Here is a 67,189-nt window from a genome sequence, read left to right on the forward strand (position 1 = left end):
TCATCTGGAATGCTTTTCCAACAGTCTTCCCTCCACAAAACCTGGGGTATACCAACAAAGCCAAAACACAGGGATATTGGAGGGTAAATTATTATTCATTGTAAACAGGCAAACATTTCATGCATCTCCTTCAACTCACAAAAGGAAACGGTATACCAAGAACATTAGAGATGGTGATAAATCAACATTTTGTAACAGAGGACAATTACTGTGAAAGTGGGTGTTCATCTGAATCAGTGAAAGCTCTTCCCCTAAATCTCTTCTGATATCACTTGATTTATGTGAGGAGAATATTAACTTAACTAACTTGACTAGTTAAATAAAGGTTCAAAAATAAAAAATGAGAGAGAGGGATTAGACGGAGATGTAATGAACGAGCCCCGTAAGTATCGGAGCCAACTGTTTCCATTGTTTCGGTCAGCTCCATTCATTGGGAGTTCAATTTGGCTTCCAATGCCGATATACTTCCTGGATAATCTTCAATTTGATGACTTCACTGTCTAATCCTTCTTAATCTCATTCTAGCTGTGTAACCAGAAAGTTTGGGGACAACCCAAAGGCAAAAATACAATCTGTTTTCCATTTGAATCATTGATGGATTTATGTAACTTAAATCAGGCAAAATGTGACTGATCCATGTTCAAATTGTATTGTAAAAAAACATTAAGAAATTAAGTCTTAATAGATTTCCCATCCACTGTGTCATTGTCTTGTGTCTGATCAGGGTCTTCCAGTAAATGTCCTTAATGGAGGTGATTTTGACAGCAAATTGAAATCATTGATAAGGAAAAGGGGATCATAAATTGCAACCGATGAAAGCTACATTGCTCAGGAGAAGAGAATATTAACGTAATCATTTGCTCATTCTCCATTAGTCGCAATGTGACTGGTAATACAAAAAGTTAATAACATTTCAATGTAGCTTCCACACACACATACATTACTCCAACTAAAACTCACCCAGGTAAGTATATCATCTAAGTTTAGAGTTGATCATGAGGTTGATGCCAGAGGATTTATTTTGGGGAGTTCAAGAGTAAGAATACTTACTAAGTCACAAAATCTGAACCCAAATTCAATATCGCATCCAAAACTATTTACAGTAATATGTTAATCAAATATTCATTGATATTGATAACGCTGAAACATTTATCAATAAAATATATTTCTAAAGCACTTTTTACGTCAGCTGATGTCACAAAGTGCTATGCCACAAGCAGAACAGTTGAAACTGGAGCAGCAGCACGACCAGGTGGACAGCCAGGAGTCATCAGGCCAGGTAGTCCTGAGGCATGCTTCTAGGGCTCAGGTCCTCTTGAGAGAGGAGTGAAAGAGAGACTAAGAAATGAATGACTGAAAGTAGCCTATACCATTTTATACAGGGGTTTTCAAACTTTGTGCCCAAGGACCCCCACTCAGGCAAACCGGCAACCCAGGGATCCCCATCATACTGTATATTTTGACCTCCCCACAGTTCATTGGAACAGGAAGTATACACTTGAACAGCCATATAGCTAGAAGGGTAAAGTAGAAAATGTTGCTTTTGTGAAGCACATTTTCTGCAATTCTACACATTTTCTCATTGAGCAGAGAAAATGTTGCAGTTTTAAAGATAATATCCTGCAATTCTATGCATTCTGCCATGGCTAATGCTGTGTTCCTCTGCTCAAGCATAACACAATCAAGAAGCATGTGCCCTGAATGCCTGTTTTTTGTATTTCTGATTCGCCCTGACCGTGGAGCTTTCATTGGATTGTTCCTTCTCAAAGATGGTATTATTCAAAATATATTAAGTTCAATATTGTTTCTGAATTATTTCTATCTGGTTTTGGTCGTTTAAGTTGACAAACTGTTTTTCCATCCGGAAAATGACCATTTAAAAATGTCCCAACTACGAATTTGACAGAATAACCACAACAACAAAAAAAGGCTCCCCTTGTAATTAGCCCCAATGACAAATTTCTTCCAAACTAAAAGGATAGTTTGAGATTTTGGCAATGAGGCTATTTATTTACTTCCCCAGAGTTGGATGAACAGGAACAGCTAGCATGCTAATTGTTCCTGTAGACTTCCAGTTATAACACTAGTTGACTCGTAAAATTACCTCGAAATCAAATAGGTCAAATTAAATTTGTCACATACACATTTAGCAGATGTTATTGCAGATGTAGCGAAATGCTTGTGTTTCTAGCTCCAACAGTGCAGTCAAATCTAACAAGTAATATCTAACAATACCCACAATCTAAAGTAAGGAATGGAATGGAAGGAATGGAATTAAGAATATAGAAATATTTGGACGAGCAATGTCAGAGCGGCATAGACTAAGATACAGTAGAATAGGATAGAATACAGTATACACGCACACACACAAGATGAGTAATGCAAAACGTCAAACAATATTAAAGTGGCTAATATTCCAATTATTAAAGTGGCCAGTGATTTCAAGTATATGTATATAGGGCAGCAGCCTCTAATGTGCTAGTGATGGCTATTTAACAGTCTGATGGCCTTGAGACGGGTGGTTGTTGTCCTTGATGATTGTTTTGGTCTTCCTGTGACATCGGGTGCTGTAGGTGGCCTGGAGGGCAGGTAGTTTGACCCCGGTGATGCGTTGGGCAGACCTCACCACCCTGACTCCAATGACTCCAATTTTGTTAGACTTCTTCTTCGCTTGTGCTGTACAGTTTATGATCATTGCAATAAATAATACTAAGTTCACCTTTTTAACATGTAGCATTTTACTATCCCTTGGTTGATGAGAAGCCTTCACTGGTCTTGGTGGCTCTACTACCATTGCTTATTCCCCGCCACTCGTTCCTTCCAATTTTCTCAACACCTCCAGATAGGAGACTGGACACCCCTTACCCTTGCCACCTCATTCTCCAAGAATTCAGGCACATGTTCCCCTCCACATTTGCAGCCTTTCCCTTCATCTAGTATACGATATTCTTCCCTTCTGCACACACTTGACAGATCTTTTACATTCATGACACTGAAGAGGCTTGTGCACAAAAGCTCTTACAGGGTATCTCATGAATCCTAACTTTATATGAGAAGGGAGAGACTCTTCTTCAAAGAACAGTAGCAGGGATGAAGTTAACTTCTTTTCTCCGTCCACCATAGAGGTCAATCGGCGTGCACCAACAACTCCATTGATGTCTTCCGTTATATCTTCTGCCTTTATTTCTTGCTCCACCCAATAAATAACCCCCTTGATAGGCTCCCTGCTACGAAAATCCATGCAGGAAACATTCCGATTATATATTTTTGAGTCTTAACACCAGTGGAGATTTTAGCATGTAAATCTTAGTTAAGCAAAAATGATTATTTCTTAAAGTGGGTGCATTCCAGTAAAGCAACTACACAACAACACTAAACAATACATGAACTGCCCTATAACGGTGACAAACGGTGCCCACAAACTGTTAGAGCCTACATAAAGCTGTCCCAACAGCAGTCCCAACACCTTACCACTGTTACACCTGGCTTTCAGCAGAGCCTTGTAGGGCAGTGAAACAGTTAATTCAGCCTAATTTAGTGCCTTTAAAAAAAACAAGCGCCATCACTACTATCAGTAGCACTGTCAGAGCTGTTCAAAACAATTTAGTAAAGAAGCACACACCGGCCAGGAACAATGTGTTTACAATACCACGTTGGTGAAAATAGACCAGATTATTAGGGTGAGGCACATGGGCTACTAACAGCTTACTACACAACATACACTTAGTATTACTTTCTTAGCTACAAGATAGATATCTCTCTGGCATCCTACAGTACATCATTTATGAAGCAGCATAAGACATTTTTGGACTCACTTGTTGTGATATGCTTGAACAGGAAAGTGGCGCGGCAGTCCTTGTGGACAAATTTTGTCATCAAAGAGAAAGATGACAGATTTACAATTCTGAGTTGAATGACCGTTCAAAATATATTTTCCCAGTTTGAGCTGTTTATTCCCGACTTCCCAGCTGCAATGCTTGCAGTTAGGCACTGTCACCAATTCCTTACAAACCACTCATTGTTGAATTTGCTATCTCCAAATTGTTGTGTAATGTTTATGTCCAATGAGCACCGATATGTTGTATCTATATTTCTCTTCATTATTTCACAATTAAGATTGTGAAAGTAAGATGTTGACATGATCAGTCCAATCAAAGATACTGTAAATCAAATCAAATTTTATTTGTCACATACACATGGTTAGCAGATGTTAATGCGAGTGTAGCGAAATGCTTGTGCTTCTAGTTCCGACAATGCAGTAATAACAAGTAATCTAACTAACAATTCCAAAACTACTGTCTTGTACACAGTGTAAGGGGATAAAGAATATGTACATAAGGATATATGAATGAGTGATGGTACAGAGCAGCATAGGCAAGATACAGTAGATGGTATCGGGTACAGTATGTACAAATGAGATGAGTATGTAAACAAAGTGGCATAGTATAGTATAAAGTGGCTAGTGATACATGTATTACATAAGGATACCGTCGATGATATAGAGTACAGTATATACGTATGCATATGAGATGAATAATGTAGGGTAAGTAACATTTATATAAGGTAGCATTGTTTAAAGTGGCTAGTGATATATTTACATCATTTCCCATCAATTCCCATTATTAAAGTGGCTGGAGTTGAGTCAGTGTCAGTGTGTTGGCAGCAGCCACTCAGTGTTAGTGGTGGCTGTTTAACAGTCTGATGGCCTTGAGATAGAAGCTGTTTTTCAGTCTCTCGGTCCCAGCTTTGATGCACCTGTACTGACCTCGCCTTCTGGATGATAGCGGGGTGAACAGGCAGTGGCTCGGGTGGTTGATGTCCTTGATGATCTTTATGGCCTTCCTGTGACATCGGGTGGTGTAGGTGTCCTGGAGGGCGGGTAGTTTGCCCCCGGCGATGCGTTGTGCAGACCTCACTACCCTCTGGAGAGCCTTACGGTTGAGGGCGGTGCAGTTGCCATACCAGGCGGTGATACAGCCCGCCAGGATGCTCTCGATTGTGCATCTGTAGAAGTTTGTGAGTGCTTTTGGTGACAAGCCGAATTTCTTCAGCCTCCTGAGGTTGAAGAGGCGCTGCTGCGCCTTCTTCACGATGCTGTCTGTGTGAGTGGACCAATTCAGTTTGTCTGTGATGTGTATGCCGAGGAACTTAAAACTTGCTACCCTCTCCACTACTGTTCCATCGATGTGGATAGGGGGGTGTTCCCTCTGCTGTTTCCTGAAGTCCACAATCATCTCCTTAGTTTTGTTGACGTTGAGTGTGAGGTTGTTTTCCTGACACCACACTCCGAGGGCCCTCACCTCCTCCCTGTAGGCCGTCTCATCGTTGTTGGTAATCAAGCCTACCACTGTTGTGTCGTCCGCAAACTTGATGATTGAGTTGGAGGCGTGCGTGGCCACGCAGTCGTGGGTGAACAGGGAGTACAGGAGAGGGCTCAGAACGCAACCTTGTGGGGCCCCAGTGTTGAGGATCAGCGGGGAGGAGATGTTGTTGCCTACCCTCACCACCTGGGGGCGGCCCGTCAGGAAGTCCAGTACCCAGTTGCACAGGGCGGGGTCGAGACCCAGGGTCTCGAGCTTGATGACGAGCTTGGAGGGTACTATGGTGTTGAATGCCGAGCTGTAGTCGATGAACAGCATTCTCACATAGGTATTCCTCTTGTCCAGATGGGTTAGGGCAGTGTGCAGTGTGGTTGAGATTGCATCGTCTGTGGACCTATTTGGGCGGTAAGCAAATTGGAGTGGGTCTAGGGTGTCAGGTAGGGTGGAGGTGATATGGTCCTTGACTAGTCTCTCAAAGCACTTCATGATGACGGATGTGAGTGCTACGGGGCGGTGGTCATTTAGCTCAGTTACCTTAGCTTTCTTGGGAACAGGAACAATGGTGGCCCTCTTGAAGCATGTGGGAACAGCAGACTGGTATAGGGATTGATTGAATATGTCCGTAAACACACCGGCCAGCTGGTCTGCGCATGCTCTGAGGGCGCGGCTGGGGATGCCATCTGGGCCTGCAGCCTTGCGAGGGTTAACACGTTTAAATGTCTTACTCACCTCGGCTGCAGTGAAGGAGAGACCGCATGTTTTCGTTGCAGGCCGTGTCAGTGGCACTGTATTGTCCTCAAAGCGGGCAAAAAAGTTATTTAGTCTGCCTGGGAGCAAGACATCCTGGTCCGTGACTGGGCTGGGTTTCTTCCTGTAGTCCGTGATTGACTGTAGACCCTGCCACATGCCTCTTGTGTCTGAGCCGTTGAATTGAGATTCTACTTTGTCTCTGTACTGGCGCTTAGCTTGTTTGATAGCCTTGCGGAGGGAATAGCTGCACTGTTTGTATTCGGTCATGTTACCAGACACCTTGCCCTGATTAAAAGCAGTGGTTCGCGCTTTCAGTTCCACACGAATGCTGCCATCAATCCACGGTTTCTGGTTAGGGAATGTTTTAATCGTTGCTATGGGAACGACATCTTCAACGCACGTTCTAATGAACTCGCACACCGAATCAGCGTATTCGTCAATGTTGTTATCTGACGCAATACGAAACATCTCCCAGTCCACGTGATGGAAGCAGTCTTGGAGTGTGGAGTCAGCTTGGTCGGACCAGCGTTGGACAGACCTCAGCGTGGGAGCCTCTTGTTTTAGTTTCTGTCTGTAGGCAGGGATCAACAAAATGGAGTCGTGGTCAGCTTTTCCGAAAGGGGGGCGGGGCAGGGCCTTATATGCGTCGCGGAAGTTAGAGTAACAATGGTCCAAGGTCTTTCCTCCCCTGGTTAACCGACTAACCATTGGCTGAAATGTTGGATGTCTACCCTTTCTAAGGACTTAAGCTTGGCTATTGTGTAGGGACCCCATGAGTGACAGAACACTGAGTCAATCACGGCATTAATGCTCCTATTTTCTGCTGTCTAGCCCCACCACCACAGAAAGCACTTAGCTAGGCTGAAACACCTGCATTTTGGAGTTGCCTTACTCAAAAAAACGAGACCATGGCTGCATTCCAAACACTTAAAAGACATACCCTATCCCCCAGCCCTCAAATTACGTGGGCAGTTCTGATGAGGTATCATGACGTCTGACGAGTATACACTTGCAGGGCAAAGGGCGAGGGAGGAAGGAATGATTTTTAAATGGACCGCCTCTGCCCGGAAATTCTTCAGCTGTTCATCCCGCAATGATTGTGTTTTCAGCCACCGGTAGCTTGTGGGTGCTTTATATGATTGCATGTCTACTTATATTAACTACATAATTATTAATATACACCTACTGTATGATAGCTTGCAAATTAATTTGCTAACTAACATTAGCCTGCTTAGCTACTTCTGAAGGAGGAAAATGTTTTATTTCTACAATTTCCAAAAGCTAACCAAACAAAAACTTGTGTTTGTGCATTAGTAGCACAATTTCTAACTTAATTACATTAGTTTTTACTTACACTTGTATGTTGACTCCATATTGACGTTGAGGTTAAGTTCAGGCTTAAGTTTAGGTTCAGTTTACAAGTTGAATTATGGGGCTTTTCAGGCTCCGAAGTGAACATAATTGTACACTCGCAAACTCCATTAAAAAACGAGGGCTGAGGGGCTAGCGTTGCAAACTCCATTAAAAAACGAGGGCTGAGGGGCTAGCGTTGCAAACTCCATTAAAAAACGAGGGCTGAGGGGCTAGCGTTGCAATCTCCATTAAAAAACGAGGGCTGAGGGGCTAGCGTTGCAAACTCCATTAAAAAACGAGGGCTGAGGGGCTAGCGTAGCAAACGTCCCTTGCTTGGCTAATCATTTGGACCAAAGACAAACAAAGCAGCGGGGATTCCCCCAAGAGCCGAGGGCTGTCTACTTTGAGTTTGAACCACAGCCCATGTTTGTATGCAGCTTTATTAACTCAATATATATATTTTTACATTGTTTCAAACTGACATGTGACACGTATTAATGCCAAAATAACATGCAAAACAGGCAAGCCCCCCCAAAAAAAATATTTATACATTTGTTGCTAAGAATGTTGGTCTCAGAGCCCCACCTGCCCTGAATGACGGGTCGCCACTGCTTAACACACACTTCTTCTGCTCCGCAGACATAAACAAAAAGAAGACCACTTCTTGTGACTCACCGACTCCACACTTTCTTCCAACACATTCCAGATTTTCCTGGAGACATTGAACGGATTTTCCAAGTAGCATTCATCCAAAACCCTGACTAGGACCAAAAACGAGTCTAGTGGTTCCCTATTTTCCAACATAGCTTTACTTTTATTGTTTACCTTTTTCTTCGCCACTGTAACCCACTCATTCTCACTTTCTGTACTATTAGCTTCACTCGACTCACTAGTAGTGTCAAACAAAACCCCAGTTTCCTCCATCTTCTGACAGTAATTCTCCCATTTCATTGAACAACAAAAGGTTGCTAACCCTCTTTTAGGATTTGACAAATTAGGTAAATATTACCATACCAATAAAGTTTGATTGGTTGATTACGGGCCCAGTGATGTAAGCATGGTGTGTAAAATTCTCCATCCGACCAAATTTGGGGCACCCAGCTCAATGCCGGGAGGCGGCCTAGTTCAAAACGGAGGCAATCAACGTTTACCGGGTTCACCCGGGGCGCAGGCCAGGGGCATTAATAGAATTCCCGTAAAGCAAAATCGTCCCACGGCTGAATGTAATTGGGGACGTCTGCCATAGGATATATAATCATTAATACCTGAACAAGCTCCTTTCAGAGACGCAGGAGAAACAAGCCAGCTCAGGGTGAGATAAGCAAACAATACAAACAACTTGAAACAATCAAAGTGTACACGTGTAATTGGTCCAATAAAGAAACAACAAAGGACATAGCAAATGGCGTAAATTATGTTAATCTATGGTAACTGGCGATTGTACTATTGAAATGAAAAACCAATATAACGCTGTCTTGCGATTCAATCACATATGGTGTAGTCATCTATGTGAATATGGGAAGACCTGCGCATGAAAACTTTGTTAAATTCAGTGCTTAATTGGTAACTTGGTAGGTGCCGGAACAAAAAGTGATCGCTAGAAGAGGGGGTGACCTGGGAAACTCTGCGGTACCGGAACGCATGAAGGAATATCACTTTTGTAATAAGTCATTGTATGCATATCAACGCATTGCAGCCTGGTCTCAGACTATACGTAGTAAAAGTACACCCAGAACTCTCAGTTTAGCATGATTCAGTATGGTTACTTAAGACAAAAACGTAAGCATGGTGGTTGGTCAGGGTGGGTGTATAAGGCAAATTTCTAGCAACCCAAATGTGACGAGTTTGAAACAACATTGACACTTTAGCTAATAACATTTTTCAACTACTGGCTACTTTTTAGCTACTTTGCAACTACTTAGCATGTTAGCTAACACATCCCTTAACCCTTTTAGCTAACCTTAACCCCTTAGCTCCTAAACGTAACCCCTAGGCTAAGCTAACGTTATCAAGCTATATGACGTTAGCTGCCTACCTCCTACCTAGAATTGTAACATTTTATTACTTTTGCAAATTTGTAACATAATATGAATTTTAATTTGTAATGTTTCATACAAAATGGTTGGATGTTCTCAAATTAATACATACCGTATGAAATGTGACTTATCATACTAAATGGAGTGTTATGGATTTAATTATATAATAATACAAAATGTTCTGAGAACAGATTGTGTGTTTATAGTGGCATAGAGTAGAACTACACACACGGGGAAACTTCTTTTGTAGCCTAGGGTCTGGGAAAAATGTGGCCTTTTATATAAATACATTGAATGCAATTCTGCATAATTTGACATGACTGACTTTGGCAGAATCTTTAATAGTGCATAAATGATCGCAATGACAGGCTACTTTGACACTGACAAACTGACTGAGCTCAATAAAAACCACCTTGTTTTGAATCCATCAATAGCCTTGGCCTAGGTGTGTGGAGACACATGTATCGTAGGCTACAATATGAGGACGAAGTTAGTCTAGAGATGGTGTTTTGGCACAACATGTCGGACATCCCCGGCGAGAGTACTGCGCATCATTCGGCAAGTCAGTGACACTGGAAATAGTTACCAGTATCACTGACTCACCCAATGATGAGTAGTACTCTCACTGGAGATGTCTAACATGTTCCTGCCAAAAGACCATCTCTCTCGTTTTTACATTTTACATTGTAAAAAATGAAATTCTGGGAGAGGTACTGAATCTGGCTAAAAAGGTTCCCAACGATAGTCTAAAACAGGAAGGTGCCAGCCGGCTAAAATTAAGCACTGGTTAATTAGATTGTCTCCCGTGGAGAATTAACCAAACTGTTTACTGAAACTGTATTACGTGACATGTTCACAGGTAGATTGACACCCAGAGAAAATAAAACCCAACGATAACTAAAATGGGCTTCATGCTGTGGTGATTGCGTAACGGAAGGACGGCACCATCACACAGTACATGTGGTTTGAGCTGGCGTGAGATTTTAGTTCTGTGTTGCCGAGTTGACTGCTAATCTGCTGTGCTTTGTGTTCCTGGTTGATGCGTTGCAAACAAGGATCTGTTCTTGGCAAGTATCAATAAATGTTAGGTGTATTTGTCCAGGTGACCATCTGTAACATCTTACGTGTTACTACTACAACTGAACCAGCTACTACCACACCTGTACCCAGCATCATGCTCCTTGTCAGACTGACTGCGTTCACCTGTGAGTATACTGACTGACTTGTAACAAAATATGTATTTGAGGGCGTTTAAAATATACATTCCAGTATTTTCCAGATGTTTCTATATCAGTTTGTATTGAAAGTAATTGAAGTCCAATATCAACAGTATGACCCAGGTCTAATATACAGCATCCTGTATTATCTGAGGACTAGGTGATGTCCCATGTCTGTCTATACGCAGTACCATACTATATACTGTACATTATTTATATACTTACTGTATATGCTGTACACTACTCTTCTGTAAAGAATTGCGATGAGACTGACCAAGGTTAGAAAAGCTGAACTAGCTGTGTGATGTGTTTCAGTGCTGGCTGCAGTTTGCTGTACACTACCAGCTGCAGGTACACAGTTCTTAGTTAAACCCGAGCAGTTTGTGTGTGGGTGGTTGTGTGTGTGTGGGTGGTTGTCTGTTTGTGTGTGTGGGTGGTTGTGTGTCTGGGTGGTTGTGTGTGTGCGCGCATCTACATCTATAACGTTATCGTAATTATGTTTCTCACTCAGCGACGAGAGTGGTCACCTGTGACAATGGAGAAAACGTCCAGTTCCTGATCTGTGGTAAGAACACACACATTCTATCCTGATGGTCTCTCCATAGTGCTGTCTGTTTCTTTACATGTTGAGTTTTCTTGCACTGCTAGATTCTGGAGTGATCTTCATTGAGAGAGCTCTGTATGGAAGGACTGACGGAACCACCTGCAGAGAAGGACGACCTGCCAACCAGCTGACCAACACACAGTGTTCACAGACGGGCACCCTGGAGGTCCTCTCACAGAGGTACTCAGTCAGTGTTTATTTGATAAAGACAGGCTGGGATTCAGAGGCACGTTGTTGAAAAGCACATTGCAGTATCAATGTGCCTTTTTAAAGCCAATTTTCCTGATGTTCACAGTAAACACTGCAAATGTGTGCTTTAAATGTCAAGCGCTGCATGCTTGTTGACACCGCGTTTGATTAAATCCCAGCCATAACTCATCTTACCTCCTGATATCCCCCAGGTGCAATGGGAAACAGGTGTGTGAAGTGAACACTGAAGTCTTCCGTACTTCTGACCCCTGTGTTGGAATCTACAAATACCTGGAAACCACCTACACCTGCAGCCCAGCAAGTCAGTCTGTTTCTATGTATATTAATACAAAATACTACACCAGGCTAATGTCTGCTATGAAAATGTATGTATTTTATTTATGTCTGCCCAGCAGTGGGCAGTGTGGTGTGTAATTCCTGTTTGTTTGTCTTGGCAGCACGCAGCATCACGTGTGAAGGCTCTGATGTTCAACTAGAATGTGGTAAGGCTCTGATGTTCAACTAGAATGTGGTAAGGCTCTGATGTTCAACTAGAATGTGGTAAGGCTCTGATGTTCAACTAGAATGTGGTAAGGCTCTGATGTTCTATTAGAATGTGGTAAGGCTCTGATGCTCTATTAGAATGTGGTAAGGCTCTAATGCTCTATTAGAATGTGGTAAGGCTCTGATGTTCAACTAGAATGTGGTAAGGCTCTGATGTTCAACTAGAATGTGGTAAGGCTCTGATGTTCTATTACAATGTGGTAAGGCTCTGATGCTCTATTAGAATGTGGTAAGGCTCTGATGCTCTATTAGAATGTGGTAAGGCTCTGATGCTCTATTAGAATGTGGTAAGGCTCTGATGTTCAACTAGAATGTGGTAAGGCTCTGATGCTCTACTAGAATGTGGTAAGGCTCTAATGTTCTAGAATGTGGTAAGCGTGTCAACACTCCTCATACAATATATTCTCCTCTCATATAATGATTATATATACACTGCTCAAAAAAAAAGGGATCACTTAAACATCACAATGTAACTCCAAGTCAATCACACTTCTGTGAAATCAAACTGTCCACTTAGGAAGCAACACTGATTGACAAATGTCACATGCTGTTGGAATAGACAACAGGTGGAAATTATTGCCAATTAGCGAGACACCCCCCAATAAAGGAGTGGTTCTGCAGGTGGTGACCACAGACCACTTCTCAGTTCCTATGCTTCCTGGCTGATGTTTTGATCACTTTTGAATGCTGGCGGTGCTTTCACTCTAGTGGTAGCATGAGACTGAGTCTACAACCCACACAAGTGGCTCAGGTAGTGCAGCTCATCCAGGATGGGACATCAATGCGAGCTGTGGCAAGAAGGTTTGCTGTGTCTGTCAGCGTAGTGTCCAGAGCATGGAGGCTCTACCAGGAGACAGGCCAGTACATCAGGAGACATGGAGGAGGCAGTAGGAGGGCAACAACCCAGCAGCAGGACCGCTACCTCCGCCTTTGTGCATGGAGGAGCAGGAGGAGCACTGCCAGAACCCTGCAAAATGACCTCCAGCAGGCCACAAATGTGCATGTGTCTGCTCAAATGGTCAGAAACAGACTCCATGAGGGTGGTATGAGGGCCCGACGTCCACAGGTGGGGTCTGTGCTTACAGCCCAACACCGTGCAGGACGTTTGGCATTTGCCAGAGAACACCAAGATTGGCAAATTCGCCACTGGCGCCCTGTGCTCTTCACAGATGACAGCAGGTTCACACTGAGCACGTGACAGAATCTGGAGACGCCGTGGAGAACGTTCTGCTGCCTGCAACATCCTCCAGCATGACCGGTTTGGCGGTGGGTCAGTCATGGTGTGGGGTGGCATTTCTTTGGGGGGCTGCACAGAGGTAGCCTGACTGCCATTAGGTACCGAGATGAGATCCTCAGACCCCTTGTGAGACCATATGCTGGTGTGGTTGGGTTCCTCCTAATGCAAGACAATGCTAGACCTCATGTGGCTGGGATGTGTCAGCAGTGCCTGCAAGAGGAAGGCATTGATGCACCACAGACTGTCCAGGAGTTGGCGGATGCTTTAGTCCAGGTCTGGGAGGAGATCCCTCAGGAGACCATCCGCCACCTCATCAGGAGCATGCCCAGGCGTTGTAGGGAGGTCAAACAGGCACGTGGAGGCCACACACACTACTGAGCCTCATTTTGACTTGTTTTAAGGACATTACATCAAAGTTGGATCAGCCTGTAGTGTGGTTTTCCACTTTTGAGTGTGATTCCAAATCCAGACCTCCATGGGTTGATAAATGTGATTTCCATTCATGATTTGTGATTTTGTTGTTAGCACATTCAACTATGTAAAGAAAAAGGTATTTAATAAGAATATTTCATTCATTCAGATCTAGGATGTGTTATTTTAGTGTTCCCTTTATTTTTTTGAGCAGTGTATATTATATAATAGCATAGTAGAGCAGTATTATATATAGTTTATATTACCATCACTAGAACACACCAGACATCCAGTCTTACCTCTCCTCCTTATCTCCTTCAGATGAAGGAACGATCCAGATCTACAGTGCCAACTATGGCCGCCGTGACCAGCTAGTGTGTTCTTTTAAACGGCCCGCTAACCAACTAGCCAACACCAACTGCCTCAGCCAATCCATAACCACCAGTAAGGTGGCAGTGAGGTATTGTACCTGCAGTATGTACTATTACAAATGCATGACTGTAGTGTTAACCTGTACTGTAGAAACATGACTGTAGTGTTAACCTGGACTGTAGAAACATGACTGTAGTGTTAACCTGTTCCTGTCGTTGACACAGGTGTAATGGTAAGATCCAGTGTGACGTCCCGGCGTCCAACTCTCTGTATGGAGATCCATGTGTTGGAACCTACAAGTACCTGGAAGTGGCGTACACCTGTGGCTAAATGTTAGGGACGCATGCATACGGTAATACACACACACACACACACATGACTGGGAAGTAGAACACTGGGGCTGACCGTTTTTGTCTTGCAGGAGATCTTCTCTGAGGAACAAAGACCAGAGGGACTACTTGGATATCTTCCTCTTCATTGGATGGATTTGTATTTCTTTCCCGTCTTCTCTCCTCTGAAGTCTCAATTGAGTGTAAAATCTATGTAAATTCAAAATTGGTAAATCCCATTGATTGTGTATTTCATGAGGCATAACTTGTGTAATAAAATCATGAGGCCCCTCTTGTGCTGCAGCAATGCACGGTCAGGAGGAAGCATGGAGAAATTAAACATTAACCCCAAAAATAAACTATTCTTCAAATAACACTGACATAATACTTTGCATTTTGTGTACTAAAGTATTTCTTCAAAACAATGTTGATTTTCTGAACTGAGGTGGTTGGTCTGATTTTCACTAAGAACTGTGGTGGTTGGTCTGAATTAATCTAAGCAGCATAAAGACAAGACTTGGTCTTTTGTTCAATATTATGAAACATGTCCTTACACAATAAATACTTTATTTGAATCCACAAATGATATTACACCAAGAAGGATTAAAACATTTGAAGGTCTTGGATACATGTTTGGGGCAAACAACACGAGTACCAGTCTTCATATTTTAATAACCTAAAACGCAATACACTGCAGTTGCTTAGTTTTGGCTTAAATCAACTCGAAAGTAAGGCAAGACTTAAATGGCTGTCTAGTAATGGTCAACAAGCAACTTGACAGAGCTTGATGAATTTAATGTGCAAGTTTTGTACAGTCCAGGTGTGCTTTTAGACCCAGAAAGGTTCATAGCTGTAATCACTGACAAAGGTGATTCTAACATGTGACTCGGGGGTTTGAATACTTATCTAAATGAGATTTCTATATTGCATTTTCAATACATTGGCAAAAAAATTATTAAATGTGTAGCTGGGTGAGAATTATTTCGTCATCCATTTTGAATTCAGGCTGTAACACAAAGTGGAGTAAGTCGAGGTGTATGAATGCTTTCTGAAGGCACTCTACACACAGACCTGAGTTATTGTAGTATCTGACACTACCTCACTGTCCAACCCAGCAGCATGAACAGAAGAGAAAGAAAATGTTCAACTCTTTCCAGTTGTCCATTAAGAATTTACCAGGACCTGGCGTCCAAAGAAGATGCTAGTCTACACATACAAAAAAAGCAGTGGGGTGCTCATATTTACAGTAGTCAAAAATCAATGCTAAACTGGGTGGTTCGAGCCCTGAAAGCTGATTGGCTGACAGCCATGGTATATCAGACCGTATGACAACATTTATTTTTACTGCTATAACTATGTTGGTAATTAGTTTATAATAGCAGTAAGGCACCTCGGGAGTTTGTGATTTATGGCCAATATACCACGGCTAAGGGCTGTGTTCAGGCACTGTCGCACATAAGAACAGCCCTTAGCCGTGGTATATTGGCCATATACTACACCTCAGGCCTTATTACTCAAATCTACAGTACCATTCAAAAGGTTGGACTCAAGGGTATTTATTTGTACTATTTTTCAACATTGTAGAATAACAGTGAAGATATCAAAACTATGAAATAACACACATTGAATCATGTAACCAAAAAAGTTTTACATTAAATATATTTTAGATTCTTCAAAAGTAGCCTTCCTTTGCCTTGACAGGTTTGCACACTTGGGATTCTCTCAACCGGCTTCATCTGGAATGCTTTTCCAACAGTCTTCCCTCCACAAAACCTGGGGTATACCAACAAAGCCAAAACACAGGGATATTGGAGGGTAAATTATTATTCATTGTAAACAGGCAAACATTTCATGCATCTCCTTCAACTCACAAAAGGAAACGGTATACCAAGAACATTAGAGATGGTGATAAATCAACATTTTGTAACAGAGGACAATTACTGTGAAAGTGGGTGTTCATCTGAATCAGTGAAAGCTCTTCCCCTAAATCTCTTCTGATATCACTTGATTTATGTGAGGAGAATATTAACTTAACTAACTTGACTAGTTAAATAAAGGTTCAAAAATAAAAAATGAGAGAGAGGGATTAGACGGAGATGTAATGAACGAGCCCCGTAAGTATCGGAGCCAACTGTTTCCATTGTTTCGGTCAGCTCCATTCATTGGGAGTTCAATTTGGCTTCCAATGCCGATATACTTCCTGGATAATCTTCAATTTGATGACTTCACTGTCTAATCCTTCTTAATCTCATTCTAGCTGTGTAACCAGAAAGTTTGGGGACAACCCAAAGGCAAAAATACAATCTGTTTTCCATTTGAATCATTGATGGATTTATGTAACTTAAATCAGGCAAAATGTGACTGATCCATGTTCAAATTGTATTGTAAAAAAACATTAAGAAATTAAGTCTTAATAGATTTCCCATCCACTGTGTCATTGTCTTGTGTCTGATCAGGGTCTTCCAGTAAATGTCCTTAATGGAGGTGATTTTGACAGCAAATTGAAATCATTGATAAGGAAAAGGGGATCATAAATTGCAACCGATGAAAGCTACATTGCTCAGGAGAAGAGAATATTAACGTAATCATTTGCTCATTCTCCATTAGTCGCAATGTGACTGGTAATACAAAAAGTTAATAACATTTCAATGTAGCTTCCACACACACATACATTACTCCAACTAAAACTCACCCAGGTAAGTATATCATCTAAGTTTAGAGTTGATCATGAGGTTGATGCCAGAGGATTTATTTTGGGGAGTTCAAGAGTAAGAATACTTACTAAGTCACAAAATCTGAACCCAAATTCAATATCGCATCCAAAACTATTTACAGTAATATGTTAATCAAATATTCATTGATATTGATAACGCTGAAACATTTATCAATAAAATATATTTCTAAAGCACTTTTTACGTCAGCTGATGTCACAAAGTGCTATGCCACAAGCAGAACAGTTGAAACTGGAGCAGCAGCACGACCAGGTGGACAGCCAGGAGTCATCAGGCCAGGTAGTCCTGAGGCATGCTTCTAGGGCTCAGGTCCTCTTGAGAGAGGAGTGAAAGAGAGACTAAGAAATGAATGACTGAAAGTAGCCTATACCATTTTATACAGGGGTTTTCAAACTTTGTGCCCAAGGACCCCCACTCAGGCAAACCGGCAACCCAGGGATCCCCATCATACTGTATATTTTGACCTCCCCACAGTTCATTGGAACAGGAAGTATACACTTGAACAGCCATATAGCTAGAAGGGTAAAGTAGAAAATGTTGCTTTTGTGAAGCACATTTTCTGCAATTCTACACATTTTCTCATTGAGCAGAGAAAATGTTGCAGTTTTAAAGATAATATCCTGCAATTCTATGCATTCTGCCATGGCTAATGCTGTGTTCCTCTGCTCAAGCATAACACAATCAAGAAGCATGTGCCCTGAATGCCTGTTTTTTGTATTTCTGATTCGCCCTGACCGTGGAGCTTTCATTGGATTGTTCCTTCTCAAAGATGGTATTATTCAAAATATATTAAGTTCAATATTGTTTCTGAATTATTTCTATCTGGTTTTGGTCGTTTAAGTTGACAAACTGTTTTTCCATCCGGAAAATGACCATTTAAAAATGTCCCAACTACGAATTTGACAGAATAACCACAACAACAAAAAAAGGCTCCCCTTGTAATTAGCCCCAATGACAAATTTCTTCCAAACTAAAAGGATAGTTTGAGATTTTGGCAATGAGGCTATTTATTTACTTCCCCAGAGTTGGATGAACAGGAACAGCTAGCATGCTAATTGTTCCTGTAGACTTCCAGTTATAACACTAGTTGACTCGTAAAATTACCTCGAAATCAAATAGGTCAAATTAAATTTGTCACATACACATTTAGCAGATGTTATTGCAGATGTAGCGAAATGCTTGTGTTTCTAGCTCCAACAGTGCAGTCAAATCTAACAAGTAATATCTAACAATACCCACAATCTAAAGTAAGGAATGGAATGGAAGGAATGGAATTAAGAATATAGAAATATTTGGACGAGCAATGTCAGAGCGGCATAGACTAAGATACAGTAGAATAGGATAGAATACAGTATACACGCACACACACAAGATGAGTAATGCAAAACGTCAAACAATATTAAAGTGGCTAATATTCCAATTATTAAAGTGGCCAGTGATTTCAAGTATATGTATATAGGGCAGCAGCCTCTAATGTGCTAGTGATGGCTATTTAACAGTCTGATGGCCTTGAGACGGGTGGTTGTTGTCCTTGATGATTGTTTTGGTCTTCCTGTGACATCGGGTGCTGTAGGTGGCCTGGAGGGCAGGTAGTTTGACCCCGGTGATGCGTTGGGCAGACCTCACCACCCTGACTCCAATGACTCCAATTTTGTTAGACTTCTTCTTCGCTTGTGCTGTACAGTTTATGATCATTGCAATAAATAATACTAAGTTCACCTTTTTAACATGTAGCATTTTACTATCCCTTGGTTGATGAGAAGCCTTCACTGGTCTTGGTGGCTCTACTACCATTGCTTATTCCCCGCCACTCGTTCCTTCCAATTTTCTCAACACCTCCAGATAGGAGACTGGACACCCCTTACCCTTGCCACCTCATTCTCCAAGAATTCAGGCACATGTTCCCCTCCACATTTGCAGCCTTTCCCTTCATCTAGTATACGATATTCTTCCCTTCTGCACACACTTGACAGATCTTTTACATTCATGACACTGAAGAGGCTTGTGCACAAAAGCTCTTACAGGGTATCTCATGAATCCTAACTTTATATGAGAAGGGAGAGACTCTTCTTCAAAGAACAGTAGCAGGGATGAAGTTAACTTCTTTTCTCCGTCCACCATAGAGGTCAATCGGCGTGCACCAACAACTCCATTGATGTCTTCCGTTATATCTTCTGCCTTTATTTCTTGCTCCACCCAATAAATAACCCCCTTGATAGGCTCCCTGCTACGAAAATCCATGCAGGAAACATTCCGATTATATCTTTTTGAGTCTTAACACCAGTGGAGATTTTAGCATGTAAATCTTAGTGAAGCAAAAATGATTATTTCTTAAAGTGGGTGCATTCCAGTAAAGCAACTACACAACAACACTAAACAATACATGAACTGCCCTATAACGGTGACAAACGGTGCCCACAAACTGTTAGAGCCTACATAAAGCTGTCCCAACAGCAGTCCCAACACCTTACCACTGTTACACCTGGCTTTCAGCAGAGCCTTGTAGGGCAGTGAAACAGTTAATTCAGCCTAATTTAGTGCCTTTAAAAAAAACAAGCGCCATCACTACTATCAGTAGCACTGTCAGAGCTGTTCAAAACAATTTAGTAAAGAAGCACACACCGGCCAGGAACAATGTGTTTACAATACCACGTTGGTGAAAATAGACCAAATTATTAGGGTGAGGCACATGGGCTACTAACAGCTTACTACACAACATACACTTAGTATTACTTTCTTAGCTACAAGATAGATATCTCTCTGGCATCCTACAGTACATAATTTATGAAGCAGCATAAGACATTTTTGGACTCACTTGTTGTGATATGCTTGAACAGGAAAGTGGCGCGGCAGTCCTTGTGGACAAATTTTGTCATCAAAGAGAAAGATGACAGATTTACAATTCTGAGTTGAATGACCGTTCAAAATATATTTTCCCAGTTTGAGCTGTTTATTCCCGACTTCCCAGCTGCAATGCTTGCAGTTAGGCACTGTCACCAATTCCTTACAAACCACTCATTGTTGAATTTGCTATCTCCAAATTGTTGTGTAATGTTTATGTCCAATGAGCACCGATATGTTGTATCTATATTTCTCTTCATTATTTCACAATTAAGATTGTGAAAGTAAGATGTTGACATGATCAGTCCAATCAAAGATACTGTACCGACTAACCATTGGCTGAAATGTTGGATGTCTACCCTTTCTAAGGACTTAAGCTTGGCTATTGTGTAGGGACCCCATGAGTGACAGAACACTGAGTCAATCACGGCATTAATGCTCCTATTTTCTGCTGTCTAGCCCCACCACCACAGAAAGCACTTAGCTAGGCTGAAACACCTGCATTTTGGAGTTGCCTTACTCAAAAAAACGAGACCATGGCTGCATTCCAAACACTTAAAAGACATACCCTATCCCCCAGCCCTCAAATTACGTGGGCAGTTCTGATGAGGTATCATGACGTCTGACGAGTATACACTTGCAGGGCAAAGGGCGAGGGAGGAAGGAATGATTTTTAAATGGACCGCCTCTGCCCGGAAATTCTTCAGCTGTTCATCCCGCAATGATTGTGTTTTCAGCCACCGGTAGCTTGTGGGTGCTTTATATGATTGCATGTCTACTTATATTAACTACATAATTATTAATATACACCTACTGTATGATAGCTTGCAAATTAATTTGCTAACTAACATTAGCCTGCTTAGCTACTTCTGAAGGAGGAAAATGTTTTATTTCTACAATTTCCAAAAGCTAACCAAACAAAAACTTGTGTTTGTGCATTAGTAGCACAATTTCTAACTTAATTACATTAGTTTTTACTTACACTTGTATGTTGACTCCATATTGACGTTGAGGTTAAGTTCAGGCTTAAGTTTAGGTTAAGTTTACAAATTGAATTATGGGGCATTTCAGGCTCCGAAGTGAACATAATTGTACACTTACAAACTCCATTAAAAAACGAGGGCTGAGGGGCTAGCGTTGCAAACTCCATTAAAAAACGAGGGCTGAGGGGCTAGCGTTGCAAACTCCATTAAAAAACGAGGGCTGAGGGGCTAGCGTTGCAAACTCCATTAAAAAACGAGGGCTGAGGGGCTAGCGTTGCAAACTCCATTAAAAAACGAGGGCTGAGGGGCTAGCGTTGCAAACTCCATTAAAAAACGAGGGCTGAGGGGCTAGCGTTGCAAACTCCATTAAAAAACGAGGGCTGAGGGGCTAGCGTAGCAAACTTCCCTTGCTTGGCTAATCATTTGGACCAAAGACAAACAAAGCAGCGGGGATTCCCCCAAGAGCCGGGGCTGTCTACTTTGAGTTTGAACCACAGCCCATGTTTGTATGCAGCTTTATTAACTCAATATATATATTTTTACATTGTTTCAAACTGACATGTGACACGTATTAATGCCAAAATAACATGCAAAACAGGCAAGCCCCCCCCAAAAAATATTTATACATTTGTTGCTAAAAATGTTGGTCTCAGAGCCCCACCTGCCCTGAATGACGGGTCGCCACTGCTTAACACACACTTCTTCTGCTCCGCAGACATAAACAAAAAGAAGACCACTTCTTGTGACTCTCACCGACTCCACACTTTCTTCCAACACATTCCAGATTTTCCTGGAGACATTGAACGGATTTCCCAAGTAGCATTCATCCAAAACCCTGACTAGGACCAAAAACGAGTCTATTGGTTCCCTATTTTCCAACATAGCTTTACTTTTCTTGTTTACCTTTTTCTTCGCCACTGTAACCCACTCACTCTCACTTTCTGTACTATTAGCTTCACTCAACTCACTAGTAGTGTCAAACAAAACCCCAGTTTCCTCCATCTTCTGACAGTAATTCTCCCATTTCATTGAACAACAAAAGGTTGCTAACCCTCTTTTTGGATTTGACAAATTAGGTAAATATTACCATACCAATAAAGTTTGATTGGTTGATTACGGGCCCAGTGATGTAAGCGTGGTGTGTACAATTCTCCATCCGACCAAATTTGGGGCACCCAGCTCAATGCCGGGATGCGGCCTGGTTCAAAACGGAGGCAATCAACGCTTACGGTTCACCCGGGGCGCAGGCCAGGGGCATTAATAGAATTCCCGTAAAGCAAAATCGTCCCACGGCTGAATGTAATTGGGGACGTCTGCCATAGGATATATAATCATTAATACCTGTGCACGCTCCTTTCAGAGACGCAGGAGAAACAAGCCAGCTCAGGGTGAGATAAGCAAACTTTACAAACAACTTGCAACAATCAAAGTGTACACGTGTAATTGGTCCAATAAAGAAACAACAAAGGACATAGTAAATGGCGTAAATTATGTTAATCTACTGGCGATTGTACTATTGAAATGAAAACCAATATAATGCTATCTTGCGATTCAATCACATATGGTGTAGTCATCTATGTGAATATGGGAAGACCTGCGCATGAAAACTTTGTTAAATTCAGTGCTTAATTGGTAAATTGGTAGGTGCCGGAACAAAAAGTGAGCGCGAGAAGGGGGCGACCTGGGGAATTCTGAGGTACCGGAACGCATGAAGGAATATCACTTTTGTAATAAATCATTGTATGCAAATCATCGCATTGCAGCCTGGTCTCAGACTATACCTAGTAAAAGTACATCCGGAACACTCAGTTTAGCATGATTCAGTATGGTTACTTAAGACAAAAACGTAATCATGGTGGTAGGTCAGGGTGGGTGTATAAGGCAAATTTCTAGCAACCCAAAGGTGACGAGTTTGAAACAACATTGACACTTTAGCTAATAACAATTTTTCAACTACTGGCTACTTTTTAGCTACTTTGCAACTACTTAGCATGTTAGCTAACACATCCCTTAACCCTTTTAGCTAACCTTAACCCCTTAGCTCCTAAACGTAACCCCTAGGCTAGCAAACGTTATCAAGCTATATGACGTTAGCTGCCTACCCCCTATCTAGAATTGTAACATTTGATTACTTTTGCAAATTTGTAACATAATATGAATTTGAATTGTTAATGTTTCATACAAAATGGGTGATGGATGTTCTCAAATTAATACATACCGTATGAAATGTGACTTATCATACTAAATGGAGTGTTATGGATTTAATTATATAATAATACAAAATGTTCTGAGAACAGATTGTGTGTTTATAGTGGCATAGAGTAGAACTACACACACGGGGAAACTTCTTTTGTAGCCTAGGGTCTGGGAAAAATGTGGCCTTTTATATAAATACATTGAATGCAATTCTGCATAATTTTACATGACTGACTTTGGCAGAATCTTTAATAGTGCACAAATGATCACAATGACAGGCTACTTTGATACTGACAAACTGACTGAGCTCAATAAAAAACACCTTGTCTTGAATTCATCAATAGCCTTGGCCTAGGTGTGTGGAGACACACATATATATATATATATATATATATATATATATATTGTAGGCTACAATATGAGGACGAAGTTAGTCTAGAGATGGTGTTTTGGCACAACATGTCGGACATCCCCGGCGAGAGTACTGCGCATCATTCGGCAAGTCAGTGACACTGAAAATAGTTACCAGTATCACTGACTCACCCAATGATGAGCAGTACTCTCACCGGAGATGTCCGACATGTTCCTGCCAAAAGACCATCTCTCTCGTTTTTACATTGTACAACAATATTTGAAAGCTGATCAAGTCTATTTTGGTAGCCAACCTGTCTTTTCCTGTGATTGTATTTGAAATATTGGGAATGGCCTGTATGGAATAATTGCCAATGAGGCAACTCAAATTAACTTTGATATATTTTTATTATAATATTCACATTGGGAAAAGTGAAGATAAAAAATGAAATTCTGGGAGAGGTACTGAATCTGGCTAAAAAGGTTCCCAACGATAGTCTAAAACAGGAAGGTGCCAGCCGGCTAAAATTAAGCACTGGTTAATTAGATTGTCTCCCGTGGAGAATTAACCAAACTGTTTACTGAAACTGTATTACGTGACATGTTCACAGGTAGATTGACACCCAGAGAAAATAAAACCCAACGATAACTAAAATGGGCTTCATGCTGTGGTGATTGCGTAACGGAAGGACGGCACCATCACACAGTACATGTGGTTTGAGCTGGCGTGAGATTTTAGTTCTGTGTTGCCGAGTTGACTGCTAATCTGCTGTGCTTTGTGTTCCTGGTTGATGCGTTGCAAACAAGGATCTGTTCTTGGCAAGTATCAATAAATGTTAGGTGTATTTGTCCAGGTGACCATCTGTAACATCTTACGTGTTACTACTACAACTGAACCAGCTACTACCACACCTGTACCCAGCATCATGCTCCTTGTCAGACTGACTGCGTTCACCTGTGAGTATACTGACTGACTTGTAACAAAATATGTATTTGAGGGCGTTTAAAATATACATTCCAGTATTTTCCAGATGTTTCTATATCAGTTTGTATTGAAAGTAATTGAAGTCCAATATCAACAGTATGACCCAGGTCTAATATACAGCATCCTGTATTATCTGAGGACTAGGTGATGTCCCATGTCTGTCTATACGCAGTACCATACTATATACTGTACATTATTTATATACTTACTGTATATGCTGTACACTACTCTTCTGTAAAGAATTGCGATGAGACTGACCAAGGTTAGAAAAGCTGAACTAGCTGTGTGATGTGTTTCAGTGCTGGCTGCAGTTTGCTGTACACTACCAGCTGCAGGTACACAGTTCTTAGTTAAACCCGAGCAGTTTGTGTGTGGGTGGTTGTGTGTGTGTGGGTGGTTGTCTGTTTGTGTGTGTGGGTGGTTGTGTGTCTGGGTGGTTGTGTGTGTGCGCGCATCTACATCTATAACGTTATCGTAATTATGTTTCTCACTCAGCGACGAGAGTGGTCACCTGTGACAATGGAGAAAACGTCCAGTTCCTGATCTGTGGTAAGAACACACACATTCTATCCTGATGGTCTCTCCATAGTGCTGTCTGTTTCTTTACATGTTGAGTTTTCTTGCACTGCTAGATTCTGGAGTGATCTTCATTGAGAGAGCTCTGTATGGAAGGACTGACGGAACCACCTGCAGAGAAGGACGACCTGCCAACCAGCTGACCAACACACAGTGTTCACAGACGGGCACCCTGGAGGTCCTCTCACAGAGGTACTCAGTCAGTGTTTATTTGATAAAGACAGGCTGGGATTCAGAGGCACGTTGTTGAAAAGCACATTGCAGTATCAATGTGCCTTTTTAAAGCCAATTTTCCTGATGTTCACAGTAAACACTGCAAATGTGTGCTTTAAATGTCAAGCGCTGCATGCTTGTTGACACCGCGTTTGATTAAATCCCAGCCATAACTCATCTTACCTCCTGATATCCCCCAGGTGCAATGGGAAACAGGTGTGTGAAGTGAACACTGAAGTCTTCCGTACTTCTGACCCCTGTGTTGGAATCTACAAATACCTGGATACCACCTACACCTGCAGCCCAGCAAGTCAGTCTGTTTCTATGTATATTAATACAAAATACTACACCAGGCTAATGTCTGCTATGAAAATGTATGTATTTTATTTATGTCTGCCCAGCAGTGGCCAGTGTGGTGTGTAATTCCTGTTTGTTTGTCTTGGCAGCACGCAGCATCACGTGTGAAGGCTCTGATGCTCAACTAGAATGTGGTAAGGCTCTGATGTTCAACTAGAATGTGGTAAGGCTCTGATGTTCAACTAGAATGTGGTAAGGCTCTGATGCTCAACTAGAATGTGGTAAGGCTCTGATGTTCAACTAGAATGTGGTAAGGCTCTGATGTTCAACTAGAATGTGGTAAGGCTCTGATGTTCAACTAGAATGTGGTAAGGCTCTGATGTTCAACTAGAATGTGGTAAGGCTCTGATGTTCAACTAGAATGTGGTAAGGCTCTGATGTTCAACTAGAATGTGGTAAGGCTCTGATGTTCAACTAGAATGTGGTAAGGCTCTGATGTTCAACTAGAATGTGGTAAGGCTCTGATGCTCTATTAGAATGTGGTAAGGCTCTGATGTTCAACTAGAATGTGGTAAGGCTCTGATGCTCTACTAGAACGTGGTAAGGCTCTAATGTTCTAGAATGTGGTAAGCGTGTCAACACTCTCCTATACAATATATTCTCCTCTCATATGATGATTATATATACTTTGCTCAAAAAAATAAAGGGATCACTTAAACATCACAATGTAACTCCAAGTCAATCACACTTCTGTGAAATCAAACTGTCCACTTAGGAAGCAACACTGATTGACAAATGTCACATGCTGTTGGAATAGACAACAGGTGGAAATTATTGCCAATTAGCAAGACACCCCCAATAAAGGAGTGGTTCTGCAGGTGGTGACCAGACCACTTCTCAGTTCCTATGCTTCCTGGCTGATGTTTTGATCACTTGAATGCTGGTGGTGCTTTCACTCTAGTGGTAGCATGAGACTGAGTCTACAACCCACACAAGTGGCCCAGGTAGTGCAGCTCATCCAGGATGGCACATCAATGCGAGCTGTGGCAAGGTTTGCTGTGTCTGTCAGCGTAGTGTCCAGAGAATGGAGGCGCTACCAGGAGACAGGCCAGTACATCAAGAGACATGGAGGAGGCCGTAGGAGGGCAACAACCCAGCAGCAGGACCGCTACCTCCGCCTTTGTGCAAGGAGGAGCAGGAGAAGCACTGCCAGAGCCCTGCAAAATGACCTCCATCAGGCCACAAATGTGCATGTGTCTGCTCAAATGGTCAGAAACAGACTCCATGAGGGTGGTATGAGGGCCCGACGTCCACAGGTGGGGTCTGTGCTTACAGCCCAACACCGTGCAGGACGTTTTGGCATTTGCCAGAGAACACCAAGATTGGCAAATTCGCCACTGGCGCCCTGTGCTCTTCACAGATGACAGCAGGTTCACACTGAGCACGTGACAGAATCTGGAGACGCCGTGGAGAACGTTCTGCTGCCTGCAACATCCTCCAGCATGACCGGTTTGGCGGTGGGTCAGTCATGGTGTGGGGTGGCATTTCTTTGGGGGGCTGCACAGCCCTCCATGTGCTTGCCAGAGGTAGCCTGACTGCCATTAGGTACCGAGATGAGATCCTCAGACCCCTTGTGAGACCATATGCTGGTGTGGTTGGCCCTGGGTTCCTCCTAATGCAAGGCAATGCTAGACCTCATGTGGCTGGGATGTGTCAGCAGTGCCTGCAAGAGGAAGGCATTGATGCTATGGACTGGCCCGCCCGTTCCCCAGACCTGAATCCAATTGAGCACATCTGGGACATCATGTCTCGCTCCATCCACAAACGCCACGTTGCACCACAGACTGTCCAGGAGTTGGCGGATGCATTAGTCCAGGTCTGGGAGGAGATCCCTCAGGAGACCATCCGCCACCTCATCAGGAGCATGCCCAGGTGTTGTAGGGAGGTCAAACAGGCACGTGGAGGCCACACACACTACTGAGCCTCCATTTTGACTTGTTTTAAGGACATTACATCAAAGTTGGATCAGCCTGTAGTGTGGTTTTCCACTTTTGAGTGTGATTCCAAATCCAGACCTCCATGGGTTGATAAATGTGATTTCCATTCATGATTTGTGATTTTGTTGTTAGCACATTCAACTATGTAAAGAAAAAGGTATTTAATAAGAATATTTCATTCATTCAGATCTAGGATGTGTTATTTTAGTGTTCCCTTTATTTTTTTGAGCAGTGTATATTATATAATAGCATAGTAGAGCAGTATTATATATAGTTTATATTATCATCACTAGAACACACCAAAGACATCCAGTCTTACCTCTCCTCCTCATCTCCCTCAGATGAAGGAACGATCCAGATCTACAGTGCCAACTATGGCCGCCGTGACCAGCTAGTGTGTTCCTTTAAACGGCCCGCTAACCAACTAGCCAACACCAACTGCCTCAGCCAATCCATAACCACCAGTAAGGTGGCAGAGAGGTATTGTACCTGCAGTATGTACTATTACAAATGCATGACTGTAGTGTTAACCTGTACTGTAGAAACACGACTAGTGTTAACCTGTACTGTAGAAACATGACTGTAGTGTTAACCTGGACTGTAGAAACATGACTGTAGTGTTAACCTGTACTGTAGAAACATGACTGTAGTGTTAACCTGGACTGTAGAAACATGACTGTAGTGTTAACCTGTTCCTGTCGTTGACACAGGTGTAATGGTAAGATCAAGTGTGACGTTCCGGCGTCCAACTCTCTGTATGGAGATCCATGTGTTGGAACCTACAAGTACCTAGAAGTGGCGTACACCTGTGGCTAAATGTTAGGGACGCATGCATACGGTAATACACACACACACACACGACTGGGAAGTAGAACACTGGGGCTGACCGTTTTTGTCTTGCAGGAGATCTTCTCTGAGGAACAAAGACCAGAGAGACTACTTGGATATCTTCCTCTTCATTGGGTGGATTTGTATTTCTTTCCCGTCTTCTCTCCTCTGAAGTCTCAATTGAGTGTAAAATCTATGTAAATTCAAAATGTGTAAATCCCATTGATTGTGTATTTCATGAGGCATAACTTGTGTAATAAAATCATAATGAGGCCCCTCTTGTGCTCCAGCAATGCACGGTCAGGAGGAAGCATGGAGAAATTAAACATTAACCCCAAAAATAAACTATTCTTCAAATAACACTGACATAATACTTTGCATTTTGTGTACTAAAGTATTTCATCAAAACAATGTTGATTTTCTGAACTTTAAAAAAAATATATATATATTTTACCTTTATTTAACCAGGTTAAACAAGAACAAGTTCTCATTTACAATTGCGACCTGGCCAAGATAAAGCAAAGCAGTTCGACAGATACAACGACACAGAGTTACATGGAGTAAATGTGTGCGTGTGCTACAGGTGGGAGATGCTATGGTGACCAGCGAGCTGAGATAAGGGGGGACTTTACCTAGCAGGGTCTTGTAGATGACATGGAGCCAGTGGGTTTGGCGACGAGTATGAAGCGAGGGCCAGCCAACAAGAGCGTACAGGTCGCAATGGTGGGTAGTATATGGGGCTTTGGTGACAAAACGGATTGCACTGTGATAGACTGCATCCAATTTGTTGAGTAGGGTATTGGAGGCTATTTTGTAAATGACATCGCCAAAGTCGGATTGGTAGGATGGTCAGTTTTACAAGGGTATGTTTGGCAGCATGAGTGAAGGATGCTTTGTTGCGAAATAGGAAGCCAATTCTAGATTTAACTTTGGATTGGAGCTGTTTGATATGGGTCTGGAAGGAGAGTTTACAGTCTAACCAGACACCTAAGTAGTTGTCCACGTATTCTAAGTCAGAGCCGTCCAGAGTAGTGATGTTGGACAGGCGGGTAGGTGCAGGTAGCGATCGGTTGAAGAGCATGCATCTAGTTTTACTTGTATTTAAGAGCAATTGGAGGCCACGGAAGGAGAGTTGTATGGCATTGAAGCTTGCCTGGAGGGTTGTTAACACAGTGTCCAAAGAAGGGCCGGAAGTATACAGAATGGTGTCGTCTGCGTAGAGGTGGATCAGAGACTCACCAGCAGCAAGAGCGACCTCATTGATGTATACAGAGAAGAGAGTCGGTCCAAGAATTGAACCCTGTGGCACCCCCATAGAGACTGCCAGAGGTCCGGACAACAGACCCTCCGATTTGACACACTGAACTCTATCAGAGAAGTAGTTGGTGCACCAGGCGAGGCAATCATTTGAGAAACCAAGGCTGTTGAGTCTGCCGATGAGGATGTGGTGATTGACAGAGTCGAAAGCCTTGGCCAGAACAATGAATACGGCTGCACAGTAATGTTTCTTATCGATGGCGGTTAAGATATCATTTAGGACCTTGAGCGTGGCTGAGGTGCACCCATGACCAGCTCTGAAACCAGATTGCATAGCAGAGAAGGTATGGTGAGATTCGAAATGGTCGGTAATCTGTTTGTTGACTTGGCTTTCGAAGACCTTAGAAAGGCATGGTAGGATAGATATAGGTAGATATAACTGAGGTGGTTGGTCTGATTTTCACTAAGAACTGTGGTGGTTGGTCTGAATTAAACTAAGCAGCATAAAGACAAGACTTGGTCTTTTGTTCAATATTATGAAACATGTCCTTACACACTAAATACTTTATTTGAATCCACAAATGATATTACACCAAGAAGGATTAAAACATTTGAAGGTCTTGGATACATGGTTTGTTTGGGGCAAACAACACGAGTACCAGTCTTCATATTTTAATAACCTAAAACGCAATACACTGCAGTTACTTAGTTTTGGCTTAAATCAACTCATAAGTAAGGCTAGACTTCAATTGTTGTCTAGTTATGGTCAACAAGCAACTTGACAGAGCTTGAAGAATTTAATGTGCAAGTTTTGTACAGTCCAGGTGTGCTGTTAGACCCAGAAAGGTTCACAGCTGTAATCACTGACAAAGGTGATTCTAACATGTGACTCGGGGGTTTGAATACTTATCTAAATGAGATTTCTATATTGCATTTTCAATACATTTGCAAAAAATGTATTAAATGTGTAGATGGGTGAGAATTATTTCGTCATCCATTTTGAATTCAGGCTGTAACACAAAGTGGAGTAAGTCGAGGTGTATGAATGCTTTCTGAAGGCACTTTACACACAGACCTGAGTTATTGTAGTATCTGACACTACCTCACTGTCCAACCCAGCAGCATGAACAGAAGAGAAAGAAAATGTTCAACTCTTTCCAGTTGTCCATTAAGAATTTACCAGGACCTGGCGTCCAAAGAAGATGCTAGTCTACACATACAAAAAAAGCAGTGGGGTGCTCATATTTACAGTAGTCAAAAATCAATGATAAACTGGGTGGTTCAAGCCCTGAAAGCTGATTGGCTGACAGCCATGGCATATCAGACCGTATGACAACATTTATTTTTACTGCTATAACTATGTTGGTAATTAGTTTATAATAGCAGTAAGGCACCTCGGGAGTTTGTGATATATGGCCAATATACCACGGCTAAGGGCTGTGTTCAGGCACTGTCGCACATAAGAACAGCCCTTAGCCGTGGTATATTGGCCATATACTACACCTCAGGCCTTATTGCTCAAATCTACAGTACCATTCAAAAGGATGGACATCTATTCAAGGGTATTTATTTGTACTATTTTCAACATTGTAGAATAATAGTGAAGATATCAAAACTATGAAATAACACACATGGAATCATGTAACCAAAAAAGTTTTACATTAAATATATTTTAGATTCTTCAAAAGTAGCCTTCCTTTGCCTTGACAGGGTTGCACACTTGGGATTCTCTCAACCGGCTTCATCTGGAATGCTTTTCCAACAGTCTTCCCTCCACAAAACCTGGGGTATACCAACAAAGCCAAAACACAGGGATATTGGAGGGTAAATTATTATTCAATGTAAACAGGCAAACATTTCATGCATCTCCTTCAACTCACAAAAGGAAACGGTATACCAAGAACATTAGAGATGGTGATAAATCAACATTTTGTAACAGAGGACAATTACTGTGAAAGTGGGTGTTCATCTGAATCAGTGAAAGCTCTTCCCCTAAATCTCTTCTGATATCACTTGATTTATGTGAGGAGAATATTAACTTAACTGACTTGACTAGTTAAATAAAGGTTCAAAAATAAAAAATGAGAGAGAGGGATTAGACGGAGATGTCATGAACGAGACCCGTAAGTATCGGAGCCAACTGTTTCCATTGTTTCGGTCAGCTCCATTCATTGGGAGTTCAATTTGGCTTCCAATGCCGATATACTTCCTGGATAATCTTCAATTTGATGACTTCACTGTCTAATCCTTCTTAATCTCATTCTAGCTGTGTAACCAGAAAGTTTGGGGACAACCCAAAGGCAAAAATACAATCTGTTTTCCATTTGAATCATTGATTGATTCATGTAACTTAAACTTGCTAACCCTCTTTTTGGATTTGACAAATTAGGTAAATATTACCATACCAATAAAGTTTGATTGGTTGATTACGGACCCAGTGATGTAAGCATGGTGTGTAAAATTCTCCATCCGACCAAATTTGGGGCACCCAGCTCAATGCCGGGAGGCGGCCTAGTTCAAAACGGAGTCAATCAACGCTTACCGGGTTCACCCGGGGCGCAGGCCAGGGGCATTAATAGAATTCCCGTAAAGCAAAATCGTCCCACGGCTGAATGTAATTGGGGACGTCTGCCATAGGATATATAATCATTAATACCTGAACAAGCTTCTTTCAGAGACGCAGGAGAAACAGGCCAGCTCAGGGTGAGATAAGCAAACAATACAAACAACTTGAAACAATCAAAGTGTACACGTGTAATTGGTCCAATAAAGAAACAACAAAGGACTTAGCAAATGGCGTAAATTATGTTAATCTATGGTAACTGGCGATTGTACTATTGAAATGAAAAACCAATATAACGCTGTCTTGCGATTCAATCACATATGGTGTAGTCATCTATGTGAATATGGGAAGACCTGCGCATGAAAACTTTGTTAAATTCAGTGCTTAATTGGTAAATTGGTAGGTGCCGGAACAAAAAGTGAGCGCGAGAAGGGGGTGACCTGGGGAATTCTGAGGTACCGGAACGCATGAAGGAATATCACTTTTGTAATAAATCATTGTATGCATATCATCGCATTGCAGCCTGGTCTCAGACTATACGTAGCATCATTCGGCAAGTCAGTGACACTGAAAATAGTTACCAGTATCACTGACTCACCCAATGATGAGTAGTACTCTCACTGGAGATGTCTGACATGTTCCTGCCAAAAGACCATATCTCTCGTTTTTACATTTTACATTGTAAAAAATGAAATTCTGGGAGAGGTACTGAATCTGGCTAAAAAGGTTCCCAACGATAGTCTAAAACAGGAAGGTGCCAGCCGGCTAAAATTAAGCACTGGTTAATTAGATTGTCTCCCGTGGAGAATTAACCAAACTGTTTACTGAAACTGTATTACGTGACATGTTCACAGGTAGATTGACACCCAGAGAAAATAAAACCCAACGATAACTAAAATGGGCTTCATGCTGTGGTGATTGCGTAACGGAAGGACGGCACCATCACACAGTACATGTGGTTTGAGCTGGCGTGAGATTTTAGTTCTGTGTTGCCGAGTTGACTGCTAATCTGCTGTGCTTTGTGTTCCTGGTTGATGCTTTGCAAACAAGGATCTGTTCTTGGCAAGTATCAATAAATGTTAGGTGTATTTGTCCAGGTGACCATCTGTAACATCTTACGTGTTACTACTACAACTGAACCAGCTACTACCACACCTGTACCCAGCATCATGCTCCTTGTCAGACTGACTGCGTTCACCTGTGAGTATACTGACTGACTTGTAACAAAATATGTATTTGAGGGCGTTTAAAATATACATTCCAGTATTTTCCAGATGTTTCTATATCAGTTTGTATTGAAAGTATTTGAAGTCCAATATCAACAGTATGACCCAGGTCTAATATACAGCATCCTGTATTATCTGAGGACTAGGTGATTTCCCATGTCTGTCTATACGCAGTACCATACTATATACTGTACATTATTTATATACTTACTGTATATGCTGTACACTACTCTTCTGTAAAGAATTGCGATGAGACTGACCAAGGTTAGAAAAGCTGAACTAGCTGTGATGTGTTTCAGTGCTGGCTGCAGTTTGCTGTACACTACCAGCTGCAGGTACACAGTTCTTAGTTAAACCCGACCGACCAGTTTGTGTGTGTGGGTGGTTGTGTGTGTGGGTGGTTGTGTGTGTGGGTGGTTGTCTGTGTGTGTGGGTGGTTGTCTGTGTGTGTGGGTGGTTGTCTGTGTGGGTGGTTGTCTGTGTGGGTGGTTGTCTATGTGTGTGTGGGTGGTTGTCTATGTGTGTGTGGGTGGTTGTCTATGTGTGTGTGTGGGTGGTTGTCTATGTGTGTGTGGGGTGGTTGTCTATGTGTGTGTGGGGTGGTTGTCTATGTTTGGTTGTGTGGGTGGGTGGGTGTGTGTGGGTGGTTGGGTGGTTGTGTGTGTGTGTGGGTGGTTGTCTATGTTTGTGTGTGTGGGTGGTTGTGTATGTTTGGTTGTGTGTGTGGGTGGTTGTGTGTGTGCGCACATCCACATCTATAACGTTATGGTAATTATGTTTCTCACTCAGCGACGAGATTGGTCACTTGTGACAATGGAGAAAACGTCCAGTTCCTGATCTGTGGTAAGAACACACACATTCTATCCTGATGGTCTCTCCATAGTGCTGTCTGTTTCTTTACATGTTGAGTTTTCTTGCCCTGCTAGATTCTGGAGTGATCTTCATTGAGAGAGCTCTGTATGGAAGGACTGACGGAACCACCTGCAGAGAAGGACGACCTGCCAACCAGCTGACCAACACACAGTGTTCACAGACGGGCACCCTGGAGGTCCTCTCACAGAGGTACTCAGTCAGTGTTTAAAGACCGGCTGGGATTCAGAGGCACGTTGTTGAAAAGCACATTGCAGTATCAATGTGCCTTTTTAAAGCCAATTTTCCTGATGTTCACAGTAAACACTGCAAATGTGTGCTTTAAATGTCAAGCGCTGCATGCTTGTTGACACCGCGTTTGATTAAATCCCAGCCATAACTCATCTTACCTCCTGATATCCCCCAGGTGCAATGGGAAACAGGTGTGTGAAGTGAACACTGAAGTCTTCCGTACTTCTGACCCCTGTGTTGGAATCTACAAATACCTGGATACCACCTACACCTGCAGCCCAGCAAGTCAGTCTGTTTCTATGTATATTAATACAAAATACTACACCAGGCTAATGTCTGCTATGAAAATGTATGTATTTTATTTATGTCTGCCCAGCAGTGGGCAGTGTGGTGTGTAATTCCTGTTTGTTTGTCTTGGCAGCACGCAGCATCACGTGTGAAGGCTCTGATGCTCAACTAGAATGTGGTAAGGCTCTGATGTTCAACTAGAATGTGGTAAGGCTCTGATGTTCAACTAGAATGTGGTAAGGCTCTGATGTTCAACTAGAATGTGGTGAGGCTCTGGTGCCCTCCTAGAATGTGGTGAGGCTCTGATGCCCTCCTAGAATGTGGTGAGGCTCTGATGCCCTCCTAGAATGTGGTGAGGCTCCGATGCCCTCCTAGAATGTGGTGAGGCTCCGATGCCCTCCTAGAATGTGGTGAGGCTCTGATGCCCTCCTAGAATGTGGTGAGGCTCTGATGCCCTCCTAGAATGTGGTGAGGCTCTGATGCCCTCCTAGAATGTGGTGAGGCTCTGATGCCCTCCTAGAATGTGGTGAGGCTCTGATGCCCTCCTAGAATGTGGTGAGGCTCTGATGCCCTCCTAGAATGTGGTGAGGCTCTGATGCCCTCCTAGAATGTGGTGAGGCTCTGATGCCCTCCTAGAATGTGGTGAGGCTCCGATGCCCTCCTAGAATGTGGTGAGGCTCCGATGCCCTCCTAGAATGTGGTGAGGCTCCGATGCCCTCCTAGAATGTGGGGCGAGGCTCCGATGCCCTCCTAGAATGTGGTGAGGCTCCGATGCCCTCCTAGAATGTGGTGAGGCTCCGATGCCCTCCTAGAATGTGGGGCGAGGCTCCGATGCCCTCCGAGAATGTGGGGCGAGGCTCCGATGCCCTCCGAGAATGTGGGGCGAGGCTCCGATGCCCTCCGAGAATGTGGGGCGAGGCTCCGATGCCCTCCGAGAATGTGGGGCGAGGCTCCGATGCCCTCCGAGAATGTGGGGCGAGGCTCCGATGCCCTCCGAGAATGTGGGGCGAGGCTCCGATGCCCTCCGAGAATGTGGGGCGAGGCTCCGATGCCCTCCGAGAATGTGGGGCGAGGCTCCGATGCCCTCCGAGAATGTGGGGCGAGGCTCCGATGCCCTCCGAGAATGTGGGGCGAGGCTCCGATGCCCTACGAGAATGTGGGGCGAGGCTCCGATGCCCTACGAGAATGTGGGGCGAGGCTCCGATGCCCTACGAGAATGTGGGGCGAGGCTCCGATGCCCTACGAGAATGTGGGGCGAGGCTCCGATGCCCTACGAGAATGTGGGGCGAGGCTCCGATGCCCTACGAGAATGTGGGGCTCTATTTTTTTATTTTTAGACATTATTTTACCAAGTAAGTTGACTGAATACATTCTCAATTACAGCAATGACCTGGGGAATAGTTACAGGGAGAGGAGGATGAATGAGCCAATTGTAAGCTGTGGATGATTAGGTGACCATGATGGTATGAGAGCCAGATTTGGGAATTTAGCCAGGACACCGGGGTTAACACCCCTACTCTTACGATATGTGCCATGGGTTCTTTAGTGTCCAGAGTCAGGACACCCGTTTAACGTCCCATCAGAAAGACTGCACCCTACACAGGGCTATGGGATCTTTTTTTAGACCAGAGCAAAGGGTGCCTCCTACCGGCACTTCAACACCACCTCCAGCAGCATCTGGTCACACATCCAGGGACTCAACAGGACCAACCCTGCTTAGTTTCAGAAGCAAGCCAGCAGTGGGATGCAGGGTAGTATGCTGCTCTATTAGAATGTTGTAAGCTGGTCAACACTGCTGTACAGTGTAGTCACATCTCATATGATGATATTGTAGAGCAGTATTATACACTGTTTATTACCATCACTTGTACACCAAAGACATCGAGCCTTACCTCATCCCCCTTTCTCCTTCCTCCTTTCCCTCAGATGAAGGTACGATCCAGATCCACAGTGCCAACTATGGCCGCCGTGACCAGCTAGTGTGTTCCTTTAATCGGCCCGCTAACCAACTAGCCAACACCAACTGCCTCAGCCAATCCACCACTGCCAGTAAGGTGGCAAAGAGGTACTGAAACCTGCAGTGTACTGTAGTGTTAACTTCTACCTGTAGAAATGCATGACTGTAGTGTTAACTTGGACTGTAGAAACATGACTGTAGTGTTAACCTGTTCCTGTCGTTGACACAGGTGTAATGGGAAGAGCCAGTGTGACGTCCCGGTGTCCAACTCTCTGTATGGAGATCCCTGTGTAGGAACCTACAAGTACCTGGATGTGGCGTACACCTGTGGCTAAACGTGAGGCACACACACTAATGCACTCACACAACTGGGGAGTAGAATGCTGGGGTTGACCATTTTTGTTTTGCAGGCAATCTTCTGAGGAACAAAGACCAGAGAGACTACTTGGATATCTTCCTCTTCATTGGGTGGATGTCTTTCTTTCCGGTCCTCTCGCCTCCTTCTGAAATCTCAATTGAGTGTAAAATCAATGTAAATCACATTAATTGTGTATTTGGTCATAGGCATAATTTGTGTGTGGTAACATGTTTTGAAATGAGGCCCCTCTGGATCCTTATCCCTGGTGCTGCAGCAAGGCATGGTCAAGAGGATGAATGGAGAAATAAAACATTAACCCCAAAAAATGAACTTTATTTCAAATAACATTGTTACCATAATACTTAGTGCACTTTGTGTACTAAAGTATTTCTTCAAAACAATGTTGATCTTCTAAACTGTGCTGTTTGATCTGAATTAAACTAAGCAGCATAGACCAGACTTGGTGTCCTTTGTTCAATATTATGAAACATGTCCACTCACATAATTTAGTCTTTATTTTAATCCACAAATTACATCACACCAAGAAGAACTTGAAGGTCTTGGATACATGGGCCATTAAGGCTATAAAAAGCAGTCTTCCGCGTACAGCTACGCTGCCCATATCAGCAATACCACATAACAAGCAGCAAAGAAGTTCACTTAATATCCTGAACACAAAGTGTTTTGTTTGAGGCAAAGACAAAATGACTGCGTACCAGTCTTCATATTATCAAGCTTGGTGGTGGCTGAAGCATGTGTGTTTGCTTGTCATCGGCAAGGACTAGAGTTTTTGAAGAGAAAATAAAAGGCATAGTGTGAAGCACAATCCTAGAGGAAAACCTGGTTGTCTGCTTTCCAACAGACACTGGAAGACTCAACTTCCAGCAGCACAATAACCTAAATGAGGCCAAATATACATGAGTTGCTTACAAGACAACGTTGAATGTTCAAGTGTCCAAGTTGACTTAAATGGCTGTCTAGCTATGATCAACTTAGAGCTTGAAGAATTTAAGTGTGCAGATATTGTACGGTCCAGGTTGGCAAAGCTCTTAGAATCACCGTTGGCAGTGAATACTTATGTAAATTTCTGTTCATTTTCAATACAATTATTGAAAATATAGATGGGTAAGATTGTAATTCAGGTTGTAACAGTGTGGAATAAATCAAGGTGTATGAATGCATGAATGCTCTCTGAAGGAACTGTACACAGACCTGAGTTATTGTAGTCACTGTTCAAACCAGCATGAACAGAAGAGGAAGAAAATGTTCAACTTCAACTTACCACATTCTCTTTCCAGTTGTCCATTAAGAATTTACCGGGACCTGGCGTCCAAAGAAGATGGTAGTCTACACATACACGTGAACGCAGGACTTCAAGGGCAAAGGTACAGTTGCAAAATCAGTGGGCTGCTCATATTTACAGTAGACAAAACATCACACTTTAGATCAGAATGTAGTCAAAATCAGGCCAAAATAAAATGTTCAAATTGACTCCCACATAACTAGGAGGATAGCGCAAACAGTCACTTCTATTCACAGCTCTTCATGAGACAGACGAGTCTGCTTGAATAGAAAGGGTTCCCTCCACAAACCTGGGCTATACTTACAAAGCCAGAACACAGGGATGTTGGACGGTAAATTATTCAATGTAAAAAGGCAAACATCACTTCATGCATCCCCAACTCACAAAAGGAAATACCAAGAACATTAGATGCACTGATAAAATGCTGCTGCCGTGCTTCTAGCTCTTAGGAAACTTTGCAGTATTTCTTACATTATTAGCCCAGAAAATGTGTGTTATATACAGGTGGGAAGAACTTTTGGATATCAGTGCAATGGTAACTCACCAGCATTACGACCAGGAATATGACTTTCCCGAATCGGATCCTTTGTTTGTACCTCCCAGGGCATTTGAAGTGATTCCAGAGGCTGACTCAAAACACCGCCGGCGGAGGAGAGGTACTCGGAGTGGACGTCTAGTCTGACTCAGGAGGCAAGCACACGACTCACTGCTTCCGAGTATATTACTCGCTAATGTTCAGTTTCTGGATAATAAATTTGATGAGCTCTGGGTGAGGATTTCCTTCCAGAGAGATATCAGGGATTGTAACATACTCTGTTTCACGGAAACATGGCTCTCTCGGGATATACTGTCTGAGTCCGTACAGTCAGTCGGGTTCTCAGTTCATCTCGCAGACAGGAATAAATATCGCTCTGGGAAGAAGGGCGGGGGTGTATGTTTCATAATTAACTACTCATGGTGTGATTGTGAACTCAAGTCCTTTTGTTTACCCGACCAAGAATAACTCTCAATCAAGTGCCAACCGTATTATCTCCCAAGAGAATTCTCTTTGGTTGTAGTCACAGCAGTGTATATTCCCCCTCAAGCCGATACCATGACGGCCCTCAAAGAACTTCACTGGACTTTATGCAAACTGGAAACCACATATCCTGAGACCACATTTATTGAAACTGGGGATGTTAACAAAGCAAATGAGGAAAATGCTACTGAAGTTCCATCAACATATTGACTGCAGTACTCATGCTGCTAAAACACTTTCACTTCTACTCCAACTTCCGGGATGCCAACACGACCCTCCCCCGCCCTCCCTTTGGGAAATCTGATCACGACTCCATTTTGCTCCTCCCTTCCTATAGGCAGAAACTCAAACAGGAAGTACACATGCTAGGGACTATTCATCGCTGGTCTGACCAATCGGAATCCACACTTCAAGATTGCTATGATCAAGCAGACTGGGATATGTTTTGGGTAGCATTTCCTATTAGGTGTAGTAACGTAACACTGCCGTAATGCATTACTGCTTAGTAACAGCACAGTAACTAATATAAACAGATGTAGATCCCAGGTACTACACTCCTCCCCCATAGTGTTTAACTCCCAGAGAACAAGGTAAATATGTTAGGTAACTACTAATGCAATATCTGAACAATGCATTCTTTAAAAAATTTCAACTATTGGGTTGAAACAGACTTTTCAGAGCCCAGCACAAATCCAGGGGATTATTCTGCCCCGAAGATGGAGTTTGTGTCCTAATAACTAACCCAGGTAATGTCCCTTTCCTTTCCTTTTATCAAGGACATATTAAAGTGTTTGTTTTACTGTCTGTTACCTCCTTAACCAGCTCAACTCACAGGTCAAGCTTTTGAGGTGCCCTTCGCTGTCGAATAGGATATCTCCGCTCCTCCTGGGCTTCCTGTGGTGGGCCAGGTTCGGGTGGAAGGTCAGGCTCTGTCTCTCCCGTACGTCCACAGTCAGGAGAATAGTCCTGGGGGTCGTTATTGTTCTTGTTCTCTCGGCATGTCTCTGCTGGGGCGTTGGACCGTAGCAGATGATCCACATGAACGTTGACCTGGCGATGACCAATTTGGACTTGGTAAGTCAAAGGTCCTCTGCGCTGCAAGATCACACCTGAGTTCCACATGCGCTTGGGGTGTCTGAAATCACGTACCATCACTCTCTCTTCCTCTTTGAATTCTCTGACAGTCTTTGAGTGTCTGTCATGAGCTTTCTTCTGCTGTAGCTGGTGCTTTGCCACAGTGCTTGACAAGTCTGTTTTCAACAATGTCAGGCGGGGAAGGTGGTTGGCGTTTCGGGAAAAGTTCAGCTGGTGTACATTCCGTTACTGTGTGTGGTGTGTTACAGTAAGTAAACAGGAACCGGGGAAGCCTTTGGTGGGTGGGCACAGACTGAACCTCGAGTCTAGTCCAGGCCTTCTTAAAGGTTTGCACGGCTCTCTCCGCTGCTCCGTTTGATGCCGGATGGTAAGGTGGTGACAGGATGTGCCTTACTCCGTTGTTCTTGAGAAACATTTCAAAATCGTTTGACGTGAACGGAGGGCCATTGTCCGATACGAGCTCCTTGACTAGTCCAAAGGATGCAAACAGGTGTCTGAAAAGATTGATGGTCTTCCCAGCTGTGGTCAGTTGAGTAGGGAACACTTCCATCCACTTGGAATGGACATCAACGACAACAAGGAAATGTTGCTTGTCAATTTCGGCGTAATCCACATGGATGGTTCCCAAGGTGTAGCAGCCCAGGACCATGGATGAAGAGGTGCAGCAGCAGGCTTGTTGCGAACAGCTTCACAAGGTGAGCAGTGGCCTACATGCTGTTGAATGTCCTGATCCAGTCCAGGCCACCACAGATAACTGCGAGCGAGTGCTTTCAGTCGAGTGATCCCTGGATGCAGAACACTGCAGGTCAGATAGCAGTCTCCTCTGGAATTTGTGAGGTACCACCACCCTTGATCCCCACAGAACACACCCTTGATCAGTGGACAACTGGTCTTTCCTGTCGATGAATGGACGAAGGTTATCGTCATTTACGAAGGTTGGCCAACCGCCTAATGTTAAGTCCAAGACTTTGGAAAGCACTGGGTCTTTCCTTGTTTCCTTTGCTATGTCAGAAGCAGATATGGGCAGTTCATCAATGAGAGAGATCTGGAAGACTGCTCTATCATCTTCACTGTCGGAGTCACTATTGCACGATAGTCTCAATAGTGCATCGGCATTTGCGTGATCACTGGATCGTCTGTACTCAATCTCGTAGTCGTAGGCTAACAATATCTTAGCCCAACGTTGCATTCGAAGTGCAGCAAGGGTTTGTATAGCTGATTTTGGTCCAAGGATGGCCAACAGAGGCTTGTGATCTGTCAGCAGTTGGAGCTTCCTTCCAGTAGAGGTATTTGTGAAACTTCTTCACTCCGAATATTATGCTCAGGGCTTCCTTCTCAATTTGAGCATAATTTTTCTCACTTGGTGACAGAGTCTGTGATGCAAATGCAATAGGGTGTTCTTCACCTGACGGTAGAACATGTGAGATGACGGCTCCTACTCCATATAGAGATGAATCACACGCAAGTCTCAACTTCATCTCTGTGTTGTAGTGGGCAAGCCACTTGCTCTTTAGCAGACGCTGTTTGCAAGTCTTGAATGCTTCTTCGCATTGTGGGGACCAATTCCACTTTGTATCGGCCTGCAGCAGTTGGTGAAGCGGATGCAACAATGTGGACAAGTTTGCCACAAACTTTCCATAATAGTTCAGGAGCCCCAAAAATGACCTCAGCTCTGAGATATTTGTGGGTGCTGGTGCGTTTACGATTGCTTCCACCTTGCTGTTGGTTGGGTGCAGGCCTTGTGCATCAATCTTGTATCCGAGATACTCCACTGAGTCCTGGAGGAACTCACACTTGCTGCGTTTCATTCTCACTCCATATTTCTCCAGTCTTGACATCACTTTGTCCAGCACTACAAGGTGCTCTCCAATGGTTGGTGCTGACATGAGGATGTCGTCCATGAAGCACACAACATGGTCTATACCGTCCAAGATCTGATCCATTGTGTGTTGGAATATCGCTGGAGCTGTCGAGATTCCATAGGCCAAGCGATTGAATCTGAATAGCCCCTTGTGTGTATTGATGGTCAGATACTGTTCTGACTCCGGATCCAGCTTCAGTTGCTGATAAGCGAATGCCAGGTCCAGCTTACTGAAAACCTTCCCACCAGCTAGAGTGGCAAACAGATCTTCAGCGTTTGGTAGTGGATATTCCTCTGGTAGTATGCAGCGATTTACTGTGACCTTGTAGTCACCGCACATTCTGACGGTCTTGTCTTTCTTTGGAACTACAACAATCGTAGCGGCCCAGTCGCTCCTCGCTACTTTCGTGATTATGTTATTCTTCTGTAGGCGGTCCAGTTCCTTCTCTACTGCTTCCTTAAGAGCATAGGGAACCGGACGTGGCTTGTGAAAGATAAGCTTGGTTCCTTCTTGCACTCTGACTTTTGCTGTGAAGTCTTGTATTTCACCGTAGCCATCTTTGAAAAGTTATTTGTGCGTCTCCAGCATGTTAGTGAGTGTAGCCTGACTCACTGGTTTGTCATTTCTCAGACTGAAGATTTCTCCCCAGTTCAACTTCATCTTTTGTAGCCAGTTTCTGCCTAGCAAGGCTGATTTTTCTCCTTTAACAATGACACTCCTTCCCCTCATACAGCGGGGAAGCGTCCACTCCTTCCCCTCATACCGGACTGGTACCTGGATCTGCCATAACACAGGAATAGTGTCACCAGTGTATGAAGAAAGGCGGATGGATGCGGGCTGAAGAGGGCAGTCTTTCCGTTTTTCTTTGTAGAGTCTCCCTGGAACCAGAGATACAGACGCTCCAGTGTCCAGCTGCATTTTTACTGGTTTTCCCGCTAACTCCATGTTGAGATAGATTTAATATTTTTGTTGTTGAGCTGTGTACACTGTGAACAGTTCCACTACTGTTTCAGTTGTACCTTCCTCTTCTTGTGCTGCGTCTGACACTTTGTGTGCTCTTGCTGTGCATTTCGAGGCCTTACACACACTCTGTAAATGTCCAACCTTTCCACAATTGTGGCACTTTTCATCATGGAATCGACATTCACTGTGCTGATGATTATCTCCCCCACATCTGTAGCAACTTGGCTTAGACCTTTGAGATGTGGGCTGCTTTGTTCTTGTGTAACCTTGAGGACAGGACTGAAAAAAGTGTGACTTTTGTGAGCTTTTTTCACCACGTGCATCACTGACCTTGTGAACACCTTTCTGACGTCCTGCATGTCCCGATAGCTCAATAGTATCCCCGTGGGCAAGCTCGAGTCCAAGTGCTATGTCACAGGCTTTCTTAAACGTCAGGTCCTTCTCTGACAGGAGCCTTCTGTGATATGCTTCACCTTTGAGACCACATATAAACTTGTCTCGGAGAGCATCATCAAGAAATCATGCAAACTCACATGTACTTGCCAGCCTTTTTAAAGCAAGGATGTAGTCAGCCACGGTTTCCCCTTGAACCTGGTGAAGTTGGTAATATCTGAAACGTTCTGCAATGAGAATTGGCTTAGTCTTGAAATACCTTGAAAGAGTTTCAGTCAGTTCTGCATAGTTCAACTCCACTGCTTTTATTGGTTCAATGAGACCTTTCAGCAATCCATACTCAGTTGGACCCAAAACACTGAGAAATACGTCTGCTTTCTTTTCATCTTTGATTTAATTTGCAGCCAGCCAACGCTCAAAACGTTCCAAATAGGAATCAAAATCCTCTTTTGTAGCCTCAAACTCTGGTACTCCACCAATGATTGCCATTTTCACAGTTAATTGTTCAGTTTCCTTATTCCTTGTATTCCTTAATTTTCATCTAATTCTTCACTTCAGAAGTTTCTGCAATTACTTCATTTCACTGCACTCATTTGTAATAATGTACGTTCCTTCTTCCTTTTTTTTCTTGACAATATTTCTCCACTGAGATCGCCTAATTTCAATGGGTTCAATGACCGTTTTTTTTTTTTTACCACCAGAGGGCAGTGTCGCTATTCTGGACTCCAATAGTCTTGCTACTTGGCAGCTCCTGAATACTGTACTAGCAGTGCTTAGCCTTCTCTACTGGCGAAAGAAAATAAAAAATAACTGACGAATTACATAATTATTTTGAGTTTCATTACTCACGCAACATTCTTCCCTTCAAGCAATGTCCGTTTATGTAGTTTAATCACCTCGTCGCCACTGTGATATTTGTGTTGTGGAGAAATGACCCGGCAGGAGACGGGAGTACAGTTAGTTTCCGTTTGGTCAAAACCCCTCGTGCTCTACAGTTCCCGGTACCCCAGTGCGCATTGTGCATTTCCTATTATGTGTAGTAACGTAACACTGCCGTAATTCATTACTGTTTAGTAACAGCACAGTAACTAATATAAACAGATGTAGATCCCAGATACTACAAAAACAAACGGAATAGAGACGCTTCGGAATTGAGGTTTGAACACATCTTCATTCGCGTCTCCATCACAACCCCACTTATGCGCAGCTGATGCTGGCTAATTAATTGGAAATTAAAGGGGAAGCCTATTGGAAGGAGAAGGACTGAGACGGCTCAGACAAATTCAGGGCCTTCACAATATCCCAATGTAATCTAGGTTTGAAATTATTCTGTTTTTGTCAAGTACTATATCTGTTTTGGATTCTTGTGGTCAATTCGCAGTGTACTAATTATAACTGTGTTCCCGCCCCACGAACATCCGCTCAAGGAGGGAGTTCTATTAACCTGAGTCGCGGTGCACAGGTCTATGGCCCATGACGTGAACGGGCAAAAACTGAACAGTAGCCTAATCTGCGCAGCTCGGTCATGTTCTCAACAAGGCAGCATGGTGCATCGTTTCAGAAACATACATCTCATCATAAAATATGTTTGCATTTTCTAACTAGTTTTCTTTGGGAAGGCATACCAAGTGTTTTAATCAAAAGCAATCACTTTTGCATGTGAAAACAGAAACTTACTCAACCAATGTGATTTTTGTTTGGATCCAACTTCTGAGGGGATTCGATTATCTGGCATGGTTTACCCTGGTGAGAGGAGTTTCCACTGTTTGCCAAGTGCCATGTCAAAGCCTAGAGCGAAGTTAGCTCAAAACAAAAGTGATGTAGCCTAAATTAAGTAATGGGTAGGGTTGTGTTATCACATGCAAAAGTGATCTGCCTTCCCAATGAAAAATAGTTTGACAATGCAAACATATATTTTATGGAAATATATTTTTCTGAATGATGCGCCATGTCGCCTTGTTGACAACATGACCAAGTGGTGCAGATTACTGTTCTATTTGAGAATGGCGTTCCTCCCTTCTCACTGACCATAGACTGGTGCACCGCAGCTCAGGTTAACAGAACTCCCTCAGCAGGGCTGATTTTAGTATGTAAATCTTGGTGGAGCAAAAAAAGAAAGAAAGTGGGATGCATGCCAGCAAAGCCACTACACAAGACAACACTAAACAATACATGAATTGCACTATAACTGTGACAAACGGTGGCCACAAACTGTTAGGGTCTACATAAAGCTGTTCCAACAGCATTCCCAACATCTTACCACTGGCTATCAGCGGAGAGCCTTGTCTGGCAGCAAAACAGTTCATTCAGCCTCATTTAGGTAAAGAGTATTGGTGCTTATTCAACCTTTTAAAAATACATAGCTGATATGGTTAAACAAATGTGGTTTCTGCTGACATTTGAGATGTACAAACTATGGATAAGATAAACAAGCGGATAAGAGGCAATCTGCAATTTCGATATTAATGATCGAGCTAGGACGGGTATCTCACCCCCAAGTCCAGGAGTCCAGAACCCTCTGCTCCAGGTTACCATGCTGCTTGGTCCTTTTTTGGTGGGTAGTTCTGTAACGGTTTTCCTCCTCTTCTGTGGAGGAGGAGGAAAGATCGGACCAATGTGTTAAGTGTCCGTGCGTGTGCATGTTAAGTGTCCATATTTTAATGAAATATAACCCAACACAGAATACAAAAGAACAAGAGAAGTAAATGAAAACCGAAACATGTTGTCCACCAAATCAAAGGATCAGAGTATTAATCTAATATTGAAAGCACAAGCTACAGCTAGCTAGTTGAGTAGTTGACTCAAAGAGAGAGAAAGACAATAGTTGAACAGTTTTGAACAAATGTATTTCTTCCAAAACAAAGGAGAAGCAAGAGAGAGATGGAGAGATTTTATTTTTAAAAATCACTTTCAGTTTCACTTACTTAACTAGAAAATGCAGCTAGCTAGTTTAGCCTACTGAAACACCCTGCTCAAACAGAGAGATGCTATGTTAGCTAGCTGGCTATGACTATCCAACCCAACACTAGAAATCTTCCAAGTCAAGGTAAGCTTTTGGTTTTACAAATGTATTGCCACCGGTGCCACCCACTCCTTACTGACTATACACTGTAACGTTACTGCATGACTGAAGTGGGTTTACTAACGCATTAGTTATATTAGCTATGTTGACGATGACATTACTTTGCCTAATATGGTGACAACGATGTAGGCTGTGTGCAGCGGTTATGATATGTTTTGGCTTGGAAAGGTTTTTTGCCTAGTTACATACAGCTGATGTGTTGTGAATTGAAGTCCACAAGCGGAGGGATAAGGTGAGAGGAGGAGAGTGCATAGACGCGAGAAGGAAAACAACTTGGCTGGTATGAAAGTGAACTCTAGAAGCATCTAGAAAGAAGACCCATCGAAAAAGAAATGAAATTAGACATCTAATCCATTCAGGGGTAGAAGTGTGTGTGTGTGTGTGTGTGTGTGTGTGTGTGTGTATACGTGCATGTGCAAGCGTGTGAGAGAGTGTGTGTATTCACATGGGTAAGACCAAAGCCGTGACCAGGGTGTAATGATGGATATTGAAGGATCTTGATTATGGCCTCTCTCGTCTTTGCTCTCCCTCTGGGCATCCTGCGATAACCGTTTCCTGTCATGGGAATTAAAAAGAGAAAGGTGCTTCATATGTAAATCAGCCAGTGCTGTCGAGATGGGAGATGAACTGCGTGGATTCCCTCCCTTTCTGTTTCTGTCTTCTCTTCTCTTCTCTTCGTTATCTCTTGCCTTCTCATCGGGGACTGGTAAGATGTGGGCTCAGGCTTTGATCATTGGCGGAAGGCCGCTGCGGTTCGATTTCTGTGGCGCTCCAGCGAGAGGTTTGCTGTGCAGTTATAACCCCTGGAAGGAGAAGCAAGAGGATGGCTAATTGCTCAAAGCCACAGTTGTACTAGTCTGTATCTTACAGCCAGCCAACATTAATACTCTTTACTCTATAGGGTAGAGAATGGCAGATCAGTAGCTGAGTAGCCTGTATCATATGGCCTTATGGAATAGAAACAGTCCACATCAATACTCTTTAACTCACAGAATGGTGGTTCACTACTACAGTAGCATGTGTCTTATGATCTAATGGACCAGATCCTCTCTTGTTGCTATACTATGGCTTCTAGTCCATATGGAACCATTCAAGAGTAATATTGATTACTCTTCAGGGCTCCGAATGACATTCCTGACCCCTAGATGGTACATGGTTCCGCCTTAGCCATATTGAAAACACATACTGCATCATTGTCCGGGGGGCAAAACACAGCTGTTCTGAGGGGAGAGTTGCCTTTGGAATGTCCGTCTGTCTGACCCCTGACCTTCTGCTTGGCCTGACCAGCTGTGGCAGAGGAGGAAAATGCTGAGCTGACTGAAAGAACAGAGACAGCGGTAGCTCATCCTGCCCTGGCTGCAGCTCGGACTGGGATATAACACTGTCCTGGTATATCACACTGTCCTGGGATATCACACTGGACTGGAATATCACACTGCAGCGCTGTCCTGGGATATCACACTAGACTGGGATATCACACTGGACTGGGATATCACACTGCAGTGCTGTCCTTTGATATCACACTCTCCTGGGATATCACACTGGACTGGGATATCACACTGCAGCGCTGTCCTGGGATATCACACTAGACTGGGATATCACACTGGACTGGGATATCACACTGCAGCGCTGTCCTGGGATATTCAACTGTCCTGGGATATCACACTGCAGCGCTGTCCTGGGATATCACACTGTCCTGGGATATCACACTGGACTGGGATATCACACTGGACTGGCATATCACACTGCAGCGCTGTCCTGGGATATCACACAGTCCTGAGATATCACACTGTCCTGGGATATCACACTGCAGCGCTGTCCTGGGATATCACACTGTCCTGGGATATCACACTGCAGCGCTGTCCTGGGATATCACACTGTCCTGGGATATCACACTGCAGCGCTGTCCTGGGATATCACACTGCAGCGCTGTCCTGGGATATCACACTGTCCTGGGATATCACACTGTCCTGGGATATCACACTGGACTGGGATATCACACTGGACTGGGATATCACACTGCAGCGCTGTCCTGGGATATCACACTGTCCTGGGATATCACACTGCAGCGCTGTCCTGGGATATCACACTGTGCTGGGATATCACACTGTCCTGGGATATCACACTGCAGCGCTGTCCTGGGATATCACACTGTCCTGGGATATCACACTGACCTGGGATATCACACTGCAGCGCTGTCCTGGGATATCACACTGTCCTGGGATATCACACTGCAGCGCTGTCCTGGGATATCACACTGTCCTGGGATATCACACTGCAGCGCTGTCCTGGGATATCACACTGTCCTGGGATATCACACTGTCCTGGGATATCACACTGGACTGGGATATCACACTGGACTGGGATATCACACTGCAGCGCAGTCCTTTGATATCACACTCTCCTGGGATATCACACTGCAGCGCTGTCCTGGGATATCACACTGTCCTGGGATATCATACTGCAGCGCTGTCCTGGGATATCACACTGTCCTGGGATATCACACTGGACTGGCATATCACACTGCAGCGCTGTCCTGGGATATCACACTGTCCTGAGATATCACACTGTCCTGGGATATCACACTGCAGCGCTGTCCTGGGATATCACACTGTCCTGGGATATCACACTGCAGCGCTGTCCTGGGATATCACACTGTCCTGGGATAACACACTGTCCTGGGATATCACACTGGACTGGGATATCACACTGGACTGGGATATCACACTGCAGCGCTGTCCTTTGATATCACACTCTCCTGGGATATCACACTGGACTGGGATATCACACTGCAGCGCTGTCCTGGGATATCACACTGTCCTGGGATATCAAATCAAATCAAATTTTATTTGTCACATACACATGGTTAGCAGATGTTAATGCGAGTGTAGCGAAATGCTTGTGCTTCTAGTTCCGACAATGCAGTAATAACCAACAAGTAATCTAACTAACAATTCCAAAACTACTGTCTTGTACACAGTGTGAGGGGATAAATAATATGTACATAAGGATATATGAATGAGTGATGGTACAGAGCAGCATAGGCAGATACAGTAGATGGTATCGAGTACAGTATATACATATGAGATGAGTATGTAAACAAAGTGGCATAGTTAAAGTGGCTAGTGATACATGTATTACATAAGGATACAGTCGATGATATAGAGTACAGTATATACGTATGCATATGAGATGAATAATGTAGGGTAAGTAACATTATATAAGGTAGCATTGTTTAAAGTGGCTAGTGATATATTTACATCATTTCCCATCAATTCCCATTATTAAAGTGGCTGGAGTTGAGTCAGTGTCAGTGTGTTGGCAGCAGCCACTCAATGTTAGTGGTGGCTGTTTAACAGTCTGATAGCCTTGAGATAGAAGCTGTTTTTCAGTCTCTCGGTCCCAGCTTTGATGCACCTGTACTGACCTCGCCTTCTGGATGATAGCGGGGTGAACAGGCAGTGGCTCGGGTGGTTGATGTCCTTGATGATCTTTATGGCCTTCCTGTGACATCGGGTGGTGTATGTGTCCTGGAGGGCAGGTAGTTTGCCCCCGGTGATGCGTTGTGCAGACCTCACTACCCTCTGGAGAGCCTTACGGTTGAGGGCAGAGCAGTTGCCGTACCAGGCGGTGATACAGCCCGCCAGGATGCTCTCGATTGTGCATCTGTAGAAGTTTGTGAGTGCTTTTGGTGACAAGCCAAATTTCTTCAGCCTCCTGAGGTTGAAGAGGCGCTGCTGCGCCTTCTTCACAATGCTGTCTGTGTGAGTGGACCAATTCAGTTTGTCTGTGATGTGTATGCCGAGGAACTTAAAACTTGCTACCCTCTCCACTACTGTTCCATCGATGTGGATAGGGGGGTGTTCCCTCTGCTGTTTCCTGAAGTCCACAATCATCTCCTTAGTTTTGTTGACGTTGAGTGTGAGGTTATTTTCCTGACACCACACTCCGAGGGCCCTCACCTCCTCCCTGTAGGCCGTCTCGTCGTTGTTGGTAATCAAGCCTACCACTGTTGTGTCGTCCGCAAACTTGATGATTGAGTTGGAGGCGTGCGTGGCCACGCAGTCGTGGGTGAACAGGGAGTACAGGAGAGGGCTCAGAACGCACCCTTGTGGGGCCCCAGTGTTGAGGATCAGCGGGGAGGAGATGTTGTTGCCTACCCTCACCACCTGGGGGCGGCCCGTCAGGAAGTCCAGTACCCAGTTGCACAGGGCGGGGTCGAGACCCAGGGTCTCGAGCTTGATGACGAGCTTGGAGGGTACTATGGTGTTGAATGCCGAGCTGTAGTCAATGAACAGCATTCTCACATAGGTATTCCTCTTGTCCAGATGGGTTAGGGCAGTGTGCAGTGTGGTTGAGATTGCATCGTCTGTGGACCTATTTGGGCGGTAAGCAAATTGGAGTGGGTCTAGGGTGTCAGGTAGGGTGGAGGTGATATGGTCCTTGACTAGTCTCTCAAAGCACTTCATGATGACGGAAGTGAGTGCTACGGGGCGGTAGTCGTTTAGCTCAGTTACCTTAGCTTTCTTGGGAACAGGAACAATGGTGGCCCTCTTGAAGCATGTGGGAACAGCAGACTGGTATAGGGATTGATTGAATATGTCCGTAAACACACCGGCCAGCTCGTCTGTGCATGCTCTGAGGGCGCGGCTGGGGATGCCGTCTGGGCCTGCAGCCTTGCGAGGGTTAACACGTTTAAATGTCTTACTCACCTCGGCTGCAGTGAAGGAGAGACCGCAAGTTTTCGTTGCAGGCCGTGTCAGTGGCACTGTATTGTCCTCAAAGCGGGCAAAAAAGTTATTTAGTCTGCCTGGGAGCAGGACATCCTGGTCCGTGACTGGGCTGGATTTCTTCCTGTAGTCCGTGATTGACTGTAGACCCTGCCACATGCCTCTTGTGTCTGAGTCGTTGAATTGAGATTCTACTTTGTCTCTGTACTGACGCTTCGCTTGTTTGATAGCCTTGCGGAGGGAATAGCTGCACTGTTTGTATTCGGTCATGTTACCAGACACCTTGCCCTAATTAAAAGCAGTGGTTCGCGCCCTCAGTTTCACGCGAATGCTGCCATCAATCCACGGTTTCTGGTTAGGGAATGTTTTAATCGTTGCTATGGGAACGACATCTTCAACGCACGTTCTAATGAACTCGCACACCGAATCAGCGTATTCGTCAATGTTGTTGTCTGACGCAATACTAAACATGTCCCAGTCCACGTGATGGAAGCATTCTTGGAGTGTGGAGTCAGCTTGGTCGGACCAGCGTTGGACAGACCTCAGCGTGGGAGCCTCTTGTTTTAGTTTCTGTCTGTAGGCAGGGATCAACAAAATGGAGTCGTGGTCAGCTTTTCCGAAAGGGGGGCGGGGCAGGGCCTTATATGCGTCGCGGGAGTAACAATGATCCAAGGTCTTTCCACCCCTGGTTGCGCAATCGATATGCTGATAAAATTTGGGGAGTCTTGTTTTCAGATTAGCCTTGTTAAAATCCCCAGCTACAATGAATGCAGCCTCCGGATAAATGGTTTCCAGTTTGCAAAGAGTCAAATAAAGTTCATTCAGAGCCAACGATGTGTCTGCTTGGGGGGGGATATATACGGCTGTGATTATAATCGAAGAGAATTCTCTTGGTAGATAATGCGGTCTACATTTGATTGTGAGGAATTCTAAATCAGGTGAACAGAAGGATTTGAGTTCCTGTATGTTTCTTTCATCACACCATGTCACGTTAGTCATAAGGCATACGCCCCCGCCCCTCTTTTTACCAGAAATATGTTTTTTTCTGTCTGCGCGATGCGTGGAGAAACCTGTTGGCTGCACCGCTTCGGATAGCGTCTCTCCAGTAAGCCACGTTTCCGTGAAGCAAAGAACGTTACAGTCTCTGATGTCCCTCTGGAATGCTACCCTTGCTCGGATTTCATCAACCTTGTTGTCAAGAGACTGGACATTGGCAAGAAGAATGCTAGGGAATGGTGCACGGTGTGCCCATCTCCGGAGTCTGACCAGAAGACCGCCTCGTTTCCCTCTTTTTCGGAGTCGTTTTTTTGGGTCGCTGCATGGGATCCACTCCGTTGTCCTGTTTATAAGGCAGAGCACAGGATCCGCGTCGCGAAAAGCATATTCTGACAGAGATGGATATCACACTGCAGCGCTGTCCTGGGATATCACACTGTTCTGGGATATCACACTGGACTGGGATATCACACTGGACTGGGATATCACACTGGACTGGCATATCACACTGCAGCGCTGTCCTGGGATATCACACTGTCCTGAGATATCACACTGTCCTGGGATATCACACTGCAGCGCTGTCCTGGGATATCACACTGTCCTGGGATATCACACTGTCCTGGGATATCACACTGTCCTGGGATATCACACTGCAGCGCTGTCCTGGGATATCACACTGTCCTGGGATATCACACTGTCCTGGGATATCACACTGGACTGGGATATCACACTGGACTGGGATATCACACTGCAGCGCTGTCCTGGGATATCACACTGTCCTGGGATATCTCACTGCAGCGCTGTCCTGGGATATCACACTGTGCTGGGATATCACACTGTCCTGGGATATCACACTGCAGCGCTGTCCTGGGATATCACACTGTCCTGGGATATCACACTGCCCTGGGATATCACACTGCAGCGCTGTCCTGGGATATCACACTGTCCTGGGATATCACACTGCAGCACTGTCCTGGGATATCACACTGGACTGGGATATCACACTGGACTGGGATATCACACTGGACTGGGATATCACACGGCAGCGCTGTCCTGGGATATCACACTGTCCTGGGATATCACACTGCAGCGCTGTCCTGGGATATCACACTGTGCTGGGATATCACACTGTCCTGGGATATCACACTGCAGCGCTGTCCTGGGATATCACACTGTCCTGGGATATCACACTGCCCTGGGATATCACACTGCAGCGCTGTCCTGGGATATCACACTGTCCTGGGATATCACACTGCAGCGCTGTCCTGGGATATGACACTGTCCTGGGATATCACACTGGACTGGGATATCACACTGTCCTGGGATATCACTCTGCAGCGCTGTCCTGGGATATCACACTGTCCTGGGATATCACACTGTCCTGGGATATCACACTGTCCTGGGATATCACACTGTAGCTCTGTCCTGGGATATCACACTGTCCTGGGATATCACACTGTCCTGGCATATCACACTGTCCTGCGATATCACACTGCAGCGCTGTCCTGGGATATCACACTGTCCTGGGATATCACACTGCAGCGCTGTACTGGGATATCACACTGTCCTGGGATATCACACTGTCCTGGGATATCACACTGTCCTGGTATATCACACTGCAGTGCTGTCCTGGGATATCACACTGTCCTGGGATATCACACTGTCCTGGGATATCACACTGCAGCGCTGTACTGGGATATCACACTGTCCTGGGATATCACACTGCAGTGCTGTACTGGGATATCACACTGTCCTGGGATATCACACTGTCCTGGGATATCACACTGTCCTGGGATATCACACTGCAGTGCTGTACTGGGATATCACACTGTCCTGGGATATCACACTGTACTGGGATATCACACTGTCCTGGGATATCACACTGCAGTGCTGTCCGCACTAACCAGACTACATGTCTTTTAGCACTGCATATATAAAGAATATCCTGAAGGCCTCTTCCACATGTTGGATCCTGGAGAGTTTTTCTCCTGACCTTGGGGAGGAAAGACCACAGCTTTAAACATTATTCTGTTCTGGTCTTGGGGAGGAAAGGACCTTTAAACATTCTTCTGTTCTGGTCTTGGGGAGGAAAGACCACAGCTTTAAACGTTCTTCTGTTCTGGTCTTGGGGAGGAAAGACCACAGCTTTAAACATTCTTCTGTTCTGGTCTTGGGGAGGAAAGACCACAGCTTTAAACATTCTTCTGTTCTGGTCTTGGGGAGGAAAGACCACTGCTTTAAACATTCTTCTGTTCTGGTCTTGGGGAGGAAAGACCACAGCTTTAAACATTCTTCTGTTCTGGTCTTGGGGAGGAAAGACCACTGCTTTAAACATTCTTCTGTTCTGGTCTTGGGGAGGAAAGACCACTGCTTTAAACATTCTTCTGTTCTGGTCTTGGGGAGGAAAGACCACAGCTTTAAACATTCTTCGGTTCTGGTCTTGGGGAGGAAAGACCACAGCTTTAAACATTCTTCTATTCTGATATTGAGGAGAAAATACTTTTAAACTTTCTTCTGTTCTGGTCTTGGGGAGGAAAGAACCTTTAAACTTTCTTCTGTTCTGGTCTTGGGGAGGAAAGACCACAGCTTTAAACTTTCTTCTGTTCTGGTCTTGGGGAGGAAAGACCACAGCTTTAAACTTTTTTTCTGTTCTGATCTTAGGGAGGAAATACCTTTAAACATTCTAAAAAACGATCCAGTGTACCAATTTAACATACTGTAGATAGGCCAATGTAAAAAGAAGGTTCTAGCCTGCCTGTGACCAGAGGGCTCCAGGTCTCCAGCTCTGCCCTTGAGTATCTAACTAGCCTCAGGTTATCTCTACTTAAACACTAGTTATGTGTGAGATACAGGTAGGGTACTCTGTGGGATGCTCTTTGTGTAAATGTGGCAAAGATCCAAAGGCTAATTAGGCTAATTACCGATGTTCCCTCTAAGCTGCGTGTGTTTGCGGCCGCGCTCTTCCTCCAGGACTGCAGCACAGAAGAAATGCCATGCTGCGCAGAGATGCAAGACATTGAACTTCACTGAGTTCGCCCCATTAGTTTGCACTATAGATCAACGTTTTTTTCTGTGATCGAATCAACATTACATCAGGCCCTTTTCAACGCAACAAAGTAAAACGAATCTGACTTTTTAAGATTGAGTCTGGGATTTTGTTGTAAGCAGAACCAGAGCGCAACGGAGTATAATTATATTGGTGGGGGTAGCCCACCAGCAGTCTTTCAATTAGTGATGGGTCGTTCGCGAACGAGTCGGCTCTAAGAGCAGGCTCTTGTAGGTGAACGTTGGGAGCCAGCTCGCATATCAGAAGAGCTGAGTCTATTTATAAAAAAATAAAGATATGAATAAACAAAATATTTAAATGAATATAATTAAATATTTCAAAGAACGAAAAAATAAATAAAATAATATAGGCCTAAATGCTCAAGCGCACACACGCTTTCTGAAAGATCTGCAGATCCTGTTGCAGCCCGAATTGATTGTGAGACTGTGTTGTCTGAGCTGGTGGAAGAACAAGGCCTCTGTCTACCCACGGCTTACTAAAGTCATGACAGGGAGACTCTGCATAGTGGCCACATCCGTTCCCTCTGAGAGGGTCTTCTCGAAAACGGTACAAATAATTACTGAGAGAAGAAACCGCATCAGCCCCCCGAAAGTGAGGCAGCTTGGATTTCTGAAAGCAAATCTCTCATAAAAGCAAAATATGGTCAGCATTGCTGTGTGCTGCTGGTTATAACATGGCAGTAAAGAAGCGGGAGAAAAGAGGGACCAGTTTAATGTTTTAACTGGGATGCTGCAGTTTTGCACAGTTATTTATTTTTATTTGATATGGTGCAATGTTCTATTATGATGTTGTATTCGTTTTGAATTGTTACATTTATATGCACTTTGTTTATTTACATTACAATAGTTATACTTTAAATGCACATGTGTAATAGCATCCTTCTTTTTTACATTTATTTCAATTTGTGGGATGCTGCAGTTTTGCAAATTGTTATTTATTTTGATTTGATATGGTTAAATATTATATTATGCTGTTCAGATTGTATTCGTTTTGAATGGTTAGATGAATATGCACTTTGTTTATATATATTAAATAGTTATACTTTAAATGCAAATGTTTAATAGCTTTCTTTTTCATAACAAACCAATGCATTTTTATATACATTGTGGTCAAGGTAGAGTATGACTTCATTTAATAATTTAATTAGAGTTGTTTTTAACACCAATTATAGTCAAACTATCGCAAACTGTTTGACTTGAAAAAATACAAAACATTTATTTTTAAAGAGCCGTTTGGGAGCCAAAAGAGCCGGCTCACTGCAAAGAGCCGGAATGCCCATCACTACCTGAGTTTCAATAAGTGAATGCACTTTTCAGATCCGTGCGTCTGCACATTTGTTGATATTCTTGGTTAGTTAGCGAGTTATTAACCCAGTTATAGTTGGGTGTATTTTTTGGGGGGTGGCAGTGTAGCCTAGTGGTTAGAGCATTGGACTAGTAACCGGAAGGTTGCAAGTTCAAACCCCCAAGCTGAAATAGAAATGTTCCTAGGCCGTCATTGAAAATAAGAATTTGTTCTTAACTGTCTTGGCTGGTAAAATAAATAAAATGGGGAGTTACTACTTCTTGCAAGAGCACAAAACGTGTAGACTACATTTCAAGATGTTTTTGATGGAGCAAATGCCATAACATTATCAACACCCTGACCTAACCAAAATAATAAAGAAAACAAAGATAACTAAGGTCAGGATGTGACAATGACTTATTGAGCCATGATATTGTGTGTGAGATACTGTGTTTTCAGCCACTCTTGGAGGACAATGGAGGTTACATAGAAAATGCCTCTTTGTTATTATAAACCAACGTGTGTCCTTATTGCAGTATATTAGGGTATTTTCTGCTCTGTCTGTTACGGTGCGTGAATGAGGACCCAAAAGCGAATTAACAAAACAGAGTATCTTTAATTACAAAACAAAACGTAGGCTCAGACGGACAGGCAGATTCCGACAGGACAGGACAAGGTTACAGGAACACGACGATGGTCTGGTTCAGGCATGAATGACACAAACAAACAAACAAGAATCCGACAAGGACAGGAGCAGAAACAGAGAGAGATATAGGGACCTAATCAGAGGGAAAAAGGGAACAGGTGGGGAACGGGGTGAATGGGTAGTTAGAGGAGACAAGGGACAGCTGGGGGAAAGCGGGGGAGAAAAGGTAACCTGACACGACCAGCAGAGGGAGACAGGGTGAAGGGAAAGGACAGAGACAAGACAACATGACAGTACCCCCCCACTCACCGAGCGCCTCCTGGCGCACTCGAGGAGGAAACCTGGCGGCAACGGAGGAAATCCTCGATCAGCGCACGGTCCAGCACGTCCCGAGAGGGAACCCAACTCCTCTCCTCCGGACCGTACCCCTCCCAATCAACAAGGTACTGGTGACCACGGCCCCGAGGACGCATGTCCAAAATCCTGCGGACCCTGTAGATGGGTGCGCCCTCGACAAGGATGGGGGGGGGGGGGGGGGAAGACGAGCGGGGGCGCGAAGAACGGGCTTAACACAAGAGACATGGAAGACCGGGTGGACGCGACGAAGGTATCGCGGAAGAAGAAGTCGCACTGCGACAGGATTAATGACCCGAGAAATACGGAACGGACCAATGAACCGCGGGGTCAACTTGCGAGACGCCGTCTTAAGGGGAAGGTTCTGAGTGGAGAGCCAAACTCTCTGACCGCGACAATATCTAGGACTCTTAGTTCTACGCTTATTAGCAGCCCTCACAGTCTGCGTCCTATAACGGCAAAGTGCAGACCTGACCCTCTTCCAGGTGCGCTCGCAACGTTGGACAAAAGCCTGAGCGGAGGGGACGCTGGACTCGGCGAACTGAGATGAGAACAGCGGAGGCTGGTACCCGAGGCTACTCTGAAAAGGAGATAGCCCGGTTGCAGACGAAGGAAGCGAGTTGTGGGCGTATTCTGCCCAGGGGAGCTGTTCTGACCAAGACGCAGGGTTGCGAAAAGAAAGACTGCGTAAGATGCGACCAATAGTCTGATTGGCCCGTTCTGCTTGACCGTTAGACTGGGGGTGAAAGCCGGAAGAGAGACTGACGGAAGCCCCAATCAAACGACAAAACTCCCTCCAAAATTGAGACGTGAATTGCGGACCTCTGTCCGAAACGACGTCTGACGGAAGGCCATGAATTCTGAAAACATTCTCGATGATGATTTGTGCCGTCTCTTTAGCAGAAGGAAGCTTAGCAAGGGGAATGAAATGAGCCGCCTTAGAGAACCTATCGACAACCGTAAGAATAACAGTCTTCCCCGCTGACGAAGGCAGTCCGGTGACAAAATCTAAGGCGATGTGAGACCACGGTCGAGAGGGAATGGGAAGCGGCCTGAGACGGCCGGCAGGAGGGGAGTTACCGGACTTAGTCTGCGCGCAGACCGAACAAGCAGCCACGAAACGACGCGTGTCATGCTCCCGGGTGGGCCACCAAAAACGCTGGCGAATGGAAGCAAGCGTACCCCGAACGCCAGGGTGGCCGGCTAACTTGGCAGAGTGAGCCCACTGAAGAACGGCCAGACGAGTAGGAACGGGAACGAAAAGAAGGTTCCTAGGACAAGCGCGCGGCGACGGAGTGTGAGTGAGCGCTTGCTTTACCTGCCTCTCAATTCCCCAGACAGTCAACCCGACAACACGCCCCTCAGGGAGAATCCCCTCGGGGTCAGTGGAGGCTACTGAAGAACTGAAGAGACGAGATAAAGCATCAGGCTTGGTGTTCTTAGAGCCCGGACGATAAGAAATCACGAACTCGAAACGAGCGAAAAACAGCGCCCAACGCGCCTGACGCGCATTAAGACGTTTGGCAGAACGGATGTACTCAAGGTTCCTATGGTCAGTCCAAACGACAAAAGGAACGGTCGCCCCCTCCAACCACTGTCGCCATTCGCCTAGGGCTAACCGGATGGCGAGCAGTTCGCGGTTTCCCACATCATAGTTACGTTCCGACGGGGACAGGCGATGAGAAAAATACGCGCATGGGTGGACCTTGTCGTCAGAGAGGGAGCGCTGAGAAAGAATGGCTCCCACGCCCACCTCTGACGCGTCAACCTCGACAACGAACTGTCTAGAGACGTCAGGTGTAACAAGGATAGGAGCGGATGTAAAACGATTCTTGAGGAGATCAAAAGCTCCCTGGGCGGAAACGGACCACTTAAAGCACGTCTTGACAGAAGTAAGGGCTGTGAGAGGAGCTGCCACCTGACCGAAATTACGGATGAAACGACGATAGAAGTTCGCGAAGCCGAGAAAGCGCTGCAGCTCGACGCGTGACTTAGGAGCGGGCCAATCAATGACAGCTTGGACCTTAGCGGGATCCATCTTAATGCCTTCAGCGGAAATAACAGAACCGAGAAATGTGACGGAGGAGGCATGAAAAGTGCACTTCTCAGCCTTCACAAAAAGACAATTCTCTAAAAGGCGCTGGAGGACACGTCGAACGTGCTGAAGATGAATCTGGAGTGACGGTGAAAAAATCAGGATATCGTCAAGGTAAACGAAAACAAAGATGTTCAGCATGTCTCTCAGGACATCATTGACTAATGCCTGAAAGACAGCTGGAGCGTTAGCGAGGCCGAAAGGAAGAACCCGGTATTCAAAGTGCCCTAACGGAGTGTTAAACGCCGTCTTCCACTCGTCCCCCTCCCTGATGCGCACGAGATGGTAAGCGTTACGAAGGTCCAACTTAGTGAAAAACCTGGCTCCCTGCAGGATCTCGAAGGCTGAAGACATAAGAGGAAGCGGATAACGATTCTTAACTGTTATGTCATTCAGCCCTCGATAATCTATGCAGGGGCGCAGAGACCCGTCCTTCTTCTTGACAAAAAAAACCCCCGCTCCGGCGGGAGAGGAGGAGGGGACTATGGTACCGGAGTCAAGAGCTACAGACAAATAATCCTCGAGAGCCTTACGTTCGGGGGCCGACAGAGAGTATAGTCTACCCCGGGGGGGAGTGGTTCCCGGAAGGAGATCAATACTACAATCATACGACCGGTGTGGAGGAAGAGAGGTGGCCCTGGACCGACTGAACACCGTGCGCAGATCGTGATATTCCTCCGGCACCCCTGTCAAATCACCAGGCTCCTCCTGTGAAGAAGAGACAGAGGAAACAGGAGGGATAGCAGACATTAAACATTTCACATGACAAGAGACGTTCCAGGAGAGGATAGAATTACTAGACCAATTAATGGAAGGATTATGACAAACTAGCCAGGGATGGCCCAAAACAACAGGTGTAAAAGGTGAACGAAAAATCAAAAAAGAAATGGTTTCGCTATGATTACCAGAAACAGTGAGGGTTAAAGGTAGCGTCTCACGCTGAATCCTGGGGAGAGGACTACCATCCAGGGCGAACAAGGCAGTGGACTCCCTTAACTGTCTGAGAGGAATGTCATGTTCCCGAGCCCAGGTCTCGTCCATAAAACAGCCCTCCGCCCCAGAGTCTATTAAGGCACTGCAGGAAGCTGACGAACCGGTCCAGCGTAGATGGACCGACAAGGTAGTGCAGGATCTTGAAGGAGAGACAGGAGTAGTAGCGCTCACCAGTAGCCCTCCGCTTACTGATGAGCTCTGGCTTTTACTGGACATGAAGTGACAAAATGACCAGCAGAACCGCAATAGAGACAGAGGCGGTTGGTGATTCTCCGTTCCCTCTCCTTAGTCGAGATGCGGATACCTCCCAGCTGCATAGGCTCAGCTCCCGAGCCGGCAGAGGAAGATGGTAGTGATGCGGAGAGGGGGGCAACGGAGAACGCGAGCTCCTTTCCACGAGCTCGGTGACGAAGATCAACCCGTCGCTCAATGCGAATAGCGAGTTCAATCAAGGAATCCACGCTGGAAGGAACCTCCCGGGAGAGAATCTCATCCTTTACCTCTGCGCGGAGACCCTCCAGAAGACGAGCGAGCAAAGCCGGCTCGTTCCAGCCACTGGAGGCAGCAAGAGTGCGAAACTCAATAGAGTAGTCTGTTATGGATCGATTGCCTTGACATAGGGAAGACAGGGCCCTGGAAGCCTCCTCCCCAAAAACAGATCGATCAAAAACCCGTATCATCTTCTCCTTAAAGTCCTGATACTGGTTAGTACACTCAGCCCTTGCCTCCCAGATTGCCGTGCCCCACTCACGAGCCCGTCCAGTAAGGAGAGATATGACGTAGGCGACACGAGCAGTGCTCCTGGCGTAAGTGTTGGGCTGGAGAGAAAACACAATATCACACTGGGTGAGGAACGAGCGGCATTCAGTGGGCTCCCCAGAGTAACACGGCGGGTTATTGATTCTGGGCTCCGGAGATTCGAAAGCCCTGGAAGTGGCCGGTGGATCGAGGCGGAGATGGTGAACCTGTTCTGTGAGGTTGGAGACTTGGGTGGCCAGGGTCTCAACGGCATGTCGAGCAGCAGACAATTCCTGCTCGTGTCTGCCTAGCATCGCTCCCTGGATCTCGACGGCTGAGTGGAGAGGATCCGAAGTCGCTGGGTCCATTCTTGGTCGGATTCTTCTGTTACGGTGCGTGAATGAGGACCCAAAAGCGAATTAACAAAACAGAGTATCTTTAATTACAAAACAAAACGTAGGCTCAGACGGACAGGCAGATTCCGACAGGACAGGACAAGGTTACAGGAACACGACGATGGTCTGGTTCAGGCATGAATGACACAAACAAACAAACAAGAATCCGACAAGGACAGGAGCAGAAACAGAGAGAGATATAGGGACCTAATCAGAGGGAAAAAGGGAACAGGTGGGGAACGGGGTGAATGGGTAGTTAGAGGAGACAAGGGACAGCTGGGGGAAAGCGGGGGAGAAAAGGTAACCTGACACGACCAGCAGAGGGAGACAGGGTGAAGGGAAAGGACAGAGACAAGACAACATGACACTGTCATTCAATCTTTATTGAATGCAGTCCCATGAACACTGAATAAATAAACTGTTCTGTTGTGTGATTCCCGTCAGAGGGAAGACTGTTTCTCTGAAGACCTTCCATTGGGTTTGTTCACACACAATCAGCAGGCTAAGTGAAAAGGATATCTATGCCTGTATAAACCACACACACACACACACACACACACACACACACACACACACACACACACACACACACACACACACACACACACACACACACACACACACACACACACACACACACACACACACACACACACACACACACACACACACACACACACACACACAAAATCCACCCAGGCCAGGGTAGGACAATGCAGCCACTCTAGTATAGAGTGTGTGCTATGAATCTCAATCAGCTGAAGTTGGTACCTATAGTAAGGGGACAGTAAGGGGTTAAATTGATCAGAATCGCATTAGGGGAAAGATGGATCTTCAAGCAATTGAATATGATAAAACTGCCAACTTAAATTGGCATTAGAATCTCAAGCGTATTCGAAGGCCGCTTCAACAACCTGCATCCCAGTTCAACCTAGGTTGTATACATTTACTTCTAATGAAAAGCTCTTAGATTATGTTCATCCCAGTGGACTAGTTTAACAGGAAATCATTATTTGAAAAATGGTTATAAAACACAAGTTAGGCCTACTCAAAAAAAAGGTGTCATAACGTACCATTTTAAAGTATGCCATAACAAACGTTTGGCAACTTGGATATAGACGTTGTGGAAAATGTAGTTTCAGCTTTCCGCAGTTCAGACAGCTAGCCAATCACAAAAACAAGACGATTGTCAGTGCCAGAACTCCCCATACCACTGTCTGTGCTATAACCCATAGGCTGCTTACTATCCATTTAACAGCCAGAATAAACAAGGAGGAAGGGTGAGACATTCATTTCCCCCGAAGGCAAACTTGGCCAGGGACAGCTGTACGGTGAGCGCATGCCTTCGGATTGTCTGAATGCTTCAATGCAGCTAGCTACAGGTGATTCTATTCCCCTCCGTTCACTCCATCTGTCTACCTCTCTGTTAGCTCACAACAGGTGGTTACAGTCTTGGCAGCTCCACTCACACTTACATTCATATTTAACTCACTTTTAGTCACTGGTGTAACAAGAGCCCACGAGTGAAATCATACACCCACAGACCAACATTTACAGGTTTTTATTGGCAAAGGCCCTTCAGTGGTAGGTGTTAGAGAACAGATATTCCTTGTGCCTGCATTAAATGGGGTGAAAGGGGGGTCAGACCTTCCTTTCACGGAGTAGTTTACGCCCTATCACAAGGTAAAAACGAAACTCATCTCCCTTCCCGTTTTACCACTGAGTGTCAAAAGACTGACACTCTCAGCCAATCAGCCGACAATCATTTCTGACTCATGGGGGATTATCAGCAAGTCTTCCAGGTATCGGCTATTCAGAATAAGAATATAGTCAAATTGACTGGATTGATTGATTGGATTATATTGTTGATATAGCAATTAATGGTATAACGTTTAACAACTACTACTGATAGAGTTAATTAAGGGGTTTCTCTACATCCAACCCTTAATGGTGCCCCTCTAATAATAATTTGGATAGGATAACCAAATTAACCAAATAAATCAGCTAATTTAATTATTCCAGTAATTAATCAATACATTATCTTGAATATTAATTAGCCAAAAGTCACAACATAACTGTGTATAATGGTGCTTGTGTTGAATATAGGCCTACTGTATGCTATTACTGAATGAGCATGTCAGTGGTGGTTTTCATAAGGTTGTCTAAGTTAAACCATAGTGCTACAGAGTGAAATGTTACTAAGCTTTACGGCAGAGGAGGCTGGTGGGGGGGAGCTATAGGAAGAAGGGCTCCTTGTAATGGCTGAAATGGTACAGTATTAATGGAACGGTAGCAAACACGTCACACATATGGAAATAACACGACTTTGTTCCATTCATTCCATTCCAGCGCACCCGTCCTCCTCTAGCTGCTCCCAGCAGCCTCCTCTGTATTATGGTAAACAGAAAATAGAAACATTGCAGAGCGTTGTAATCTTGAATCTAGCCCAGGCCTGTGTGTGTGCCATGGTGCAGCTGCTCCCCACAGAGGGACAGAGCTACATCTGAAGGACACAGCTGAGCTCTTACAAATCTACCTCCTTCCTCTCTCTCATCCCCCCTCTCACCCGACTCTCTCTCTCTCTCTTTCCTTCATTTAAAAAATGTCTTTCTCTCTCTTTCTTCAAAAGTGCAAACTCAAAATCCTCTTCCCTCACTTACTCAACACCATTCATCAGATGTGTAGAATTTAAAAAATGAGCAGATCTTTTCCTAAACGAAATTCAACACTGACAGTAAATGACAAAAATACTTAATTTTTTTGTATACAGAAACAATTGGAGCTCAGAGTACCCCATGTCCAGGCATCATTTTGCATCATTACATAGGGAAGACCACTGAAGATGTTGTGTTTTTTTGAGTCATCATGTAATCTGTAAGTAGAGTAAAGGCGCGGTAGACCAAATCCACCTCCTCCAGCTCTAGAGTTACAGCACTGGATACATCCTGATCTCATCCATAGTTATAATGTTGCACCTACATTATTATCTGGTCATTCTTGTACAAGGCTGCACCCACGTAAGATGATGAGCTGTCACCATGGCTTGGGAATCTGAAGAAGTAGAGTCCTCTCACTGGTGCTGTGAAGAAACCTGCATCAGAGGAAACAGAGCGAGATCAACACTCAGTCTTTCATAGACACTGGAGCAGCCTGCTAGTGATGTTGGACTCAGTGTCTGTATCTGGTCCCTATGGACATGTGTTCATACATGTAGATTGATGTGTGTGCACTACCTGTAACTGGAATGTAGGCCTGGCTGATGTTAGTGATGACATTGGTTGAGATCAGGGTGATGTCAGTAGACCTGGCTGATGTTAGTGATGACATTGGTTGAGATCAGGGTGATGTCAGTAGGCCTGGCTGATGTTAGTGAGGACATTGGTTGAGATCAGGGTGATGTCAGTAGGCCTGGCTGATGTTAGTGATGATATTGGTTGAGATCAGGGTGATGTCAGTAGGCCTGGCTGATGTTAGTGATGACATTGGTTGAGATGAGGGTGATGTCAGTAGGCCTGGCTGATGTTAGTGATGACATTGGTTGAGATCAGGGTGATGTCAGTAGGCCTGGCTGATGTTAGTGATGACATTGGTTGAGATCAGGGTGATGTCAGTAGGCCTGGCTGATGTTAGTGATGCCATTGGTTGAGATCAGGGTGATGTCAGTAGGCCTGGCTGATGTTAGTGATGACATTGGTTGAGATCAGGGTGATGTCAGTAGGCCTGGCTGATGTTAGTGATGACATTGGTTGAGATCAGGGTGATGTCAGTAGGCCTGGCTGATGTTAGTGATGACATTGGTTGAGATCAGAGTGGTTTCAGAATTGAAGGGTCCCACTGTACTACCTAAAGCAGCAGAGAATGCCACCTTTGGTGTCTCTGTGAACACAGGAAAGTGTTAATGATTTTCACCATCATACACAAAATATGTATTACATAAACAATGACAACATCGTTAATAAAATGATGAAGAAAATAAGAGAAAATAGTAACACGTCTTGTTCTGCAAGACTGCGTTCGTCTTACCTGAATTTACTGTTTTCAGTTCCTCCACCTCTCTCTGTGGCTGTCACTCTACCCCCCAAAACTGCAACAATGTCAAAAAATAGACTTTCTGACCGATATTGAATAAAACACAAAAACTTGTTGTAAATAGTTCACATAAACAGCCTTCAAATCCCTTTATAAGTATATGAATATCCATGTCTTACATGCATTCTCTGTCTTCAGCTCCTCCACTGACTGTCACTCTGGTCCCAAGTCCTAGGATATCATGTAACAATACAAATACACTGTTGATGACTTCAACAAACCATGTCTTTGTTGATGAAAGTAATCAAATGACCCCGTCTTACTTTCACTCTGTTCTCTGTCTTCAGCTCCTCCACCTCTCCTTTCAGCTCCTCCACCTCTCCTTTCAGCTCCTCCACCTCTCCTTTCAGCTCCTCCACCTGGCTCTCACTGGCTGTCCATCTGCCATCTAGTGCTAAAATGTCATGTAAAGAAAATGCAAATTAAGTGTTGATGAATTTAAACAAACAGCTTCTTTCTACATCAAAGTAATAAGGCTAGAGGTAACTTCTGGGTGTGTGGAAGTGCAGTTCAGTCTTAGTGACTCATCTCCACTCTCTGGTTCACCACCTTTCTGCAGCTCCTCCACCTCTCCTTTCAGCTCCTCCACCTCTCCTTTCAGCTCCTCCACCTCTCCTTTCAGCTCCTCCACCTCTCCTTTCAGCTCCTCCACCTCTCCTTTCAGCTCCTTCACCTGGCTCTCACTGGCGCTCAGTCTAGCCCCCATGGCTGACAGTTCAGCTGCGTGGACTGGAATTACAGGAAATGCTCTTTCATGTTCAGATGTCAACACTTATATGGACCATGTTGTAAAAATAAAATACCTTTACGCAGTCATTTAGTACAGCAACTTCACCTGCATACTCTCTCTTCAACCCCTCCTCCTCTCCTTTCAATTTGTCCACCTGGCTGTCACTCTGGCTCCCATGTTCCTCAGCTCCTCTCTCTGTTCCACCACCATGTTTCTCAGCTCCA

General features: G+C 44.3%; 3 protein-coding genes across 10 annotated transcripts; all 3 read left to right on the forward strand.

Moving 5' to 3' along the window:
* Positions 1–8,589: 8,589 nt before the first annotated feature.
* On the forward strand, positions 8,590–14,892 carry stl2 (rhamnose binding lectin STL2). Of its 3 annotated transcripts, XM_036990228.1 has the most exons (10): positions 8,590–8,736; positions 10,563–10,665; positions 10,993–11,028; positions 11,189–11,242; positions 11,326–11,461; positions 11,683–11,792; positions 11,929–11,973; positions 14,004–14,142; positions 14,279–14,406; positions 14,476–14,892. In XM_036990228.1, the coding sequence occupies exons 2-9, from the start codon at positions 10,635–10,637 to the stop codon at positions 14,382–14,384; spliced, it is 657 nt and encodes a 218-aa protein (XP_036846123.1). In that variant the 5' UTR covers positions 8,590–8,736; positions 10,563–10,634; the 3' UTR covers positions 14,385–14,406; positions 14,476–14,892.
* A 7,283-nt stretch (positions 14,893–22,175) lies between these two features.
* On the forward strand, positions 22,176–28,748 carry LOC118938275 (L-rhamnose-binding lectin CSL2-like). Of its 4 annotated transcripts, none has more exons than XM_036940795.1 (10): positions 22,177–22,327; positions 24,341–24,443; positions 24,771–24,806; positions 24,967–25,020; positions 25,104–25,239; positions 25,461–25,570; positions 25,707–25,751; positions 27,896–28,034; positions 28,265–28,392; positions 28,458–28,748. In XM_036940795.1, exons 2-9 carry the CDS (start codon positions 24,413–24,415, stop codon positions 28,368–28,370), a joined length of 657 nt encoding a protein of 218 aa, XP_036796690.1. In that variant the 5' UTR covers positions 22,177–22,327; positions 24,341–24,412; the 3' UTR covers positions 28,371–28,392; positions 28,458–28,748. The 4 variants fall into 4 exon arrangements, with proteins under 4 accessions (XP_036796699.1, XP_036796690.1, XP_036796696.1 ...); XM_036940801.1 differs by having other exon boundaries at positions 28,265–28,372; XM_036940807.1 differs by having other exon boundaries at positions 28,265–28,272.
* Positions 28,749–32,218: 3,470 nt separating this feature from the next.
* Positions 32,219–37,591, forward strand: LOC110520830 (L-rhamnose-binding lectin CSL2). 3 transcript variants are annotated; one of them, XM_036940820.1, is made up of 11 exons: positions 32,219–32,342; positions 33,300–33,402; positions 33,728–33,763; positions 34,218–34,271; positions 34,355–34,490; positions 34,705–34,814; positions 34,951–34,971; positions 35,059–35,082; positions 36,744–36,882; positions 37,004–37,111; positions 37,185–37,591. In XM_036940820.1, exons 2-10 carry the CDS (start codon positions 33,372–33,374, stop codon positions 37,107–37,109), a joined length of 657 nt encoding a protein of 218 aa, XP_036796715.1. In that variant the 5' UTR covers positions 32,219–32,342; positions 33,300–33,371; the 3' UTR covers positions 37,110–37,111; positions 37,185–37,591. The 3 variants fall into 3 exon arrangements, with proteins under 3 accessions (XP_036796715.1, XP_036796706.1, XP_036796723.1); XM_036940811.1 differs by lacking the exon at positions 35,059–35,082 and having other exon boundaries at positions 32,221–32,342; positions 34,951–34,995; XM_036940828.1 differs by lacking the exons at positions 32,219–32,342; positions 35,059–35,082 and adding an exon at positions 32,614–32,657 and having other exon boundaries at positions 34,951–34,995.
* The last annotated feature ends 29,598 nt before the right edge of the window (positions 37,592–67,189 follow it).

Source organism: Oncorhynchus mykiss, chromosome 2 (assembly GCF_013265735.2).
Source record: "Oncorhynchus mykiss isolate Arlee chromosome 2, USDA_OmykA_1.1, whole genome shotgun sequence".
Classification (NCBI taxonomy): Eukaryota; Metazoa; Chordata; class Actinopteri; order Salmoniformes; family Salmonidae; genus Oncorhynchus; species Oncorhynchus mykiss.

Excerpts from the sequence above, each read along its gene's own strand:
- LOC110520830 (XM_036940820.1), top strand. The coding sequence starts at position 33,372 with ATGCTCCTTGTCAGACTGACTGCGTTCACCT. Across the intron at positions 33,403-33,727 it reads CAGACTGACTGCGTTCACCT|TGCTGGCTGCAGTTTGCTGT; the intron begins GTGAGTATACTG and ends GATGTGTTTCAG. Across the intron at positions 36,883-37,003 it reads GCCAGTAAGGTGGCAAAGAG|GTGTAATGGGAAGAGCCAGT; the intron begins GTACTGAAACCT and ends TCGTTGACACAG.
- stl2 (XM_036990228.1), top strand. The coding sequence starts at position 10,635 with ATGCTCCTTGTCAGACTGACTGCGTTCACCT. Across the intron at positions 11,974-14,003 it reads TGATGTTCAACTAGAATGTG|ATGAAGGAACGATCCAGATC; the intron begins GTAAGGCTCTGA and ends TATCTCCTTCAG. Across the intron at positions 14,143-14,278 it reads ACCAGTAAGGTGGCAGTGAG|GTGTAATGGTAAGATCCAGT; the intron begins GTATTGTACCTG and ends TCGTTGACACAG.
- LOC118938275 (XM_036940795.1), top strand. The coding sequence starts at position 24,413 with ATGCTCCTTGTCAGACTGACTGCGTTCACCT. Across the intron at positions 24,444-24,770 it reads CAGACTGACTGCGTTCACCT|TGCTGGCTGCAGTTTGCTGT; the intron begins GTGAGTATACTG and ends GATGTGTTTCAG. Across the intron at positions 25,021-25,103 it reads CGTCCAGTTCCTGATCTGTG|ATTCTGGAGTGATCTTCATT; the intron begins GTAAGAACACAC and ends TTGCACTGCTAG.